The 54162-nt window shown below is 44.2% G+C and overlaps 3 protein-coding genes across 11 annotated transcripts; all 3 read right to left on the reverse strand.

Annotated features, from left to right (window-relative positions):
- Positions 1-10599: 10599 nt before the first annotated feature.
- Positions 10600-13887, reverse strand: LOC135236855 (heat shock protein beta-7-like). Its single transcript, XM_064303430.1, has 3 exons — positions 13062-13887; positions 12156-12313; positions 10600-11991 (listed from the first exon to the last, which is right to left on the reverse strand). The coding sequence occupies exons 1-3, from the start codon at positions 13270-13272 to the stop codon at positions 11809-11811; spliced, it is 552 nt and encodes a 183-aa protein (XP_064159500.1). The 5' UTR covers positions 13273-13887; the 3' UTR covers positions 10600-11808.
- A 1799-nt stretch (positions 13888-15686) lies between these two features.
- On the reverse strand, positions 15687-37688 carry fam131ab (family with sequence similarity 131 member Ab). Of its 6 annotated transcripts, none has more exons than XM_064302261.1 (5): positions 37217-37688; positions 27932-28025; positions 27529-27711; positions 22831-22968; positions 15687-21748 (listed from the first exon to the last, which is right to left on the reverse strand). In XM_064302261.1, the coding sequence occupies exons 2-5, from the start codon at positions 27999-28001 to the stop codon at positions 21189-21191; spliced, it is 951 nt and encodes a 316-aa protein (XP_064158331.1). In that variant the 5' UTR covers positions 28002-28025; positions 37217-37688; the 3' UTR covers positions 15687-21188. The 6 variants fall into 6 exon arrangements, with proteins under 6 accessions (XP_064158331.1, XP_064158332.1, XP_064158330.1 ...); XM_064302262.1 differs by having other exon boundaries at positions 37113-37248; XM_064302260.1 differs by lacking the exon at positions 37217-37688 and adding an exon at positions 36632-37098.
- A 3009-nt stretch (positions 37689-40697) lies between these two features.
- Positions 40698-52177, reverse strand: alp3 (alkaline phosphatase 3). Of its 4 annotated transcripts, none has more exons than XM_064302254.1 (13): positions 52109-52177; positions 51016-51099; positions 49170-49285; positions 47111-47227; positions 46829-46944; positions 45876-46050; positions 44872-45044; positions 44278-44418; positions 44129-44198; positions 43677-43811; positions 42820-43011; positions 41732-41848; positions 40698-41208 (listed from the first exon to the last, which is right to left on the reverse strand). In XM_064302254.1, the coding sequence occupies exons 3-13, from the start codon at positions 49237-49239 to the stop codon at positions 40901-40903; spliced, it is 1614 nt and encodes a 537-aa protein (XP_064158324.1). In that variant the 5' UTR covers positions 49240-49285; positions 51016-51099; positions 52109-52177; the 3' UTR covers positions 40698-40900. The 4 variants fall into 4 exon arrangements, with proteins under 4 accessions (XP_064158324.1, XP_064158323.1, XP_064158326.1 ...); XM_064302253.1 differs by lacking the exon at positions 52109-52177 and adding an exon at positions 52005-52102; XM_064302256.1 differs by lacking the exon at positions 51016-51099.
- Positions 52178-54162: the final 1985 nt, after the last annotated feature.

Raw genomic sequence — 54162 nt, forward strand, 5'->3', positions numbered from 1 at the left:
TGGCTTCAAATTAGAGTTAAGGGCTCAAATTAGGGTTCAGCTAGGGTTAGGTTAGGAAAACGGTAAGCAAATTAGAGTTAAGGGCTCAAATTAGGGTTCAGCTAGGTTAGGGTTAGGAAAACGGTAAGTCTGAGGGTGAGGCAAGTTTACGGTTGTGTTCAGCAGCTTGAAGAAAGGTTGGGACATGAGTTTTATTGATTTTGAATGAAGCAAAAAAATGTCTAGTAGCATGTGTACCCATGACCATACAAAATGTCTAATACATGCATGTTTTTCTTAGGGAGAACATTTTTTTTTTAAATGACCTCATACATATGATTTGCATTTAAATTATAGTATTCATGATATTTACCTTGTTTTCCATCCATTTTAAATGGGTTTTCAGGTGTTTCAATGGTACCAATGGCTTCAAATTAGAGTTAAGGGCTCAATTAGGGTTCAGCTAGGGTTAGGGTTAGGAAACGGTAAGTCTGAGGGTGAGGCAAGTTTACGGTTGTGTTCAGCAGCTTGAAGAAAGGTTGGGACATGAGTTTTATTGATTTTGAATGAAGCAAAAAAATGTCTAGTAGCATGTGTACCCATGACCATACAAAATGTCTAATACATGCATGTTTTCTTAGGGAGAACATTTTTCTTTTTTAAATGACTCATACATATGATTTTGCATTTAAATATAGTATTCATGATATTCCTTGTTTTCCATCCATTTTAAATGGGTTTTCAGGTGTTTTCAATGGTACCAATGGCTTCAAATTAGAGTTAAGGGCTCAAATTAGGGTTCAGCTAGGGTTAGGGTTAGGAAAACGGTAAGTCTGAGGGTGAGGCAAGTTTACGGTTGTGTTCAGCAGCTTGAAGAAAGGTTGGGACATGAGTTTTATTGATTTTGAATGAAGCAAAAAAAATGTCTAGTAGCATGTGTACCCATGACCATACAAAATGTCTAATACATGCATGTTTTTCTTAGGGAGAACATTTTCTTTTTTAATGACTCTATACATATGATTTTGCATTTAAATTATAGTATTCATGATATTTACCTTGTTTTCCATCCATTTTAAATGGGTTTTCAGGTGTTTTCAATGGTACCAATGGCTTCAAATTAGAGTTAAGGGCTCAAATTAGGGTTCAGCTAGGGTTAGGGTTAGGAAAACGGTAAGTCTGAGGGTTGAGGCAAGTTTACGGTTGTGTTCAGCAGCTTGAAGAAAGGTTGGGACATGAGTTTTATTGATTTTGAATGAAGCAAAAAAAATGTCTAGTAGCATGTGTACCCATGACCATACAAAATGTCTAATACATGCATTTTTTCTTAGGGAGAACATTTTTCTTTTTTAAATGGCCTCATACATATGATTTTGCATTTAAATTATAGTATTCATGATATTTACCTTGTTTTCCATCCATTTTAAATGGGTTTTCAGGTGTTTTCAATGGTACCAATGGCTTCAAATTAGAGTTAAGGGCTCAAATTAGGGTTCAGCTAGGGTTAGGGTTAGGAAAACGGTAAGTCTGAGGGTTGAGGCAAGTTTACGTTTGTGTTCAGCAGCTTGAAGAAAGGTTGGGACATGAGTTTTATTGATTTTGAATGAAGCAAAAAAAATGTCTAGTAGCATGTGTACCCATGACCATACAAAATGTCTAATACATGCATTTTTTTTTAGGGAGAACATTTTTCTTTTTTAAATGACCTCATACATATGATTTTGCATTTAAATTATAGTATTCATGATATTTACCTTGTTTTCCATCCATTTTAAATGGGTTTCAGTGTTTCAATGGTACCAATGGCTTCAAATTAGAGTTAAGGGCTCAATTAGGGTTCAGCTAGGGTTAGGGTTAGGAAAACGGTAAGTCTGAGGGTTGAGGCAAGTTACGTTGGTTCAGCAGCTTGAAGAAAGGTTGGGACATGAGTTTTATTATTTGAATGAGCAAAAAAATGTCTATAGCATGTGTACCCATGACCATACAAAATGTCTAATACATGATTTTTCTTAGGGAGAACATTTTCTTTTTTAAATGACCTCATACATATGATTTGCATTTAAATTATAGTATTCATGATATTTACCTTGTTTCCATCCATTTTAAATGGGTTTTCAGGTGTTTTCAATGGTACCAATGGCTTCAAATTAGAGTTAAGGGCTCAAATTAGGGTTCAGCTAGGGTTAGGGTAGGAAAACGGTAAGTCTGAGGGTTGAGGCAAGTTTACGGTTGTGTTCAGCAGCTTGAAGAAAGGTTGGACATGAGTTTTATTGATTTTGAATGAAGCAAAAAAATGTCTAGTAGCATGGTACCCATGACCACACAAAATGTCTAATACATGCATGTTTTTCTTAGGGAGAACATTTTCTTTTTTAAATGACCTCATACATATGATTTTGCATTTAAATTATAGTATTCATGATATTTACCTTGTTTTCCATCCATTTTAAATGGGTTTTCAGGTGTTTTCAATGGTACCAATGGCTTCAAATTAGAGTTAAGGGCTCAAATTAGGGTTCAGCTAGGGTTAGGGTTAGGAAAACGGTAAGTCTGAGGGTTGAGGCAAGTTTACGGTTGTGTTCAGCAGCTTGAAGAAAGGTTGGGACATGAGTTTTATTGATTTTGAATGAAGCAAAAAAAATGTCTAGTAGCATGTGTACCCATGACCATACAAAATGTCTAATACATGCATGTTTTTCTTAGGGAGAACATTTTTCTTTTTTAAATGACCTCATACATATGATTTTGCATTTAAATTATAGTATTCATGATATTTACCTTGTTTTCCATCCATTTTAAATGGGTTTTCAGGTGTTTTCAATGGTACCAATGGCTTCAAATTAGAGTTAAGGGCTCAAATTAGGGTTCAGCTAGGGTTAGGGTTAGGAAAACGGTAAGTCTGAGGGTTGAGGCAAGTTTACGGTTGTGTTCAGCAGCTTGAAGAAAGGTTGGGACATGAGTTTTATTGATTTTGAATGAAGCAAAAAAAATGTCTAGTAGCATGTGTACCCATGACCATACAAAATGTCTAATACATGATTTTCTTTCTTAAGGAGAACATTTTTCTTTTTTAAATGACCTCATACATATGATTTTGCATTTAAATTATAGTATTCATGATATTTACCTTGTTTTCCATCCATTTTAAATGGGTTTTCAGGTGTTTTCAATGGTACCAATGGCTTCAAATTAGAGTTAAGGGCTCAAATTAGGTTCAGCTAGGGTTAGGGTTAGGAAAACGGTAAGTCTGTGGTTGAGGCAAGTTTACGTTGTGTTCAGCAGCTTGAAGAAAGGTTGGGACATGAGTTTTATTGATTTTGAATGAAGCAAAAAAATGTCTAGTAGCATGTGTACCCATGACCATACAAAAGTCTAATACATGTTTCTTTCTTAGGAGAACATTTTTCTTTTTTAAATGACCTCATACATATGATTTTGCATTTAAATTATAGTATCATGATTTTACCTTGTTTTCCATCCATTTTAAATAGGTTTTCAGGTGTTTTCAATGGTACCAATGGCTTCAAATTAGAGTTAAGGGCTCAAATTAGGGTTCAGCTAGGGTTAGGGTTAGGAAAACGGTAAGTCTGAGGGTTGAGGCAAGTTAACGGTTGTTTCAGCAGCTTGAAGAAAGGTTGGGACATGACTTTCATTGATTTTGAATGAAGCAAAAAAAATGTCTAGTAGCATGTGTACCCATGACCATACAAAATGTCTAATACATGATTTTTTTAGGGAGAACATTTTTCTTTTTAAATGACCTCATACATATGATTTTGCATTTAAATTATAGTATCCATGATATTTACCTTGTTTTCCATCCATTTAAATGGGTTTTCAGGTGTTTTCAATGGTACCAATGGCTTCAAATTAGAGTTAAGGGCTCAATAGGGTTCAGCTAGGGTTAGGGTTAGGAAACGTAAGTCTGAGGGTGAGGCAAGTTTACGGTGTGTTCAGCAGCTTGAAGAAAGTTGGACATGAGTTTTTGATTTGAATGAGCAAAAAAAATGTCTAGTAGCATGTGTACCCATGACCATACAAAATGTCTAATACATGCATGTTTTCTTAGGGAGAACATTTTTCTTTTTAATGACCTCATACATATGATTTTGCATTTAAATATAGTATTCATGATATTACCTTGTTTCCATCCATTTAAATGGGTTTTCAGGTGTTTTCAATGGACCAATGGCTTCAAATTAGAGTTAAGGGCTCAATTAGGTTCAGCTAGGTTAGGGTTAGGAAACGTAAGTCTGATGGTGAGCAAGTTACGGTTGTGTTCAGCAGCTTGGAAAGGTTGGACATGAGTTTTATTTTTTGAATGAAGCAAAAAAAATGTCTATAGCTGTGTACCATGACCATACAAATGTCTAATACATGAATTTTCTTAGGAACATTTTTTTTAATGACCTCATACATATGATTTTGCATTTAAATATAGTATTCATGATATTTACCTTGTTTTCCATCCATTTTAAAGGGTTTTCAGGTGTTTTAAATGGTACCATGGCTTCAATTAGAGTTAGGGCTCAATTAGGGTCAGCTAGGTTAGGGTTAGGAAAACGTAAGTCTGAGGTGAGGCAAGTTTACGGTTGGTTCAGCAGCTTGAAGAAAGGTTGGACATGAGTTTTATTGATTTTGAATGAAGCAAAAAATGTCTAGTAGCATGTGTACCATGACCAACAAAGTCTAATACATGATGTTTTTCTTAGGGAGAAATTTTTTTTTAAAGACTCAACATATATTTGCATTAAATTAAGTATTCATGAATACTGTTTCCATCATTTTAAATGGGTTCAGTGTTTTCAATGTACAATGCTCAATAGAGTAAGGTCAAATAGGTAGCTAGTAGGTTAGGAAAACGTAAGTGAGGGTGAGGCAGTGGTGTTCAGCAGCTGAAGAAAGTTGGGACATGATTTTATTGATTTGAATGAAGAAAAAAAAATTCTAGTAGCATGTGTACCCATGACCATACAAAATGTCTAATACATGCATGTTTTCTTAGGAGAACATTTCTTTTTTAAATGACCTCATACATATGATTTTGCATTTAAATTAAGTATTCATGATATTTACCTTGTTTCCATCCATTTTAAATGGGTTTTCAGTGTTTCAATGGTACAATGGCTTCAAATTAGAGTAAGGGCTCAAATTAGGTTCAGCTAGGGTTAGGGTTAGGAAACGGTAAGTCTGAGGTGAGGCAAGTTTACGGTTGTGTTCAGCAGCTTGAGAAAGGTTGGGACATGAGTTTTATTGATTTTGAATGAAGCAAAAAAATGTCTAGTAGCATGTGTACCCATGACCATACAAATGTCTAATACATGCATTTTTTCTTAGGGAGAACATTTTCTTTTTTAAATGACCTCATACATATATTTTGCTTTAAATATAGTATTCAGATATTTACCTGTTTTCCATCCATTTTAAATGGGTTTCAGGTGTTTTCAATGGTACCAATGGCTTCAAATTAGAGTTAAGGGCTCATGGTTGCTAGGGTGGGTAGGAGGTAGTTGGGTTAGGGTTAGGTGGTTAGAGTTGAGGGTTGGGACTGGTTATTGTTAGAGCAAAGTTAGTAGGTTACTGCTACAAGAAATGATTTTTTAGGGAGAATTTTTCTTTTTTGACTCTATTGTTGATTAAATATAGTTCATGATTACCTGTCCACATTTAATGGGTTAGGGTTCAAGGTACAAGCTAAAGGTTAGGGTTAGGGTTCAGCTAGGTTAGGTTAGGGTAAGTCTGAGGTTGAGGCAGTTTACGGTTGGTTAGCGTTGAAGGGTTGGACTGGTTATTTAGCTTAAACATTTTTTTTAATGACAAAAGTTGCTTTATTATCAGTCTGTTATTAAGGGTTAGGTTCAATGACATGGCTAATAGATTAAGGGAAGTAGTGTATAGAAGGTGTTAGTAGAAGTACTGTTCACTGAATGGGTTTATTTAATGAAAGTTTAAGCGCATAAGTACGTTTTAGGTTTTTTTTAATGACTTATTATTGCATAATAGATCTGTTACTGTTCCATCATTAATGGGTTAGGTTCATGACATGTAAGATGCAAATGTAATATGACGTATTAGGTAGGTTCTTGTACCTAAAAATAGGTTTATTTAAAGAAAATGGGTCGCTAAAGTAAGTTAGGAGAATTTTTTGCTACATGATGTAATATGTCAAATTTTCATTTAAGTTATTAGAAATGTATTACTATAGTTCTGTAGGTAAAAGTAGCAGTTAGGAGTTGTGTTTACGTAAAATGGGAAAGTTATTGTTAGCAAAAAAATGTGTAGAGTTACTGCTAAAAGTCAACATGCTTTTTTCAAAATTTTTTTTCTACATTATTATAAATTAAGATCAATTTTTTGTTTCATCTTTTAATGTTTAGTTTCATGTACAATGTTCAAATGCTAGGTTCAATTAGGTTGTAGTTAGGGTAGATTGTTAAGTCGAGTAGAGTTAGTGTTTGGAGCTGAGAAATTTGGGATGAGTTTGATTTTGATGAAGAAAAAAAATGGTTATGATTGTCCGGACATCAAAATGTCTAATAATGCGTTTTTCTTAGGAGAAATTTTTTTTTTAGCATTATTGATTGATTTAATTTAGTTTAGGGATATCTTTTTCATCCTTTAAATGGTTTCAGGTTTTAATGGTTATGTTAATTCAGTTAAGGGCTGGTTAGGGTGGTAGAGGCTAGGTTAGGGTTAGGGTTAGGGCTAGGGTTAGGGTTAGAGCTAGGGCTAGGGTTTGGGTTTGGGCTAGGGTTTGGGTTAAGGTTAGGGTTAGGGTTAGGGTTAGAGCTAGGGTTAGAGCTACGGTTAGGGTTAGGGTTAGAGTTAGGGTTAGGGCTAGGGTTAGGGTTAGGTTTAGGGTTAGGGTTAGAGCTAGGGTTAGGGTTAGGGTTAGAGCTAGGGTTAGGGTTAGGGTTAGGGTTAGAGCTAGGGTTAGGGTTAGGGCTACGTTTAGAGCTAGGGTTAGGGTTAGGGTTAGAGCTAGGGTTAGAGCTAGGGTTAGGGTTAGGGTTAGGGCTTGGGCTAGGGCTAGGGTTTGGGTTAGGGTTAGGGTTAGGGTTAGAGCTAGGGTTAGGGTTAGGGTTAGGGTTAGAGCTAGGGAAGGGTTAGGGTTAGGGTTAGAGCTAGGGTTAGGGTTACGGTTAGGGTTAGAGCTAGGGTTAGGGTTAGGGTTAGGGTTAGAGCTAGGGTTAGGGTTAGGGTTAGGGTTATGGTTAGAGCTAGGTTTAGGGTTAGGGTTACAGCTCGGGTTAGGGTTAGGGTTAGCATTAGGGTTACAGCTAGGGTTATGGCTAGGGTTAGGGTTATGGTTACAGTTAGGGTTAGGTTACGGGTTCAGCTAGAGTTAGAGTTAGGTTTACTGCTATATTTAGGGTTACAGCTAGGTTTAAGATTAGGGTTAGGGTTACAGCTGGGGTTAACTTTATGGCTAGTGATAGGGTTAGGGTTACAGCTATCGTTAGGGTAAGGGTTAGGGTTAGGGTTACGGTTAGGGTTATTGTTAGGGTTACAGCTTGGGTTAGGGTTAGGGTTATGGCTAGTGTTAGTGTTACAGCTAGGGTTAGGGTTACCGTTTCAGCTAGGGTTAGAGTTTGGTTTCCAGCTGTGGTTAGGGTTACAGCTCGGTTTAAGATTAGGGTTAGTGTTACAGCTGGGGTTAAGGTTAAGTTAGGGTTAGGGTTACAGCTCGGGTTAGGGTTAGGGTTAGCGTTAGGGTTACAGCTATGGTTATGGCTAGGGTTAGGGTTATGGTTACAGTTAGGGTTAGGTTACGGGTTCAGTTGAACGGCCTACAGAGAAACATGGCTAACACCTGCAGTCTCTGCAGCTCTTCATGACCAGAACTGAGTATCACTGCAGCTAAATGAAAAATGCATCCATATAAAGCAGGGGTGTTCAAGCCTATCTGAAAAGGGCTGGGATGGCGGCAAGTTTTTGTTTTAGCCCAGCACTAAAACACCTGATCCTACTTAAAATCTTGATTGAAGACAGTGATTAGTTAATTCGTTGAATCATTAATATATTTTTTATTTAACTTTTTGTGCAAATTACATGTTGTATAATTGCTCTCATTATTTTATTTGGGCATTATCCACTTACTAAATTTGGGCATTCCTTACAAATCCTGTCATGCCACTATACAACATTTAAAAATATTTCAGCATGTCCACAGTAATAAGTAATTGAACTGAATTTACCATGTGTGTTGCTTTTAAACAGCAATGTCAATCATCGTCTGTGCTTATTTGGTGGAAATTCCTTCATCAACTTAGATTATTGAGTTGGTGCAAATTGGATAATTGTTTGAGAAGAGGCTTGACAAAAACACTATCATGACCTCTAGCTGGCAGAGAACTGAAGTACAACGCAAGAAAACAAGGCCAGCCAAACTGGTGGCCCTAGTATTAGAGCACTAAAGAGTTTTTTGAGACATGATGTGTTTTTCATGAACTTTGTTGCACAAGGGTGATGGTCAGGGGTGAAGGACTGATGCGTATCAGCCATTGGTCATGTGATATTTGTGCATCAACATGCACTGTATGATATCCATGCGCCCACTCCAAAACTCTGTTTACCAGAGAAAGTAGTTGTTCTGGTACAAACATTATGCAAACATTAGCCAGCTTATTGTTACCAGACACACAATCAGCTTCTTTCGTGGCTACAAGCTGATTGATCTCATCTGATTTTACTCAAAAATGTCTTTGCTTTCATGATCTATATGTCTCCATGTCAAATTCAGTGTAAAACATAGTTTTGAAGCCTTTAAACAAAAGATGACAAGGTAGTACCAAAGTTTCACATCATCATGCTCTTATCTGTGTAGCCCCACCTACTCTGTGCAACAGGTTTGACAGACAGACAGCCAGGGCAGAGAGCTGTCCTGATTGGTTGTTAAGATTCAGGCATGGTGAAATTTGGGGTGGCTCTTGTCAGAGTCTGGGGCAGCCAGAGAGAGTCCAGATTTTTTTCTTAGAACTTTAAATCTATTGATATCTGTCGGGATGTGAAGGCATATTAACAAAAGTGTTCTATAACAAGTTTACATACTGCTCCATTAATTTGCATTGCGACGTACAATAAGTGCAATTTCAAAATGTCTTCAGATGGGAACATAGTAAGAATGTTGAGGTGATATGAATAGTTAAGAGACAAGTGTAGCTATTATGTGTCAAAAATCAGTGCTTTAGAGCATTTGGCTCCTGAGATTCACCAAAAAAATATGAAAAATGTTACAACTTTTTAAATGTCATACAAGGGCATGATTTGTTTTGTTATAAATGCCCATGATTAGTTAATTAGTTGAATCATAAGTTTATTTTTTTACTTTAACTTTTTTGTGTCAGTTAAATGTTATATAACTGCTCTCATTTTTAATGTGACATCTCCGTCAATCATCGTTTGTGTTTAATTTGTGGCAATTACTTTATTAACTTAAATTATTGAGGTGGTTGGGCCCGTCGGGGAAGGGGCGGGAACAGAGTAGTCACAAGTGAGGGAAAATGGGATTTGGAGATGGGATTTGGGCAATGTATCAGACGGTGGTGGTGAAGAAGGTAATTTCATCTCTAATGTAGAATTTAGATACTTTCACATTCATCAGAATAAAAGATGCTTTCACATCCATCGGAATGAGATACACTGGTATGTCTTTATCACAAGAACAGGTTTTTTTATTGTAACAAGATACTGAGCTGAAAATGTTTTTTCCCTGTGGCAACAAAACAGTGTGTAGCTGGAGTCTTACATCTCAAAAGTGAAAAAAAAATGGGACATTCAAAATTTGACTAACCCTTACACAAACCATAACTAACCCTTACTAATCTCTTACGATATTCATATCCTTTTAGGTCTTATGACTTTTATCTCCTTGTATTCATTTAAATTGATTTTATTATATTAAGATTATATATGTTTTTTTGTCTATATTAATAGAAAAATTGCAAGTGTAAAATTTATTTTATTTAATGTAGTTCCAGTTAAGTACATACTGCTAAAGTCTTCCTGTATTGTAGCTATACTGAAAATTGAGGACGTTACAGTTATATTTTTCCTTTAGGGGAATAGAAGAAGGGATTACTGTTATTGTTATTAAGAGTTATTGTTAAATCATTGCTTCTGTCCCAATTTTGTCTGGCTGTCAGTGTGTCTTTGGCAGTGGTCATTTTAGACACCAAAGGAGCAACTTCCTCCTTCAAACTTTATTGCCCAACCAGGATCCAATTCACTCTATTCATGAGATGAAATATGACAAGCATGCGATTTCATTTAGTCTCTAAAACCTCTCTGTCAGAACAATTACCATCTGGGATATTACTGCCTGAATGAAGCTGAGAAAGCGTCATGTTTTTTCTTCTTCTCACGTTTATTTCATTATTTCATTACAAACACTGCGTTCACTTTGTACTTGCACGCCCTTCTTACTGTGGGCTTCTTTTAATTCCTTGCCTTGCGTACAGACATGCTAACTCACAACCCACAGCTTTTGGACCCAAACAACTATATTCCATTTCCTAGGCTTCAGCCTGTGTATCACAAGCCCAAATCACAAGCCAAAATCATAACATATATTATGTTAAAAAAATATATGTTATGCACAAATGATTGCATGCCATGTCCAAATACTCATGGAAGCAAATGGATACAGTCTCAGTTCACATAAAAATTGACTGCTATAAAAGATCAAGCTTTTTTCCAGTGATAAAGTTCTTACTGATAACATTTAAAAATGACTGACTATGTTTTGTACGTAAGTGAAATCAGTTGTTTTAGCCTTTTTGCTTTGCTGAAAATGTTCTGTAGAATTGCTATGGAAACATGAGAGGCTTCCTGGGCCTTCACCCCACATTGTGGAGAGCTCATGTGAATGACCGTTATGCGTATCTGGGTGAGACCCTCCCAACAGTTGCTTACATGATGTGGCAGCAGTCAAAACTGTAAGAATATAATTTCCTGAAATCTCATATCTCCACCAGGAACACAGGAAGAACTTTCACCTTCTTTTTGACTATACATTTGTAGTAAGTTTAAATAAATTTTAAGATCTATAGTATGCCAATTTACAAATACAGGCCCAGATAATCAATAGTTCATCAAACTTTTCTGTGGGAACTAAATATAAAACAGAAAACAAAAATCTTATATTTGTTCAATCTTATTATTTATTTTCAGAAAGTCATACATACACATTACACATAGCTTGAGATTTCATAATTTTAAGAATCGTTCATCATGTTATTATTTAGTATTTTCCAAAATGTACCAATTAATATCAGCAAATAAATAGCTAAATAAATATTTAACATGCATTGTAAATCTTATATTGAAAAGAAGAAACAAATACATATCTTAGCACTCAGGGCATTACAAATGGATGTCAACCAAATAATAACACAAGGTCTTTCACATTTATTGTCTTCTTATTTTGCATTTAGGCAAATGGACACAGTTGTAATTGGCAACAAAAACTCTACCACAGCAAGACCTTTTATAGTGTGCTCAGATACCCAGGTGAACAGGAATGAAGAAAGGCAAATAGATGAACCCAGTCCATCTGACTGACTCATACTCAGTGTGTTTATACAATTACCACAGGGTAACCATGAGGTGTCCCACAGGCCTTTTTTAAAACCACATTAAGTCATCATAATTTACCCGTCCTTTTAAAATAATAGCTCATCTACAGCACATGGTGGTGCTGCTTAATACCTCTCATTATATTGCGCAGCTAAAGTACAGTCCATTGGCATCTTGATTTCCAGGCTGTGGAATACAGTTGTTTGATGTGTGATTGCAGCCATGAGGTTTCTGAGGGGGGAGGGGGGCTGCCTACAGCGGAGCCACGCAGCGGTGGGCAGGTCGGGGGGGCTCGGGCAGGCCGCTCGTCTTCCTCACGCTGACCACTAGCACGCCCTCAGGCGTCAGGGTGCTGCTGACGGACAGCGGGTCCATGTCCTCCGGGAGCTGGCTCTTGTGGGTGAAGGTGTCACTGACGCTGCCATCATCAGCCACCTGTGGGGAGAGAGGAGGCCAGGGGACAGGTTTGGAGGCTGTCATTGTCTATCAGAAATTCCAAAAGGACCAAAAAAGGTGGGGGTGAACGGGAGGAAGTTAGGGGGACAGTAGAGTGAAAGGGTGTGGGTGGAGAAAATGATGCCCTCCATCCAGAGTCCCACCTTTTCTGCATGGATGACGACCCAGTGGCCGTAGGCCATTACCACCACATCCTGAGGCTCGAACTGACTCACATCCGCCGACGTTAAGTATGAATCGGCCACTGCCTGCACCGCACCCATACTGGCAGGACGTACTGACACAGATGCCCCCGTGCCCCCTGGGGAGTTGAAATCAAGGGATACAATAGGGGAGGAGGGATAAGACAGACTGATACAATGAGAATGGCACACCACAAAAAAACTTTCTGTTTTATTTGGTGTTCTCTGTTAGCAGAACATGCTTATAATATGAATAAGACTTTTCTCCTTCACTGTCATCCTGAATGAGTATGAATAGCTTCCTCCATTACAAGATCTAGTGAAATGGGAATCACATCAGAAATAATGCCCAAGAAATATAAATCACGGATCTGTATAACAAATTTGCATGTTAAATTAGCCTTTTTATTAAAATATATCCATTTAAGGAATTGTCACCATGCTACTGTATGTAGTTCAGATAAACTGACAACTACTTTGTTGGATTTTTGCAGTTTAATGTAAATAGTCTTTTTGGTAGTACTGACCATTGTAAAATAGAACAAAAATGTATCTCTTGATATCCATTTTGAAAAGCATTTCATTCAGAATACTATCTCAGGGTATGAATTCTGCATAGCAGTCGAGTTCAGAACTGAAAAGTCAGTAAAACTAAATTCAAAACTGAATTATTCAGTTTTACTACAAACTGAATTCTGATCACAAAAGAGGTCATGCATTCTACAAACTTCATAAAATGTTTAAACATAAATAACTTTCCAGTCAAATGGAGTTAGATTCACCCTGTGCAGTCTCCACTCTCTCTAACTCAGCCTGACCCTCCCCACCCCCAAGAGCAGCGGCTCCAGCTTGGACATCCCCGCTCACCTGGATACCCAAACGACTCCCTGTGGCGTCTGCTGAAGGGCAGCAGGGGTGTCCCATCTCGCTCCTCTCCAAAAAGGCTGTGGGGGCTGCCGTCCAGATAGGGCTGGAAGAGAGAGGCCTGCCCTTCACTGCCTCCTGCTCTGAAGGAGCTGCTGCTGTAGCGTGCAGAGCGGTACGAGGAAGAGGAAGAGGAAGAGCTGGAGGAGGCCATTCCGTACAGCGGCCTCTATATGCTCACAGCAACACCGGGAGCTCCTCTGAACGCTCGCTCACACGCACAGAGTACTACCTCACTGTCTGACAGAGACACAGAGTACTACCTCACTGTCTACCAGAGACACAGAGTACTACCTCACTGTCTACCAGAGACACAGAGTACTACCTCACTGTCTACCAGAGACACAGACAGAGTACTACCTCACTGTCTACCAGAGACACAGAGTACTACCTCACTGTCTACCAGAGACACAGACAGAGTACTACCTCACTGTCTACCAGAGACACAGAGTACTACCTCACTGTCTACCAGAGACACAGACAGAGTACTACCTCACTGTCTACCAGAGACACAGAGTACTACCTCACTGTCTAACAGAGACACAGAGTACTACCTCACTGTGTAACAGAGACACAGACACAGAGTACTACCTCACTGTCTGACCCCAAATACAATAGCTCCCATATGGAGCAGACTGATACATATGCAAAAACCTACATTATAATTAAAGTTATAGACACAGTATGAGACTTGTTGATGATTAAAATTAACCTGCCCCCTTTCAGTCTTTCTCTTTCTCTCCTACACTCTTGCTAGCTTGTGCACTGGACACACACAATTACTGAAAGAGCAGCAGCTTTTTAAAAGTCTCTCATTCAGACAATTGCATTATGGGTCAGGGGTACACTTGGCCCAAAGCACAGTCCATCGCTCCATAATAGGTCATCCTACCTAAGTGCTCTCCCGTTAGTAACGGAAATGCAGATAAGAGGCTGGGGTCTGGACAGCATACAGAGACGAAGTCTCGACTGACAAAGCAGGGAGATTAGGAGCCATTCTGGAGAAGTATGTGTGGGTGTGGCCAACAATGCCTGCGGTATGTGCTCAAAGATAAGGGGAGAAGGATACATAGGGTGAGTGGAGAGAGGGAGGACTCATTTCTATTTGGGAACCCCTATAGAGTTTTCAAATGGGTTTTTGAAGACACTTCAAAGCTTTTAACCGTGGCTTCAAATGGGTTCATATTAGCCTTGTTTATTTAGAGCAGTATCTCCAGGGAGAGATTCCATCACAAACCATCCCTCCTCACCTTGATGCATGGCTGACACAAAATGGGCTGCTCTCAGAGGAGTATTTGGGGGTGAGAGGGTCAGTAAGGTGGTCCCTCTTAGTAAACTTCAAAAAATCTCTAACACTTAAAAGCCTGCACCTTTGATATCTCTATATTTTCTTCAGATGTGTGTGCAGGTGTAAAAACCAAAGGTTATGGCTCAGGGGAAGAATGGATGTCTGAGAGATGCACTCAACAGACTTACTCACAGATATCACTGTCCAACAGTTTTATTCAGCATGGAATCAGGGAGGAACAGGAGACTGGGAGAGAGTGAGAGTATGTGACAGGGAGGAAGAGGAGAGAGGGAGAGAGTGAGAGTGCATGACAGGGAGGAAGAGGAGAGAGTGAGAGAGTGTATGACAGGGAGGAAGAGGAGAGAGTGAGAGAGTATGACAGGGAGGAAGAGGAGAGAGTGAGAGTGTATGACAGGGAGGAAGAGGAGAGAGGGAGAGTGTATGACAGGAGAAGGGGATGAGAAGTAGACGGAGGAAGAGAGAGAGAGTGATGACAGGGGAGAGGAAGAGGGAGAGTGATGACAGGAGAGAGAGAGTAGAAGAGTGAGAGTGTGTGACAAGGAGGAAGAGGACAGTGGGAGAGAGTGAGAGTATGTGACAGGGAGGAAGAGGAGAGAGTGAGACAGTGAGAGTGCATGACAGGGAGGAAGAGGAGAGAGTGAGAGAGTGAGAGTACATGACAGGGAGGAAGAGGAGAGAGGGAGAGAGTGAGAGTACATGACAGGGAGGAAGAGGAAACAATGAGAGTGCATGACATGGAGGGAAAGAAAGAGCAGAGCAGTGCTCAAATGCCTTGCCATCTGATTGGCTGGCTGTGAGATTATTGTTCATCTCCTTTATACCAGTAAGACAGGGGCTGTGAGAGGCAGTTGGTTTCTAAATAGAATTGATTCTGCCAGCCAGCGAGGGAAGCAGGCATCTGAGTCCCACCCCTGCACTAGCAGTCTTCACCCCTCCAATCAAACCCCTGAGCCAAAGTTAATCTGTGCGCTAATGGGCATGAGCTCTTTCTCACTTAGGCAGAGAAAAACATCGCTGCTCTGTCCTCTGGCTGAAGATCTGGAACAACATGGCGTTTGAAGAGAGGGAGTCTGACACAACAATCAGTATCTTTGTGAATTTTTGTGCTGCTGTTCCGACTTGTTTACAGTTGACTTAAGGACAGAGCAACTTTGGTTCTGAGTTTTAGTTAAACAAGCTCTCCCGAGAATGCATAGCAATGGCTAATCTAGACACAGTTCATCTACAGAGCAAGAAATGCACAAGAGTACACAATGCAATGCAGGGGAATAACATTAAAGATTTTTATTCATAACTTCAAATCATGGCAAGCGCTGCAACAGAGAGAGAGAAAAAGGTTTTTTTTACTAAGTATCAATCATTCCGAAAGATAAAAAAAGAAGATTGATAAAAGAAAGAGAGCGAGTTTTTACAGGAAAGTAAACCACTGCGGGAAGGAGCCTAAGGAGAGGTCAGCGATCACCGCTTCCAGTGAGCCTGGCGAGGGAGGGAGGGAGGGAGGGAGTTCCGCTAGCCTGCTGCAGACTGCAGACCTCAGGAGCTGCAGTGATTCCACAGAGCTGATCATGCTGGTGCTTGAAAGTGCCTTTGGTTTTTGGTTTTCAGGCACCTTAAAATAATCTTACAATTTTAAGCCACAATCTCATGGTCAGATTTAACAAAATAAGGACATCCATTAACTAAGGCAGCTGGATGGGAATGAAAACTAGTCCCAAGACTAACTTTAAGGACCACATTTGCTTGAGAATGGAAATCATTGCTGGCTTCAAGGGCCCCTCCTTCAACTGACAGCTCCATCCCCCGACCCCCACCCCCCTCCCCCCCACTCTCACCCACTTCCCTTACATGCACATTCAACTGTCAACCAAAAGCAAGCAGCCAAGGTCACCATGCACATTTCAGGATGCATTGCTCATTCAAGCAGGCTAGCATTTCAGTATTGTCCTGAAAACCCATTTTCTCAACTGAAATCGATCAACAAAGGGGCTCTTCTTCACTCTGAAAAACAATATATATACAGTTGACCTCTTGCTGAGACTGCCTCCCTCTGTGACTCTGTACACACCTGGACACCCCCCTCTTGGGCCAGGACAATGGGAAAGAAGAAGGATTCTGGACAGTTTGTTGTGGATGAAACCCACAGAAAAAGACTACAGAACAATTCAGACCACTGTTTTTCCTTCCCTGAGCGGAAAGAGTATCTGTGAAGAGGAAAGCAAGATTGGATTCTCTGTACTCGATTGGCTTTCTGCTCACAAACAACTGATGCAGGGTCAGCATGGACACCACTAATCATAACCCCAGTGATTTGTGTGAAAGGTGGGTACTGATCCAGGATCAGTGCCTGGGACTGTAGCCCATATGTAAGTGTGTTTGTGACTGACAGTTTAATGAGGGAGAAAGTATGCACATTCGACCTGCCTTGGGCAGAGAGGGAATAAGACCCTTGACCATGTGACTTGTTATCTGGCCAACCAAGCATCTGAAAACTGCTTTCAAAGTAAGCCGGGACAACAGGAATGGCAAACATTGAGGCACCAATGAAAATGAGAGAGAATAGAATCTACTATTCCCTACTCACAGTTACACAGACAAAAAAGGCATTTTTAAACAAAACAAAAAAAAAAATACAGGGCAATTACTATAAAATGGTATGCTATGTTTTGTGTGATGAGGCTTGTGGGTGTTGGGTCCCTGAGCCTCCGGGAGTCTGGCACCTCTTTTAGAGTGAGAGGGTTTGGTACTCAAACTGTGTGAGGGGCAAGTGGGGACCTGCTGGAGAGCGCCACCCTGTGTGGCTCTCAGAGGAGGACGGGGCATTTTAATTAAAGACTCCAGCACTGACAAAGGCTAATGCAAGTTAAACACGACACTCGCTTTTCTCTCATATCTGTGGATATAATGCGCATATTCCTAGGCACATATGCCTATATAAACGCACTCACTCAGTGTCAGGCCAATTTTTCTAGGCAATGTAACAATAATAATGCGGAAGGAGACAGCAGGAGGCTGGTAACAGCACACGCCACTGCTTTGCAAAAAAATAGGGTAGAGTGTATGGCTGCTCTCTCCCACCCTCAGCCTGCTCAGGGCCCTTAGATGTGCAAAGTCTTTTATCAGAAACACAAGTCCCCCCACACACACAGGCAAGAAATCTGGAGCAGCTCGCAGCATCTCTGCCACGCAGAAGTGCCCAATGTCACTGAATATGGAGGGGGGGGGTGTGGCACAGAGCCTCCAAAAAACCTCAGCGTAGAGCCATGAAACTAATAAGCATTTGCCTTTACATTTTATAAAGAGCGAATGAGCGAGACAGAGAGGAGAGAGAGGGAGAGAGCGAGAGAGAGAGAGAGAGAGGAGAGAGAGAGCAAGAGAGAGAGAGAGACAAAGAAGGAGAGAGAAAGCAAGAGAGAGAGAGAGAAATGGGGAGGGGAAGAGAAAACAAAGACAGCTTGAGACAGAGCTCTCTTTAGCCGTGTGATTCATGGGTTCCCGTCGTCGGTGGATCTCATAATCACAGCTAATTGCCTGTCAGCAGAGGTGCCGCTCAGCCGTCCGTCTGTTATGTAATAGCTCAGAGGCTCCCTGTTCCCCGGGCTCTGGAGAGCAAAGTCGGAGCAGCGCTTGTGTGTGACAGGATTTGAGCCGGTGTATCCGACTCTTCAGGTCCTGCGGCAAGGTAATTTACATGGACAGGACACAGACAGATACAATTCATAAGCAAACGCTGATATAGGCACCGACAGTCCCCTATACTGCCCTGAAACACTGTCAACAACATTCTCCTTCAGGCCTGACTGGCAATAAACACTGCCACCCGCACAACTCTGCTACCCAAAACATTTACCACAAACAGCACCACCCTCAACTCCAGCAGGACTGAAAGGATATAGTTAGTTACCTGGAACAGCATTCAAAACTAAAGCAAATGAAGGAAACCGCTGGAGCTGAAAATCTATGGAGATGTTTTCTAAGAATGAGACCGCAATTTTCTCGAAAAACAAATGAAACAATTGAGACCTGGCTAACGTGGCATGAACAATTAGAAGTGTGGGACACGAGAAAGGGGAAAGACAGGGATGAAGGCACAGCGATTGAGGTGCACCTGAGTTAGACTGACTCTCTCGGCAAGGCCCGCCCAAGGCCAGTGACCACACTTTCCACTTCTCCTGCCTAAAAAAATATTTCTTTTATATGCGTTACAAAATCTATGTACCTAAACTCGACATCACGTGGAGATCTGCTGTCATGTGACCAACTGGCCAGGGTCTGGGCCACACAGGAGAGTCAGAGAGCAATCTGCACATGACAGCAGTGCCCTGATAATGCCCAGCAGAATGTGATATGCAGATTATGCTGACTGTTTGTTTTCAACATGAATGCAGTGCTTGTATCTGAAAGAAAAGGTCAGCCAGGTTGGTCAATGTGCTTGTTATAGTGTTGTTTATCAGTGTAATGATCCATGCTATATTTGCATTTGGCATATCCAAGGCAGAATATTGAAATAAAATCAACAGAGAATCCAAAATTGCTTTCCTGGTCATGATTGTAGTCTTTACCATCTCCCCCTCTCAAGGAGAAATGAGTCCTACAGCCCTTTTGAGGCATCCTCAGGTCTCTGTCCACCCTCTCTGTCTTATGCACAACATGGTATGCTCTGATGTTCCAGGGTCCTGATTGGCTCGTAGCATGTCACCAAAGAACATGTGACCTGCAGCTGTGCACTATGCTAATTCACCATAACCACACAACAGACAGCATTAGTTTTAAAGGGAACACAGATATTGTATTGTTATTCAGACTTTGTGGTCTGAGGGCTGTACAATGTTTGGAAACTGTTAAAATTGATATTCAAAGAAAGATAGGATCAGATTAGTTCATCAGAGGTTACTTTTGTTCATTTGAGTCTACAGTTTCCTTACAAAGCAATTGTCCCCTATAGTCATTAGTGCTCCTTACAGACATAATCATTACGGGCAAGGAGTAAGGATTTAAATCAAGGCCAAGACTTCCTAGAATTTGTGTAGGTGGAACTTCCTGAGTTTCATGGTTTTACAGTCAAAGAAAGTGACTTTTAAACTCCTCAGGCCATCCTCATAATTTAACCAAAGCAACAATTTATCCAAAAGGACACAGTGGATAAAATCTGACTCATTGTGTGTTTTCCTGTTTTAATAACAAATTTGCTATGCTATATGTTCAAGGACCACTGATGTTGCAATTTGGCTTCCTCTAAAACATAAATGTCAATCTTCTGTTCCCACTGTAATGAAAGAGACTGAGGTCTGCAAGGAAAACCAGTGAGAGAGAGAGGGAGACAGAGCTCTCAGCAAAGAACTGAGAGAAAGAGAAAAAAAGTAGGCAAAAAGGATCAAGAAACTGTGATACGGCAGCAGAGGGTTACGAAAGCGTAACTCAGTAACATTTCGTAAGGAAAAAAACAACAGAAAGTAATTCAGAAAGGAATAGAAATCCTTGCAGAAAAGGACATGGCAGTGAAAATAACAAACAATATCACAGTATTCTCTTTTAAAAAATTCAGATTTTTTTTCCATTGTTTTTTTTTTTCCATTAGACCATATCACACAGTGATAACAAAGAGATGAGAAACCTACGGCCACATTAGCTTCGTGCAAACCACGGACACAGCCACGCCGCACAGTCAAGGAGATCAAAGCATGACGACGCATACAAAAATATAGAAAATCTGAGACACAATTCACCTCCTCTCCACTGCATCACTGAAATCTAGTATTTCTGTTTTTTTGTCTATTTTCCAAGTTTTTTTAACCAAACCTTACACTTCTAGCACTGAAGGGTTACTTCAAGAACATTCTGCTTGTTTAAGACAGCCATGAGAGTTCTTCTTCAGAGAAATTCAGGACAAAAAAAAAAAACATCTTCCCACAACCCCCCAGGTACATGTTCTCATGATCAGAATCATAATAATTATCATAGTAACATCATGTTGAATGATAGAAAACTAGTACAAGAAAAGCACACCCTTATTTCATTAGTCTGTGAGAAATATTTTTTAAAAGACATAATCTTGTCAGTTTAAGAACATTCCAGCATATGCTTTATAATTTGTAGTGACAGGTTAATAGATTGGCATACTCAGCAAGCCATGCCGTTTGAGGAGCTGTAGTCTTTCACGCAAGGAGGGATTTAGGATGCCATGTTTGGATTTTCATTGAGGACAATTTGGTCAGTGGGGGGAGGATGGATGGATGGATAGGGGGGGTGTTAATGGGGGAGGGTGGGAGTTTCATAACAGTGGGAATAACAAACTGTGCTCAAGACCACATCAGCCCGCATGTTCATTTCAGCACTTGCAATACATGCAAAAGACATTTTCAGCTTTTTAAAATCATTTTTGTTCATCAGTTTTTGTCCCTGTGTACTCTTTAAGCCTTTGACCAAACCCACAGGCAACCGGTTTGTGCCAAACACAGAGGCTGCAGTCCATCCCTCCCACTGCTGACAACGATTGTTTGGACGCCGCGACACAAAAATATATATCGATACATTTCAAACCAAGCAGGGAGGAGGGAGGGGCAGAGCAAGGGGTGGGAGAGTAAGGGAAGCAAACACAGAGTTAGAGGAAATAGAATGGCCAGAGAGCAAAGGAACATGCCAAAGAAGTTTCAATAGGGAACAGAGACCATTGGCAGAGAGGTGGGTGGGTTTGGGGGGGGATGAGGGGGTGATGCAGGGCACACTAAAAATCAAATGAAAATAAACCCCCGGGGGAGGAGAAGTCATTGCCCCCGCTCTCTCCGTCCCTCGTCCTCCTCCTCCTCGACTTCATCCTCCTCCTCTTCTTCATCATCCAGGGACACCACCCCGGAGGAGGCCACGTCGGAGACCTTCCTGCGGGCGGCGTACGCGGGCGGGACGTCCCGGCAGACGCTCTCGTAGTCCTTGCAGGGCAGGTCGTCGTCCTCGGCCGGGGACAGGAAGGACTCGGAGCAGGAGATGGAGAAGGAGGAGTCGTCGCCGGGCCGGCCCCGCCCCAGGCTGCGGAAGGCGCAGTCCCCGCCCCCGGCCCTCTGCAGCCGGGCCAGGAGCTCCTCCCCGCCCTGCAGCGCGCCCAGGATCTTGGCGGCCAGGTCGGCGGGCGTGGCGGGCGGGCAGCCCAGGTCGCGCAGCAGCGGGTGGTCCTCCAGGCTGCACAGGCTGGAGCACAGGGTGTCGGGCGAGCCGCCCGCGGGCGAGGGCTCGGCGCTGCTGTCCCCCTCGCAGGGCGCCCGCGTCACCAGCCGCTGGCACACGTGGCTGTGCAGGAGGTCCCGCAGGTAGTGGGGGTACACCATCGTGTCTGAGGGAGGAACAGCACAGGTGGGACTGTGAGGGCTCCATCGGTGGAAGAGGATACAGGACACACCATTCGGCGTCATGGGCCACACGACCCCGATAGTCACGCTCACAACCCAATGAAATAAACAAGCAGCCATGTGCCACTGAGAACGGCCAAGAAACATGACTGCGCTTCTGAGGGCGCTCAGCAGTACTGACTGCGTATGTTTTATCATCATTTGTTATCACCGGACAGCAGCGCGGTCCAGTCAGGTAAGCTGACAAGCTGCTTCCAGGTAGCCGGAGAGGCGGTCCGCACCCTCTCTTCTGCCGCACAGGAATCAAATTAAACTTTCAGGAGGGATGAATGGCGGAATATCAAATTGCGCTTGGGAACAAAAAATGTTTTCAGAGGAGGAAAGTAGGGCAGTGGGACAATGGACGCTCCGTGCCATCCAACCGCTTTGGGGGGGGGGGAGGGGGTAGTTTGGACAATGAGGAGCTCTGTGCCAAACGGTGCAGTGATGGGGAGGGAGGGCGTGAGCAGAGCGTGCCACTGTTTAATGCCACCATACACCAGCTCCTCCGTAACTCTTTACTGTGTGGAAAATTGGCACAGCTCTTGTCCTAAACTGACCAACTAAGAGCGAGTGAGAAACAAAGAGAGATAGAGAGAGAGAGAGAGAGAGAGAGAATGAGAAAGAAAGAAAGGGGGAGAGTTTGAGTTTGAATGCAGGAGACAGATAATAAATAAATGAATACAATCCAATTAGCAGGTTGTGGGGGCCAGTCCTAATTTATAAAACTAATGATTAATATAGGATTCCAATCACACACACACACACACACACACACACACACCAGAACAGAGTCAAATCATTTTAAATGCATTAACCCTTCAGGCAACAGCAAAAGTCTGTCAGGAGTTAGATTTCTATTTTGAAAGAACCTTCATCCATTTTCACCAGGAAATGACATCATTGATCAGTGCTTGTGTGATGAACACGTGTAGTTGGGTTGTATACAGTATGTTTGTATTGTGTTTGCGTGGGCCCATGTCTACATGTGTAGAGGTGTGTGTGTGTGTGCATTGCAGGTGCTCACCTGTGCTTTGGGTGGTGTGGGGGGGCTCGTTCGCCGGGGGGAAGTCTTCATCGTAGGAGTCATCATTTGAGTCGTCTCCATCCACAGATGACCACGCTCGGAGCTTGGCCTCCGCGATGGCAAACTGCTCGGCCACACCTGAAGAACACACATCATTAAAGCACGGCATAGAGAGAGATCTCACATACACAAGCACAAGCATACACACACCACACACACGCACAAAAATACACACTCAAACACACATACATGCACACACACACACACACAAAAACGAGCTAACTCACACACACACACACACACACACACACACACACACAGATGCTTGCATTCACATCACCCACAGAATGGTTTGCTAGTCTAATCCCTGAGGCCAGGAGTCAACAGGCATTAGAGCTCACACAGTCCCCACAGTTAGAATAGGCCTGAGCCCTGAGGCCCTGCCTGTAGCAGTGTTTAACAGAGCGTCTGCTGGCATTCACTCTGGAGCGCTGTGTGCAGGGCAGCCCCGCGCTGAGAGGCCCTGCTGTGTGCAGGGCAGCCCCGCGCTGAGAGGCCCTGCTGTGTGCAGGGCAGCCCCACGCAGAGAGGCCCTGCTGTGTGCAGGGCAGGCCTGCTCTGAGAGGCCCTGCTGTGTGCAGGGCAGGCCCACGCTGAGAGGCCCTGCTGTGTGCAGGGCAGCCCCACGCGAGAGGCCCTGCTGTGTGCAGGGCAGCCCACCTGAGAGGCCCTGCTGTGTGCAGGGCAGCCCGCCTGAGAGGCCCTGCTGTGTGCAGGGCAGCCCCAGGCGAGAGGCCCTGCTGTGTGCAGGGCAGGCCCAGCTGAGAGGCCCTGCTGTGTGCAGGGCAGCCCCGCTCTGAGAGGCCCTGCTGTGTGCAGGGTAGCCCCAGGCTGAGAGGCCCTGCTGTGTGCAGGGTAGCCCCAGGCTGAGAGGCCCTGCTGTGTGCAGGGCAGGCCCAGGCTGAGAGGCCCTGCTGTGTGCAGGGCAGCCCCGCGCTGAGAGGCCCTGCTGTGTGCAGGGCAGCCCCGCGCTGAGAGGCCCTGCTGTGTGCAGGGCAGCCCCAGGCTGAGAGGCCCTGCTGTGTGCAGGGCAGGCCCAGGTTGAGAGGCCCTGCTGTGTGCAGGGCAGGCCCAGGCTGAGAGGCCCTGCTGTGTGCAGGGCAGGCCCAGGTTGAGAGGCCCTGCTGTGTGCAGGGCAGCCCCGCGCTGAGAGGCCCTGCTGTGTGCAGGGCAGCCCCACGCTGAGAGGCCCTGCTGTGTGCAGGGCAGCCCCGCGCTGAGAGGCCCTGCTGTGTGCAGGGCAGCCCCGCGCTGAGAGGCCCTGCTGTGTGCAGGGCAGGCCCAGGCTGAGAGGCCCTGCTGTGTGCAGGGCAGGCCCAGGTTGAGAGGCCCTGCTGTGTGCAGGGCAGCCCCGCGCTGAGAGGCCCTGCTGTGTGCAGGGCAGCCCCAGGCTGAGAGGCCCTGCTGTGTGCAGGGCAGCCCCGCACTGAGAGGCCCTGTTGACCGCCACGCTGCACTCCCCTGGCCTCTTGGTTCATGGACGCGGGAGGACCTTGGAACAGCCGCACCAGCCTCCTCCTCCGCCCCGTTCCGCCGCACCCTCAGGAGCCGGAGGTGACTCAGCGCTCACCCCACGCTCGGTGACCGCGGCGGATGTGACGACGCAGGACAGACGGCTGCTGATGCACCCAGGGCGTCACCTCCACTCACCTTCATCTCTCTCTCTCTCTCTCTCTCTCTGTCTGTCTCTCTCTCTCGCTCATGCTCCAGTTCATCAATGCCTACGTCAATTTTTACTCATGCATTAATTTATTGATTCATGTAGCAATCTGCTCATTCTCTCCATTCATCCTTACTCATCCGTCATCTCCAGCTGAGCCCTGGGATCCTTTCCTTTACAAGTAACCAAACGTGTGTACATCAGCATTTAATCTGAGGCCAGGGCTGTGCGGTCCTCCAGAACAGGGCACCTACCCAGCCCTGCAGGAAAACTGCTATCAGCCAGACTTGCAGAGGGAAGAGGGAGCTCTTAAACCGACTCTGCATACCGTTCGGGGCCAAGAGTTCAAGAGGACACCAACGGTTGGGCTGTCAGGACGCCTGTTTCCGGCACATTCTCACTTGTGTAGCCCTGCAAGAGCCTGGAACAGGGGTCGCTGGATCTGCCCTGGTTGCATGCCTAGTTACACTCATATCCCCCACAGCTGAGGCACTGACCCACCGCACAGCGGCAGGGTTCAGCAGTGTGTGTAACTGACTGTGTGGTGTACAGTGTGGACGAGGAAATCAGGGGCTCCTTTCACAAAAGGCGTGACGTACAGGCTGAGATCTGCGAGCGGCGACAGATTGCTCCCGCTCATTTGGAGTGCTTCACACAGAAACTGCGATTGCGATTGCCACAAATTCAGGTCGCAAGGCGCATTCATGGAGACAATCGGCAAATCAGCAATTGTTCTCGTCCGCCTGCCTCGTTTTAGTCGTGCATTGTACTCCTGCTTTTGTGCACGGCATTGTAGCGCTCCTCATCTCTACATGGGCTGGACACGGGCGCCAGAGGGGTCACAGGGGTATCTGAGGGGTGCACTTAAAGTTTCCAGAAGTAAACTTAGACAATGGTTTTAAAATGCTTGAAGCACAGCTACAACATTAGGATCCAAAGATTACAGGTAGCTTGTAAATGGTATCACTTGAAGTGAGACTTGTAGAGCCAGGCTCCTGTTAGTGTTTGACCCAAGATCTTTATCACGAACGTTGCATAAACGTAACACTTAATGCTGTGGAGATCTATATCTTTTGAGCAGCTCCGTAGTTATCTAAATTGCGGTCACGATCATGGAAGGTTTTTTTTTTTGGAGCGTGCCTCCATCCCCGCATAATCAAAGGAAATGCCATCCTTGCAAGTAAATAAATGGATTTGCAGGAGGCCTGTAGTCGTGGAACTTTCATTTGGGGTTTGCGAGCGATACATTTTCCTGAAACGCGTTTTTGACAAGATGATGCGATCTGCAAGTGAAAATCCTCACAAATCGCTGGGCCCGGCTTTGTAATTAGACGGTTGCAGACTCAAATCTGAAATGGACATTGCTTTTGCCCCCTTGAGCAAAGAAAATAATTATCCAGACCAGCATGAGGTAAGTAGATAAAATATGACTCAACACAATAACGGACTCTATCACTCCTGAACAGACCCAAACGGACCTGACTGTAATGGACACAAAGACTTCCAGACCTGGACTCAAAACAGACTGGAACTGTTCGATAGTTGAGTGCACAGATAAATAGTGTAACCTGGAAAATGTTTTCACTTTAAACTTTCATCTTTTTAAGCTAATTATTCGGCTTCACATTGTACACATGTATGATCATCTTGATCTAAAAATATGATCAAATGAATACAATGTGTGGCAGCCTTTAATGGTTAGGGAAAGGGGCTTGTAACCAAAAGGTTGCAGGTTTGATTCCCAGGTAAGGCACTGCTGTTGTACCCTTGCTTCAGTATAATATATCCGGCTGTATATAAATGGATACGAGAAGTTACTCAGCAAAATCTGTGTAAGTCGCTGTGGATAAGAGCATCTGCTGAATGCACATAATGTAATGTAATGCAATATAATACGATTGGTTCTCCCAAGCATAAAACAAGGAAAGGTTGGCCCCGACCGTGTCCACAACGGCAGCTTCAAATGCTGGACCCAAACCCACTTGGCTCTCAGGTATTTGGGTTCCGCTAGACCAGTAAAGGACTCTTTATTCCAGGACTGTGTATTTTCTGGATTTTACTGCTTTTGTATTTTGGAAGGCACACAGGTGTAAATGTACACAGATTAGACAACTAATTTGACTAATTAAGCCAGGAGCATTTGCTGTCACCAAAGCTGTGTGCACACATTTGAGGGTGTGAGTCTGACGCCCCTGTTTTGTGCAGCAGCACTGTCCCGTGTAGGGCATCTCTGATGTGCATTGGGGGGCCCATTTCCTCAAGGCCCATGTCCAGCATGTCGTGAGCAAGCGGAGGGATGGCGGAGCGTGCGGGAGGGGGGCCAGTGTGGAAGAATAACACTGTCAGCAAGATGTGCAGTGAAACTGAACAAACTGACCTCGAGTAACCCTCGGGAGGAAGAACGAAAGTGTGCAGAAACAGCACCGTCATGCCACTGAGGGGGAAAGCCCACGCCGCTAATTAACCTTGGGAGCCTGCAATGCAGGGTCCAGAGAGAGAGAGCTCGAAATGACAGCCAGTTCACTGAGTCAGAGAAAGGCATAGGAGAGCGGGCGCCTGGGGCAAAATCAGCCTGCCTAGAACACTCTGCCTCCCACAGCGAGGACGAGATGGCGGGCTAGCTCCACCGCCACCGGTTTACGCAGCGAAGCTAAAGGCCTGATCCACACATTCGGCCAGTCAGAGGAGGGAGGGGGCGGGGCCTGAATCACACATGCAGGGCTGAGAGTGATAAGCTTTAGCCTTGCAACAGATGCAAGGAGGAGGGGTTACTAGCCTGTTTAATCTGAAAGGAGGCGGGGCAAGGAGTGTGAGTGACAGGGGCAAAACTGTGTAAGAAAGCAGTAGCGCTATTAACATTGGGGGGGGGGGCACAGGAAATACTGTGAATGATTCAGGGGCATGGGAGGGGCTGGGTGAGGGTGGGTGGAAGGAGGAGGGGACAGGGGAGAGTTGGGGGGGGGGGGGTGGTGACACACCTGCTGCGAAGCGAGCCTCCTGCTCCCCCTCGCTGAGGTCAGAGTACGAGTTGAAGTCGGACTCGAGGGCAGCGGGCGAGTCGGTGGGCTTGCACCACCCCTTCCACTCGATCAGGTGCGCCACTCGCCCCTGCGCCATGGCTGTCGGCTTGGTCACATGGTCCTTCACAACCTGGGAGATACCTGTGGGGTGACAGGCATGTACATTACAACAAATAAAGCCACAGTGTGAGCATGAGTGCAAGTGTGTGTGTGTGTGTGTGAGAGAGAGAGAGAGAGAGAGAGAGAGGTGGGGGGGAGACAGTGAGAGTGAAAGAGAGGAGAGAAGAGAAGAGTGAGGTAGGGTGAGACAGGGAGAGGGAGGGGGGAAAGACTGAGAGGGAGAGTGTATCTGTATATTTACCATGTAATGATGACCTTGCCAGTGCTGCAATCTCTTGAATGGTGAGCGCTCTTCTTGATTTTGGCAGCATCTCGACAGTGTCTTCAACATTTACCTGTAAAGGACGCACAGGCAGTCAGGCCCTCTGGCTAGGCTAAGAACAACGTTAGCATTCCACAGTTACCCTATGGCAGGAAGGAAAAGAGGGGAATGCAAGTAATGTCCAGACAGTTTTACAGGCCTGTACGGAAAGTAGAAAAAATTAACAGAGGAACCAAAAACCCTAATGATATTTTGTTATTGTTAAATACACAGAAAGGCATCAGAATTGCACAATTACTGCTGTAAAGACATACACACACTCAACAGGCTTTATCCACAGGTCCTGGGGTCTCTAGTGCACCCTGTGGCAGAAAAGGCCTTAGCAAAAGTGTGAGTAGTAGGTACTGTAATCTCAATAAATAGCTTCACTGCACCCTGGAGACTCACGCAGGGATTGTCTAACCTTCACAGCACCACCCTGACCCTGCACTATACCTCAGGCTAAAGCAGACAACGTCTGCCTATGCATGATGCTACATAAATCCCCACAATACTACGGCGAGACTATATGACTTATGATATAAATAAAACTGCCCCTGGTACTGATCTAACCGCACGGATGGAGTCAGCAGAATGGAAGGGAGGCAAGCACTCTCAGTCTCTCTCGCCTCCTCCTTTCTTATGTTTTGCTGTTTTTCATGTTTTTTTTAATTTTCTTTTTCTGGTTTTTAGAATGTAAACGAATATGCCGTACATTTCATAAAAACGAGGGGATGTGCTACAAACACAGAGCCCAACACACGTGCTTGCCAAAAAAAAAAAAAAAACAGAAAAGCCTTGATTCTAGTTTGGGTATGGTACAGTCATTTGCCAATGAGCAGTGGACTAAAGAAAGACCACCATCTCTGTTCTGAAAACTCACACCGGTGTGACCTACAGCTATTGTATCAAGTCGATGTAAGCTTTTGTTCGGGATTTCTTTTAATAGACTTCAACCACGTGGTGTATGGATCTTGTTTATAATTATTGCCACTGATTAGACACTAAGCCAGGATGTTTATCGTTTATTCATGAGAGTGAAGCATTGAGCAGGCACCGTGACACAGTTTGAGGTATGCGCTAAATACCAAAAGTATAAATAACCAAGGCCCCGAGAGTGCTGATATTTCTGCGTGATTATGTCTGTCATCGATCACAAGGGAATTCTCGGAATATAAAATGCCCACGAGTCAAATGAAACACTCACTATAGCTACCAACCGTTCCTCTACTGCCCCACTGAACAGAAGGCGCATGGAATGGTGAACGGTTTACTATACGCGCTAACAGTGTCACATTCAATGCCAAGTTCTGTGTTTGACCTTAGAGTGCATAGACGAAGTGGAAAAAAAATCTCCCGAGATAGGGTAATTCACACGGTCTAGTGAATCTCTTGAATACAGAAGGTATTCATGTTACCACTGTTCGGTTCGTACACCAAGCTCGTCTGCGGCGTTTACTACCGGTTATTCGCTGCCTCTACGCCAAACATACTCTGTCCCACCCTCCCAGGTAAAAAAAAGAAACTCAATAAATATCTCAAATGAAAAAATAAAACCACCAACACCAGTCCTTCACAAAAATAGCAACACGTGACTCATAATGCAGAATATGAATTTACTTCACTATGAAGGCACAGGATAATAAATCAATCCAAACTCGATATTCTGTAAACGTGACAAAACTATCGAAAAATCCCGCGGTTCAAATGTAATTCTATAAAGAATGGATATATGTTTTTCGCTTGGTCTACCGTGGCTACAAAACAATAACGGAGCGGCGCGCGGATGCAGCAAACAGACCGCGCGAAGCTGGAAGAAAACATACCCTACAGGTTTCAGGTCCTGGACAGCTCCCGTATTTCCGTCAACATAATCCGCAATCAAAAGTGAATACAGCCGCCACAAACTAGTTTGCGAACAATAATGGAATTACGACGCACATCATCACAGCGTAAGAATAAAATGATAATAAGCAAATACATCTGATATTACAGAAACGTGATACCACAATGCCTTCTTCCGTGACAACGCCCCTCGCTCTATCAAAGAAGAGCAGCCTTTCCACATCAGGAAAGGGACATAGCGAATTCCACTTCACAAACATGCCACGTCGATGCTCGCGCTTTTGTAGATCCTTTCCTTGGCTGTGCGGCGAAACGGATCTCGGTGTCCCAACTTTCCACTAAAGGTGCATTTCTATAGCAACCGGTCACCATGGAACGATTTCTCTCAGGATACGCTGCGTGATTTGCGGATGACGTCACATGCACCACTTTCGATACTTACAGCTGCTTGCTGCATCCTTCTTTTGCCTCTTCCTGCCTTCCACTTCTTCGCCGAACATTGAACTTCGGTAGATCCTATGAGCTTTGAGCGGTGAGGACGCATAGGCAGTATTACATTGCAATGCTTGTTGACCAGGCGAAGGCGGTAAGTCGACACGCGTACCCTTGTGATTCTATGGAAAGTATTGTGAAAGCTAGTCAATCAACGTGCACGCGTCGGCTACAATTCTTAAAAGAGACCCCTTATGGTAATCATAATCAAACATATGGCCCAGGTTGGTAGACAAGCTCCAGATATAGGATTGCTGCACAAGATTCTCATTGGGGTAGTGCGTATAGCCTCGGTGCCACGAGGAAATCCCGCGGTAAACAATTAGAGCTGCTTATTTTATTTTATTTTTTCCCCAATTTAAAAATTACGTTTCTGCCAGTAGATTAAAAAAAAAAAAAATCATTCAGCAATTTAAAATGCACGTGAAAACCCACATGTAAACAAATATATGTAAAATAGATTGACGATACTGTGCCTAAATGAGCAACAGTGTTATCGTGTTGTGTTATTAGCCGTAGAGTCACTTGGTAATCAAGACCGGTGAATTATCCTTCGTCTAGTAATCATACAGACCAAACATCTTTTTCATCAAATAACAACGTTGGTGTTTTCACTACCATTAGGTTCTATTGTGTATGCACGTATGCTATTAAACTGCTCTCAAAGCATCCCCATATGTGAAATGCACGATTGGAACGCCATTGCGTTCGAAACATATACAATGTTTTGGATGCAGTTCTAAACGGAGAATTGAAATCCTGTACGCGATCTGCACGGTAATGCAACCTTCAAGACACACAACTTCGCAAAAGCGAGGTGCCCTAGCGATGCGAGGGCGCGCACGCAATACAGAAATAAAATTCATAATAGCACGAAGCCGTTCGAATCTACCATCTATACTGGAGCGATTTAATTCCATTTAGTTGAAGGCAAGAAGCATTACATTCAATGGCATCGAGATTCCGTTCGAAATCCGCATTAAAAATTAATTGCTAATTACTTTGAATGACTTGCGAATAATTAGAAAACTAACTGGTGAACATTTAATAAAAGCAGAATGAATAACCCAATGCGAAATTACTCCTTAACGACTCGTATAGCTTGGTTAATTAGGTAATTATTAAACCAGGAAAGGTTGAGAAAATAATTTTCTGCTTCACATACTGAATTACAGAGTTTCAGGAGAACTCTATTGAGAGATTCTGTCAGCTTTGATTATTTGGTAACTCTTGCCATACATCATATCGCGTTTAACACAGGACACGCTCGAGACAGGCCGGAAACACTCTGTTCATTTCCAACAAATGTACACACATACACATATATATATCATGTATACATGGTTTTTGGGTGGATAATCTAATCTATAGTCTATATACTCTATTCTCCTTCTAATTCTGGGTGACAGGAAGGTGTATAATTAGGCAGGGAGTCAAATGGAAATACAGAAAAATAATAAATACACACCTGCATTAAGAAATACATCTGTTAATATTTGCCATAGTGTTCATGATTTGGTTGAAAAATCGTTATGCCATGACAAACAGATAACAAGGTGAACTGCAAGCTGGACCTTAACTCTGTGCCCAGGGGAATGAATTATGGAAACTTGGAAAAGTGGGTCAGACTGAAAGATCAGCACCTCACATAGGTTCCAGCTTTCTAGCACAGCACGGTGTAAAAGTCTCCGTGCCAAGCAGGTCCGAGTGTTCCCCAAGAGCGTGAGATCTGAAAAGGAACTCTCTGCGCTCCAGTCCACGCGCAACGCACGGTCGACAGGCACTGTGATAGGGAAAGACAGAAACGGCATCTCGCTTTCCTCCTCACAATTCATCAAACCACCAAGGACACACAAATACTTTTTAATATGTTTAAGAGCGCTCAGCAAGCCTTTCATGGTAGCCCAACTCCACTATTATCTTTCAGGACTCAAACGATACAGCCTCAACAACTTACAATTCATTTGTTTCACATCATAGAATTGCGAGCGTCAGTTTTTTACGTCTCATTTACTCCATCAAATCAAAGTGATCAATTTTCCTCTTCAAGATACACCATGCTCCGTTAGATATTGTTGAATGGTTGCATTTTGTAAGGAGGCTGGGTCCACATGAAGGGGTACCATGGTAGGATGTTTCATTCGTGCGGGTGCAGGTGGCCTGTGCAGTCATGCTGTGCCATGCGGACAAAGTGCAGTGACCATTTTACGGTTGGTCAAGCTTTGAGCTGGTGCGCGAAAGGCGCGGGCGTTAGATGGTTAGATGCACATCTTGCGGATACTGAGTTAGCGAGGCTCGCGCCTTCCACATGCTACCTTGGTCAACGCTCAACAGCTCTCCACAAGAATTCAAAGTGGCTAATTTGATAAAAGTGCGTGCCAATAAGAACACACCTGAAGAAATAAAATGTATATACTGACGAATAAATGCCATTCAGCGCTTTTGGCAGTCCCCACGCTCAAATGTGAGAACTCCAGAGACTGGACTAGTATGAAGCTTCACCGACCACAACGAATGACATCACCTCCAAGCTCGCATTCGAACCTATTTCGATATGATAACAGAATTGTGCGAGCTGTTCCTCTGCCGTAAGTTTTGCCGCGTGGCAGGCAAGTGTTACAGATGCGAGTACGGATGGGCCGAATTATTTGTCAACCCGAATTTCCTATCCTTCGTTTCGTGTGCCACCATCGGAGTCTAAGCCCAACATAAAAATGACAGCCTTTTCTACCAGCACATGTCAAAATAGCTTAAAAGTTATCTTCAGTCAGCAATGTAGTTTCGCCTCACACAGTAGTTTGGTGTGATAGAATGTAACAACCCCCTTAGTAACTGGGTGATGAAAAGTGTCAATTAGAGGATCATTCAGGCAGAAGGGTCATAATCGTGTATCTTTCTCAGCTGAGGTGGCTTTGGATCCTGAGAACATTTTCACAGATTCGAGTAGAATAAGTTGAATACAGTGGATGCTGTCGTAAAATTATATGGCGCAACACTGAACAGCATGCGTTACGTGTTTCGCACGTTCCACAAACAAGAGCTTAAACCAACGAACGTGAGACATTATTCTGTACATAGACGTAGTGTAAGCGACATAAATACACGCTCCGTCCTCTGTAGCCTTAATACGTATAGAGACTTGAAGCCGCGTTGTTAAAATGAATTAGAAATATATCAGATGTAGAAATAAAAAATATGAATCCATTTAAGAAATTGTTTCAAAATTCCATTTATATAATACAGAACTGCATAAGCTTATCTGAACTTGGCCACACAGTAGGCTACACGAGTTCGCTGCAATAGGCTCGTAAGACTTCAGAATAACAAAAAATAAAACCGCAACGAAACGCTTTTATTATATCTTCCCATTCTACTCTATTCCAAATGATGCTGTCATTTAACTTGTTTCAGTTACACTGAAGTTTACTTCCATTGGTACACATGGTTAATTCATCTCATGTCATTTTAGAAGAGTGTACAATTAATTAAATACAAATACAAGTTGGCTTTGCACCATTTGGCCTACAGCGCCTATGACCTGTTTTTGAATCTGATCCTTACTATTCTACTGGGTCTAAAATAGTAGCCTCTTGTTTTACCCTTATCACTCGCCAGCATAAAGACTCCATTAACGGCCGAGTTCAAATTGCGCACTCTCTGATAAGTCTTTATATGCGGTCTAAGGGGACATTTAGGATCAAATGCCCTTTTATTTCCATTGAAAAGTTTGTATTGCTTAGTGTCCTGATGGGTCCTGGCTCCTAGTGGTGATCAGAAGACCTGTGCTTTACGGATGGGCATTTCAACCAGAGATAAAGTCTGTCAGTGTACACCTTATCAAATTGGATGGGCATTTCCCATCACTTGTACCTATGTTGATATGATACGGTTCAACAAATAAAAATAAAGAAAGGTTTAAATGACCGAATTTTGTCGTGCAGACGATCTCGTGCCACAACTCATCCGCTGAGATCCCCTTCACATAATTACCTGTCGCTATGACAGCACATCGACATGTTGCTGCAATTGTCGGATTTTAAATGAGCAAATCAATAAACGCACAAATAAAATAAAATAAAAAAACACTATTCTGTGCCACGAGGGAGTACATTCAACATTCTATACGTGAATATATTTGTTCTGTCAATTAATCTGTTTAGCACTATTCTGATGAGCTAATGGAGGTGCCGTAGGCTAACTAATGTTTGTCACAAGACGTTAAATAACGCTTTGCCGCATTCACGTTAATCTTATTGGACGCAGACAAATGACTGCGCGCAACAATGGGTATAGTCGAATTACTAAACGTAGCATTACCTCGATTGACGGACCAGAAAGATTTACTTTCGCTTATGAAATATTTTCATATGTTGCAAGATCAACAAGTTTACACCGAAGGACACTTGTTACTTGTACTAGCAGTCAGGATATAGACTAGTATTTTTTGAGTAGGCCTCTCTCTCTCACACACACACACTTACGCACGCACACACACACGCACACACACCATTATAAAGCGGATTCAGATTTTCCAGATAGTAGGAAAAGGGTAAATTGTAACACCAATAGTTTGACCAACCAATGCTCAACTGAGGTATCGAACACCGAATATCGTATATTCTGTAAAACCAACTCCCTCTCTTGACCTTAAACAAAGCGCAACAAAGCGTTTGACACTTTACCTTAAGGTTCGAATCGAATCGTTAATACTTCATTCAAGCAATAGCCTATAGCTAACCACATCATGCTTCTTATTATATGTCAGCATTAAATTGCAGTGGTTTACGAGATGTCTTCATTTTATGTATCCTTACAGTACGTGCGCGTCTGTCTCTATTTGTTTGTTTGCATAAACGGCATTTGACTTTTGCTTGGGTGCACTGCTCCGCAGGTCTGTCCTCTAGTTGTCATAGTAACAGCATCGAAACGTTACAGCGCATCCCCATTTCCCCCTGACCGTCTGAGAAGACTAATGAAGAATAACGGTAATTGGGTCAAGACAGCACACAGTGATGTCATGGTGACGGGAAGGTAGAAAGGGGAAGGAGAGTGTGTTGTTTCGCCAATGACCATAATGAGCTCCTGGGATGAAAAGCGAAAAATAAAGGAAATGGCATCTTTCGTCACCAGTTGAATACCATTATTCTTTGGGGAGATGCTGCGAATATGTTGAGAGTAGGTGGCGCTTGATTTTAAGTAATTGCTTCTAATTAGGCAAAATCAATCCGTACTGTCGCTGGATAATTGTACCTGTTGCAATACTAGGCCATTCTTAATCGCAAAGAATGTAGAGGACAGGACCAGCAAATGGAAAAAAACAAAAACAAAACATGTTTCAACTGTTTGTTTTTCTGTTTGAGCCAAATGTCCTTCAGTTGAGGGCAATGCACCCATCAGCTAAGGTAAAAGGAGTGTGTTAAACGCTCACACATTTCTCCAACCTAGATTTAAGCAATGGGATATATTTTTAATGGTCGTTGACAAATAAAATCAAGATATGCTATTATTTACTTCCTTCTAATCAGCACTAAAAATATTAATGCCTACCATAAAAAAGCAGGGACATAACTCGATATACGTAACAACAGTCGCAACATCTGGTGTAGCATAATGTTTCAACTTTAAGATCACCTTCCATACGTCGTATTTTGGGAACGTGTTTATTTCTAAAGGGCGAGCAAAACAGTGCTATGGAACCTTCATTCAAGGCTGTCATTCGTTGCTTGTGTTCTGAACAGTCTTGATGACAAATACATCATAAATAATTAGGGAGCGGCAGAAAAAGGTTAGCGATAAAGGTGATAAAAAATAAATCTGATGTATTTGTCGAGGCTACAGAAAAGCGAGATGGTCGTATTTCATGTTTGCTCATGGGTACAAGTTTGTGATCTCGAGAGCGCGATGAATGTGGCGGAGCGTGTGATTTGTCGCTCATTCAAGGCCCCCCGTCAAATTAATCACCCCTAAGAGGGAGGGAAAAGATGTGTCAAGAGGAAATACGGCGAGTAAATAAAAAGGTCATCATAGCTATATTAATGGACAGATCATTGGCAGAAAAATAATATGAACAACAATCGTAAGATTAAAAAATTGGTGTTTCAACAAAAGAAGCCTACTCGTTTGCCTTAAACGTCAGAGCTCTCGTTTTGTCTTTTCATTCAGAAATATGTAACGGTTAAAAACATATATTTATTAGAATTTTCTTTCTTCATTTTAGAAATGGACGAATTAAACAACAGGCTATATTTTCAGAGGAGTATACTGTATACATTGCATACTCGAGATACAGTAATTCTGTCTTACCTTACAGCTAAAATTGGTCATTGCAGTCAAAATCATTGCGCCTGAAAACCGACTGGTCACAAATATGATCCCGACCGTGCCAAACACCGCAGCCTGATAACTGAGACCGCAATTCACCTTTGCCTCGCTAGGCACCACGAAGATCAAGAATTAACACTCTCGCACTGACAGTCCAAACAGTCCAAACACGCCGATGCTCCAGCGGTTGTTTCCCGCTGACTGCGTCAACAACACTAAAGGTTTGTTTAAATTCTACCCTGCTTAAGCCACCGCAAACATTGGCGCACGGCGCGAGCCTCCAGATTCATAAGCTCCATCAGAAGGGTAAATTGCCCACACTCTGAAGGAAAGCAGCTCTCAGTAATACATCAAAGAGCCAAGCCAGATTAATAAAACGCAAATTGCCTTAAACGGTACCCGTGCTTTGAGGTTTGAGCGGTACCCGTGCTTTGAGAATGTAACTCAGCAAAATCAGTCTTACCAAGCTGGGTTTTCGAGCCGATACAGCCCATTATCGTGATGTAATTGTTGTCTTTTAGTTGGAAAAATAACCTGTTTCCCTTCTGGAAATGTATCTCTGCGTACCTCATCGACTTGTAGTCCCTTTCTCTCTTCCTCTTTCGCTAAAGGATTCCCGGTGAGTCCTGCAAGGAGATCGACGTGCTTGCTCTGAGGGCGGAGAAAAGTCCAGCCACTTGGTTCTTGTGCTTTGCCTGAATTTATTAATCTATTTTTCTATATTGTAATAACTTACACTTTTAGTGGTTTTATTTCCATCCCAGTAGTGATTTGTGCCTCTCTAGTCTGTTAAACTGAGCACCCCCACGCTTAAGACTACGTCACCCGAGGAAAAATCGATGCGTCTGTTTCAGCACTACTGCCAGTGGACAGCGATTGCCAAGACGGGATCAGCAGCAGCATTGGCCTCGCACGGGGAGGTTTCCTTCAGCAGCCGCCAGTGAAGTTCACACACACCAGCACGGGATCTAATCTCTGACAGCCCCGCGTTCTGCGTGTGCTCTACTATCGCTGGTCCTTGAGAGGCAGACGAGCCAGGAGCATCGGTCCAAAAACCATGTGAAAACTGGCTATATAAATCAGGTTTAGTTTTTTTTTTTCAATATTGGGAGCGGAATCGATCCTGATTGGATAAAATCACCCAATCGACCGGCCTTCTACAGCAGCGAAAGAGGAGAGAAGAGGAGAGAAAGAGGCGGGTTGTGTGGGAAAAATACATTCGCTGCAGCTAATGTCAATTTAAATAAGAGCCTCCGTTCTCAGGCGACACAGGTTTTTTCCCCCTATTGATTTAAAAACATAACAAGAATTACAGGTCTCCCGCGATTTATGCGCAGTTTCAGTGACTTATATATATATATACACACACACACACACACACAATGTTATATGTAATCATTTAATTTTTAATTATTACATACATATACACATTATTATTATTATTATTATTGCTAATAATAATAATAATTTTCAATTATTACAATATCGTAGCCTTATACCAACCTACTTAGCTTTATACTAGACTGTGCTGGTGAAACCAATGGTGGAAAAAAGTTGTGCAACAGTGATATTATAAATTAGTTTAGAATAATGTAATAGGCCAATAATCACTGTATTTTCTGAAATAGGCCTATTCATGCACCGTCCTGTCCCTCTAATACCTGAATGCCCCATACAGACCTGAGATTGCTTTAAGTAGCCTAGCAATGAAAAACGAGGTCTTCCAGAAGGTCTTATTGAAAAGACCTATTTATAACCTATTTATTGGGCGCTTGTGTATAAACTAGCGTCGCCAACTTCAGGCCTAGCCTATATCGAATGGACATAAAGATGCTAATAACTCATTATTGCCGAAAATGTCAGATTTATCCTAACTGCAAGTTTGTTAGCCCGCTTTCAGCCTAGTTTATGAAGATAATAAAACATTAGCACATTAGCCATATCTCCAGAGATAACATTAGCACCCATTATACCAAACTGAACAATAGCAGGTTATATCTATATATTAACTTCGCATAAATAAAAAGCGTAAAACAGAGTACACTTGAGCCCTCCTGGGTTATCAGTTTACAGTTACGCTTACTTAATACTGATATATTGCTATGTAGCCTACGTCCGCAGATGAAACAGAGATTTAAGTTACATTAGAAAGAGAGATGGTCTTTAATGTAAAAATAAAGAAGGGGGTTAGATGAAAACAGAAATTTATTATGTTGAAGCACGGCTACTGAGGAAGCTCTGCTGAAAAAGTTAAATAGATTTATTGTTCAAGGCAGCGTCGGAAGGCTCTGCATTACGGAAAGTGTAGTTTCGTGTAATGTGCGTATCAGATGGAGTCCTACATGCACAGCACCATGGGCAGGCAGAGGACGTTAAAGACATCTAACTGACCCCGTTACGTTAATTAAAATGACGGACGAGTGCCTTGTCTAATCGGCGCGCTTAGGTATTGCCCTTCAAGTTACTGAGACAAAAAAAAACAAACAAACAAAAAAAAAATCTCAGGGTTCTGACTGACCTTTAGCACGATACCAATTGCACATCACGATGCGTAGAGTTGGAAAGTGCTACAGGAAAGACTGAAAGACAGGTCCCTCCGACCTTCCATCATTGTGGTTGGAAAAGAAGAGCCCAGTGCAATAGTTAGAAGGGAAGAACGACACTCGATTTAGCTCACCGTCTCAGTTTCATAAGTTCAGTCACTGACGATTGACTAGGCCTACTGAAGATCCTTTACATCCAGTCTTGCCTACACATAACGTGCTTGAACAGAATATCGTTGTGTTGTCGCGACACCTATTGGTCAGATACCCGACTGCAATTTTTCCAAATTGTGAGACATTCCGTTTCGCTGAATAAGAGAAACATTTTTAAATCCTTTATTACTAAGCTTCATAAGCCACACCGGCGGTATATAATACGATATAATAATAGAATAAATTCCTAAAACAACTCAGAAACAACTCGAATGGCCTTAATTTCAAACAGACTCTGAAAGAGAGGATACGAATAATCAATGTTTAAACAGTGTGGTAGCGTTAACGTAATCATAGCATTAGGCTGCGTGTAAAAACTCAAATCGTAAAAAGGCGGCCGCCTCCTATTGTCAATTACGATGCGGACTGTGAGAATGGGAGATCAAACAGAGTAGCGGTTAGCATGCGAGCATGGAGTACATAAATAAATAAATAAAACTTTTTCTACAAGCAGGCTCTACAGGAATAGACATTACGTGCGAGCTCGAGATAGAAGCCTTGGTCCATCTTGGGGTTTGAGGCGGAAGAAAGGACAATACATTAAAGCTTACGCGTGCCATTGGGTTTTCGATAGGCTACCGTGTAATGCTGGATTGAATCCCGTGATTCCCATTCGTACTTTCTGTCCTTCCTCTGCAAACATGGTGTCACACCCCGCGCTGTTTCCTCTTCCACGAGGAGATGTGCGGAGCTGCAATGAGTACGAATGGCCAACAAACACAAAGAACAAAGGTGGTCAGACTGGGTCCAATGTTGTGTTTCTGTTTGCCCATTACTTTCTCCTTGGAGCACAGCAGGCTCCACGATGGTGAAGGGACCCAAGGTGGCAATAATGAGGAGACAAAGTGTGATATATAATGTCTCAGGTCTGCAGAAGTTGGCTGTGATTTCTCCAGCCTGTATCCTTGTGCTGATGGCGTGATGAAACTATGCTCTTACCTTGTATGCTCTGTAAACTGAAGTCTCTGGAGGTATCTGATATGAGCCTGGTTGATGAATGCCATGGCTTGCTGCACTAATATAACCTCATGAATAGAATGGCTTGGGACAGCATCCAGGCGTAAGGGCAGCTAAGAGGGGTGCAATCATTAGAATCTCTTCAGTCAGAAGATCTCTCCTTCTCAGGAAACAACACCATGTGCAGTGCGTACCTCCGCCAAGGGGTGAGCCGCACACACATACGTCACAGAGAGCGAGCACACAGGGCACCCAGCCCCTTCCTCAAACACAGACACACCTGCTGTAACACTGTCACTGCAGAAAAGGTGCAAGGGAATTCACTTAGTCCAGTCAACAGAGAGATCTCCTGGGTTTATTAAAAAAACATGTTTCAACAAAATGATTTATAAAACTTATTATAATGTTTATTACTAAATTTCCTATTTAACAGCTTTTAATCTGAAATTTTTAAAACAGAAGTGTTCAGAGTTCAGTGCTTTGCGAGATCCACAGGTGCCAGTGGAAGAACGTGTCCCCCTCCGTGTTCCGCTGTGTCTCAGTGCAGTGAGGCAGCCAGCAGGGCACTCAGGAGAACAGCAGCCAGGTGAGCGGAGGGCGTGGCGGGGGCGGAGCTCTTTGGGGTGGTCGCGGTGGGCGTGGGCTGGGAGGGCTGCTGGAACAGGCAGTGGCTCTGGTCCTGCCCGATGCAGGCCGCGTAGGCCAGCGCGTAGGGGATGTAGCTCTGCTCCTGAATCCCGTGGAACAGGTGAGACATGGGGCCTCGCGCCATGACGGCCACGTCCTCCCCTCCGTGCGTCTCCTTCGCCAGCGGGGCGGCCGCCTGCTGCACGTAGTCCTTAGAGCCTGAGAGAGAGAGAGAGGGGGGGGAGAGGGAGAGTGAGAGAGAGAGAGGGGGAGAGAGAGAGAGAGGGGGGAGAGCAGAGGGAGAGAGAGAGGGGGGAGAGAAGAGGGAGGAGGCAAGAAGGAGAGGAAGAGGGGAAGGGGGTGGGTACAGGAAGAGACAGCAGAGGGAAGGAGATGAACAGGAGAATAATAGAGGAAGAGAGAGGATGAGAGAGATCAACAGAAGTGAAAGAGGAAAAGAAGGAGAGATGAGGCAGGGGTCACAGATGGGAGTTATACAATTCATGCCTGTTTCCTATTCATTTAATTGAAAGAAGAGAAATAGATTTGGAGGGTGAGGCCTGTGTGGTTCAACAGCCGGGAATTATGGGTATGTGTGACCCATGAAAGAGGGTCAGTATTTATGTTAAACATGGGTGTGGTCCACGTGCACATGCAGTATATTCCAATTGGGAGGAGTCCCAGGGTCATATGGGGTGGGGAGGGTGGGGTTATCAATACAAAGGAGGCCTCTCAGTTTCACCTGTGTTAACCTTGCTGATGTTGGGTCGCGTGTTGTTGACAATTTTGTGTCCTGGTCCATTTCCATACATCAGTGTTGTGTAGGGCATGTTGTCGGTCCCAAACAGCGGAGATTTTCCTGTGGAAGAAAAAGACAGTTTCTCAGGAAAGGCAGTGCTCACCATTTTTTAAAATCAGACTTTTGTCCTTGCATAAACACTAACACAGGCACATGCACATGCACATCATGGTCTGCATTTAATTTTATTTGTAAAATTTTATTTCTGTATTTCTGTATTTTTGTCTTTTCAATTCTTTGTAATTGCTTTGATGCTGAATGTAAAGCACTTTGAGCTACATTTTATGTATGAAAGGTGCTATATAAATAAAGCTTATTATTATTATTATTATCATATCAACAAAAAAACACACACACACATACACATGTGCACACGCACTCACACACACTATCCGGTATCCTCAGGCACAGATTTAGACACACATTGGTGAATAAACTCCCAGGCATGCCTTCATCGTGTGTAAGGCCACCGCACAAGTGAGCAGAACAGCCGAGCAGCGACAGTGCATCAGTGCAGCGCGTGAGTGTGAGGTGAGTGTTTGTGCCCCCCTGAGGAGGGCAGTGCTCCCCATAAGAGGACTGAATAAATCCTGGCACTCGTGCCCAGCGAGGAGCCAGCGGGGGGCGCCGGAGAAGAGCCCTCTGAGCTGTTTGTTTTTAAAACGACGGCGGGGGCAGCGGAAATGTCAAGCTGCTGTTGACATATCACAAACAGAGCTCCAGGACCCAGGCGAGCACTCACGCCCTGATTAGGTCTCAGCTGTCACAGAGCGGAGTGCGGCCGTGGGAGGGATGGGGGGGTGGGGGGGGGTGTGGGGGTGGAGAGGGGAGGGGGGGTCTGGAGAGGGGGGTGGGAGGCACATGCAGGAGAACCAGGACATGTGCCAGGAGCTCTGAGAGTGTGCAGGTGGACAGGGTTCGGTGTTCTTATTGCGGATGTGAATGGGGGCCATGATAGAGAATGATGATGATGATGATGATTACGGAGAGAGAAATCAGTTTCCCACGCACGGCCGAAGGTCGCTGCCTACCCAGGATGCTGTTCCCTCGGAACGGGTAGCCGTTGAAGGAGAGGGAGTGGGAGTGGTCGGCGGTGACCAGGGTGAGTGTGTCGTCCTCGCGCGTCAGTTCCAGCGCGCGCGCCACGGCGGTGTCCAGCGCTACCGCCTCCTGCAGCGCCATGGACGCCCGGCTGGCATGGTGCCCCTGATCGATTCGCCCGCCTGAGCCGCGGCGGGGGGAGAGGAGACACTCGCGTCAGCCGACCGCACAGTTCCCCGCAAGCAACGGTCCCCGGATACACCGTTCCCATGGTGCACAGCCTAGCACAGTCAGTGAGCATGCCGACTGCACAGGCTGCATCAGATCATGATCTGTGGACATGCTTATCATCATGGTTTGCAGCCAATTACAGTCCATTGAAACTTTGACAGACCATCGTTTCCATCCAAATGCAATCCATCTCTGTTAATTAAAGCGCTGAAACGAGCTTCCTGCTGCACTAAGGACTGCATAAATTACGCATTAGGTTGAAATTAGATCTGCAGGGATGCTGCACTTCAGGAGCTGGGCATTGTGTCACCATATGTTGTGGGCTATTTAAAGTCTATGTATTTTATTAAGCCATTGTGAAGTTTCAACAGTGAAGCCCCAGTGCACATGTTACAGATTGAGGCCACAGGCCTGACAGTGACGTAGGATCTCCTCATACAACTGACCTGCACCCAGTCGTTTATTATGCCATACAGAAAAAGGAACATTCTGTACTGTTTCTCAATTATTTGTCTGACTGGGGGGAGGGGGATCTGTGAGCACGGGGTGTGGTTGTGGATTTGACCGATTGGCTGAGTGTTTGATCGACACGGTGGCTGGCTGTGCCCATGGTTACCTTCCACCAGCAGGAAGAATCCCTTGGGGTTTTTCTGCAGAATTTGGATGGCTTTTTCTGTGGTCTCGGTGATGGAGGGGTCCATTGCAGGGTCCCTCTCCACCTCAAAGCGCATGTCGCCAGGTTCGAACAAGGCTGCGTGCACAGGTAGCAACAGTCAGGACAACATAAATGCATAAACGTGTGCATGCATGACTGTGTGTGTGCATGTGTGTGTGTGAGTGAGTGTATGCATATACACATGCATGTATGTGTGTGCATTTATGTATCTGTGAGATGAGTATGTATTTACGCAACGTCTTTGTAAGGTCAAGAAAGTCACACAGATGGAGGAAAGAAAGTGATTTTATCACTTGGAGGCAGAGGGAATATGAACGGTCGTCATTAGGGAATATGAACGGGCTGAACACCATTCCGGATTGTATGCGGATTGTTGTGGGAATGCCACTCACCCATGAGGTAATCTGTGGTTGCAGGGTCAACAGCGTCGAAATCAGTGCGGTTCCAAACGTACCGCGCAACCTGAACAGAAAAGGCCAGGGTGAGCATTCAGACATCAGGCTGGGCTGGGCTGAGAGAGAGCGGGTCCGTCTCTCTTTACCTTCCCCTCTTTCATCTTCAGCCACTCCGAGATCAGGTTCCGCCCGTCGGTCCTTCGGCCCACCGCGGTAAGGTCCTTTGGGTATTCAGGGTCCCTCGTGCCCTTGGGCGTCATGTACTTCCTCCCCCCTCCAATGATCACCTACAGAAACACATATGGGCATATTTACATACGAATACACAAAAACATACATATCACACAAACGGACACACACACGGGCACAAACAGACTTACTCACAAACACACGCACACACACACACACACACACAGACAGACACACACGCATACAAACACACACACATAACATAATAATATAATATATAAATATAAGTTAAAAACTTAATTGCAGAGAATAACAGGATTAGCATCATTATGACAGAATATTGTGATGGGCTGATGACGGGTTTTACAGGTATATGAGATGGAAGTTTTAAAGGTATCTGAGAGGTTTTAAAGGTATCTGGGAGGTTTTAAAGTTATCTGAGAGGTTTTAAAGTTATGGGAGATGGCGGTTTAAAGGTATCTGAGAGGTTTGAAAGGTATCTGAGAGGTTTTGAAGGTATCAGAGGCGATGATTCGAGCGGAGGCGCTCACGTCGATGTCCGTGTTGTTGAGCAGCTGAGAGGCGATGTCGGTGCAGCCCTCCCGCTTGGCGGCCGCGGGCATGTCCGCGTCAGAGTACCACTTCCGGCTGGCGCTGTGGGCGTAGGACGCCGCCGGAGTGGCGTGCTGCACCCGGGTCGTCGTGACGATGCCCACCGACTTCCCTGTTGGACGTGCACACCAGAGGGCAGGTTACGAGGCTACAGAAAAGAAATCACAAACCCCACCTTCCTGGCCAGGGCTAATAACGCTCATTTTTACAATTAGCGTATGTAGGGATAATATAGACCATAGATACGGTGCGAGACCTTTGCAGCCCTAGTCCTGAAGGGCCACAGCCCCGCAGGCTCAGCAGCTCAGAGCCAGCGATGTGAATTAGGCTAAATAAAGACAATGATTATCTGCTCCGAGCGATTTAGAACAGGTACAGAAAGGCACAGCACGTCTCAAGCTGCATGTTCCATTACCCGTCTGCACAGCGAGGCTTGTGAGAACAGAGATGGTGAGGTCTCCCCTCTCCCCCCCCCCCCCCGTCCCCACCCGCCGTTAATGCGCTCTCCCACATCCACGCGTCCCACACTGCTCCCCCCCACCTTTCCCCGAGCCGGCGAGCGCCCCCAGCATGCCCGCTCCTTCGAGCCCCGTCCCCCGGTACGTAAGCGAGTTTGCGTTTGGCAGGACTGTAGTTTCCTCCGATGGGAACAGCAGCAGGTGAGCGTGGCTGATGTGTAACTCCGCACCATCATGTCCGGGGTGCAAGGCCACCGGAGACGCCTGGTTAGAGCAGCTGATAACATGGGGAGGCGATAGCCTCGAGATAATGTTTGCCTGATCTCCACGGAATAACAGGATGGCAGGGCGCAGCACCAGCGAGCCAGCTGCGGGTCTGTCCGGCGGCGCCAGTGACTTCCTGTTTGGTTGCTATTTGCATCCAGTAACCGGACGCCCCTTTCCCACGCCCTGCTCTCCAAACTGCACCCGACTCCTCTCCTCACCTGCATCTTTGGCCCACTTGAGGATGGAGGTGACCTCGTTGCCCTTCTGCGTACGACACACCCCGTTGCGCGCGGCCGCGTTCACCCCAACTGTGTTCAGGTTGGACTTGACGCCACACAGGTACGCTGTGGCTGTGGCTGCGCTGTCTGGAATCTGGAAGTCTACACAGTACACCTGCAGGAGGGAGCGTGGCAGATTACAGGGGTCTACAGGAGAAATGCAGCCACAGCCACTAACTATACCTGTTAGCCCTGAGCTACAGATTAAACAGTGCAGCTACAGCTGGTCTAATGAAAAAGGCTGTTTTGTTTACTGCTGTGGGTAAACAGACACACACACACACACACACACACTTATCATCTTCTCTGCCTGAAACTCAGCCCTTTTTAAAGTCTTCAAGCCTGTGACTCACTCGCAAAAACATGGAAAAACAGGGAGAGAGGGAACTAATGGGGGGAACAAAGAAAGATAAAGGGGGACGGGATATAGTTGTTGCTCTTTTCTTCCATCCTCATTCTTTCATCTGTGCTTAGCAGACCTCCCTGGGGGAGGATAAACACACTTAGAGATACCCCTCTAAAGCAGTAGTGCGTAGCAAGGCTGAAGTACATCTCTGTCTTAGTGTGATGGATACATTACCAGCCATTTCAAGCCATCACAGAGTCTATGCTAAAGCTTGTTTGCATGTATGTGCTCCATTCACAATACCCACATGAGGTCAGTGAAAATGAAGGGTAGGTGTGTGTGGGATTGTCTATGTGCATGTGCATGTATATTTATGTGCATGTGTGTATGCGTGTGCATGTATGTGTGTGCGTGTGTGTGTGCACTTGCGCCTATGTGTGTGTGTGCATGTTGTGTGTGTGTGTGTGTGTGTGCAGTGTGGCATGTGTGTGTGTGCATGTTTGTGCGTGCGTGTGTGTGTGCGCATGTTCATGTGTGTGTGTGTTACCTTGACCAGGCCCACATGGGGGAATGTATCCATGGTCATGACCGTCTCCTCTCCTGTCCGGTTTTGCAGTTGACCCTTGAGGATGCGGGCTGCAGTCATGGTGGTGATGCCCATCCCTGCAGAATGAACAGAGCATGCTGGTAATGGAAGGACACAGGCTGACTGTGGCGTAATTCTCCTGACAGAAGCAGCAGGGACAGGATATGCTCAGTCCTACACTTGCCCCAGCAAAGTGATATGTGATCTTGCCAAGTGAACATTGTTTGCCGCTATACGTCTTACCATCACCCAGGAAGAGCACGATGTTCTTCGCCACTTTGGTGTTCAGCTCTCGGTTGAGGGCTGAATGAAGAACTTGCTGGGCCTGTTTCCTCCAGAACTCTGGGTTCTCTTCCTCTGCTGTGACGAGAAAAAATGCCACACATGGTTGACTTCTAGAGAATTGACACCCTCCCCCCAAACATCTCTGGAAATCTTTTTTGCCTGGATCTACATCTGCACACGTTGTGTAACGTGTTTTAAGCCGGTCGCCACGGCAGCCCAGAGTGTTGCTCTGGAGACGCCTCTTTCACGCGGCATCACTCTCTCAGACCAGGCTGAGCTGGATTGGATCAGGCTGTGTCACAGACCGTTCTCGTGGGGACCGCACGCGCTCACGCTCACTCCACAGGTTCCGCAGTGGCTTTGTGCTCAGAGCACATAAAAGCTCAAGCTGATCAGCAAGCCATTAGGACAGTATCTACAGTAAATGACATTTCCATGTGTCCCACTGTCTCTCACCAACCTTTTCATTTTCATCAAATACACATAAAACACACACACACACACACACACTCCAAATCAATGTGAAAAAATATGCACGTGCTGCAAAATGTCTCATTAATAAGTATGTCTTTAAGGCTCCAGAGGTATATCATTGGACATGACGCGTGGTTATAAAACATCATGAAAGAGGCCAAATGTCTCTGGGAAGAGTACTGACAGCCGTGTGAATCCCACAGAAAAACACGAACGCTGAAAAGGCTAACGCAGCAGGATGCAAATGCGCTCTTACATAAACACTGGGGTCGTAACATGTTCTCTATTCACTGAAAGAGAAGGACACATGCACACAGGCACTATGCAGGAGCACATGGTTATCAATGCCTCTCTAAATGATCCATGAGAGTTCATTAGGCAGATATAAGAGACATGTGGAACACCACGTGCCGAGGCTTTCAGCGGTTTCTTGGGTTCCCAGAATCATCTTTTATCAGAACTCAAGTTTCACTTTTCGATGGAACTGTCCTCTACCTTTTAGTCTGTCAAGTTTGAAAAATGAAAAATGTTCTTGTGCAATTTATTTTAGTCTGTAAGACAGTGCTTTAGCTGTAGAGAAATGTCCGCGGTGGGAAAATGCGATGAACCACTCCGGCAGACACTGGAATCCTGCGAAAGACCCCAGAGGGATTCGGTTTGGGCTGGTAGCGATTTCAGGAGCCTCCGTTTAGCAGAAAGGGGATCAGACTGCAGGAAGGTGCAGCTTGTGCATGGGCGGACACGGCTTTGCTTCTTCCAGATATCATGAAATACTGCTGCAAACAATGCGAAACTGTCTCTGTTGCGTATTGTTCTAGGCATCATTTTAACTTCTGCAGCAAGGACACAGACTGTCAAAACTGAACTTCAGTTTCAGGGTGCGTGCTGATCTCAAGAGTCAAGCGAGTTTACAGCTTGGGAATAATTCGAGAGAATGGCAGTGACATGCTCAAAGCATGGCTTTTATTATTCTCATTATTATGATGATCCTCTTTGCCCATAACATGTTCTAAACTAAAGAAGCCGCCATTTTTACAGTAGTAGCTGGGTTTTTAAAATTGCAAAACCAACCCATTAATGCAGCCGGGGCTAGGTTCCCCAATACGGCTGACACAAACACGAACCAATTCCTGATTTAGCAACAGTGTCCTTCATAGAAAAGAGACGACGCTCTGCCTTAGCCCAGCCTTCACTTTACCTTAAAATGGCATGTTCATAGTAAGCACGTCAAACTTACGCGCTCCCGTAACAAACAAAGCAGTAAATGTGCGTTTTTGTTACTGATCCAGTGGCACTGTGTGTGTGCATGTGTGTGCAGAGACATATTTAACAATAATAGAAAAGGTCAGAAAGCAGGTCACAAAGCAGAAAGCTTCAAGTAGTGAAGCGGAAGTAAAAGTTTCCTGCTGTCAGGATAAGTCCAAAGTTGACAGAGCAGAGTGAAGGGCGTCTGTTGGTGAGCCCAGTGACTGCAGACCAGCTCAGGTGTACAGGGCCCCTCAACATCGGAATGGGTTACCATGGTGACTGACGGCTCTCTTACCTGGGGCCGCAGCATGACACACGCCAACCAGCAGGCATAACCACACGGCAGATAGACGCAGAGTCTCCATGGCGATGCTTGAAAGCTGGGATAGGCCTGTAGTTTGACCGCAGGTCCTGGGACAGAGGAATATAACCCTCCAGTCAGGTCACCACACCGTACCACCTGCCAATCAGCTACTTGTGGAGGCATCGTAAAAAGAAACCGATAACGACGTCGGCCATATCTCATCATGTGGGAGACAACTGCTTATGCTATAGACTTCACACACATTATTTATTATGTGCAATCATTATTTACCTGCCAGTTTCCCTTATCCAAGCCAACACATTATTCATAGCTATGTTTATCATTTCAGGGCCTTGTGAAAGGCCACATTTGCAAACCGCTAAGGAAATGAACTGGCTAACTTCTATTTACAAACCTAGTCCCAGCCAAGCCCTCTCCATCACAATACACATTTAACAACAGGTTACACATAGTAGGCTGCAGATGACCTGTGTGCTGGGGAGCACAGTGTTATGTATGGAGGTGTATGGTGTTGTGAGCAAAGGTGTACAGTTTTGTGTGTGAAGGTGTACAGTATTTTTGTTTATTATAGCAGGGGAGGCAGGGTAAAATACAAATTTAAAAAAGGGAAGAAATAAGGAATATCCTTTAAAAATGCAGAAATAAAAACACAAGGGAAAACAATGGGCCTCGTTCACTAAATATGTGTACGATGACATTTGATCATAAACCTTGTAAGAACGTTTCCAAGAACATTTTGGAATTCATAATTTTTTTCTTATCTGTATTTGTTCATGGCTGTTTCCTTATGCTAATCACATGAAAAAATTTTTAAGAACAAAAGTAAGAATAATTTAAGAAAAGTTTTGTGGATGAGGCCCAATAACACCACCATACTTCTCTCCTGCTCCCACAATCCCACCATCCTAAAACACCCCAAGGGAGCCTGTATTCACCAAGAATACGCCGCAACTCAATGGTGACATCTGGACAAAAGACACAAAAGCATTGCTACCAGTAATCTTCACAATACATTTTTTAAGAGGGGTCATATATACCCTACAAACAAAATTCTACTGAATCACCTGGTGGCACTGCTTCCTGGAAGCAAGGATTATATTAGACCAGACAGTGTCAACAACAAAGTTTGACCTTGGAATATCCCTTCCGCAGCTTGTGGCCAAGGCCAAATACATCTACGCCTACTGCCTTAAGCAAGTCCTATTTCCTGGTTTGGTTATAATGCTTAAGGCAGTAGACGTGGATTGTTGAGTTGCATTGTGTCACAGGTTTGTGGGTGGTGTGCCTAGTGTGTGCCAAGTTGTGTCGTACTGTATGTTAAAATGCAAACTGTGTTGATTTGTCTTATCTGCTGAAGTCTTTTTCCATTCCAAAGTGTGCCAAGCATTTATAACTCTTGTGAAGAAATGCTACATAGTATGAGAGTCAGGTTTCCTTTTGACTTATGTCCACCTCTCCACAAAAACTTTTTATAACTTGTGTTCACCTTCATAATCCCTTCAGCAAGGTTTAGGCTTCAGACAAATCTACTTTATTCTCATTTCTGAAACTAAAGAGATTAGGAAGTCTTCATATTAGATCAGGAGCTGCTGCCTTTCTCATTTCATGATAAAACCTTTTTTAATATTGTGGTGACCAGACATAACTGGACACAGAATTTCAAATATTCTCTGGCTTTATGTGATTTTTAAAAACCTTCTAAGAAACTAATAGTTTTTGCTTCAATTCCAGCATCCAATTTCTCTCGTTTATGTTATTCCATATGGTAACAAAATCTGATCACACAAAATCATAAGCTCTCGCCTGTTTTACACACCAGAGTGGAACAGATCCAGTACACTGTTCCTTCAGTGGCTTTCACAGGGGGAGTAGAGGTGTCACTAGCCCGCTGGGTCAGAACCTACGGTAAACAAAAAAGGGGGAGGCGGTCCTCTGCGGATAAATAAACAATTTACCTAGCAAAATTAAGTGGGTGCGAATTAAAAAAAAAAATCAGTATAAGATAAAAAGCTGGAGGCATTCCATGGAAAAAAAACGCTTCTGGCTTCTTTTAAATTTTCTCTTTGTGCTTTATTCAGTAAAAAAACTGAGCAGTACAATAGGCTCTAGCCGAAACGCCTGGTGTTTTATTGTACTGCTCGGTTTATGAGGAATAAAGCATAAAGAGAAAATTTAAAAGAAGAGAAAAGTATTTCTTTCCTTGGAGTGCCTCCACCAGAACCTACAGTACCAAAGCCCAGTTCCACAGTGACCTGGCCTGTCCTGAGTAATAAGAACAGCTCTCACTTCTCCTTAGTGCAGCCCGGTTCCCGGGGGGACAGAAGGAGATGGTGGGAGAGAGAGCATGAAAGAAAGATGAAGGGAGGAAGAGAAGGCAGTGGTCTTGGAAGGGAAAACACATACACATTGCAGCTATACATAAACAAACCAAAGCACTGTAAACAACAACAAACATTACAATGACATCAGTATAAATATGAAGAAAAAGGCTGGTCTTTAGTGATTTAAGTTGTACACTTAAGCAGAATAGCTTCTCCAATGAGAGTCAGCAGATAGGAAAATTCAGGGATCTAAATCGAACCAATGGATGACTAATAAATTAGTAAAGTAATAAAGTTTAAAGAGCAGCTCAAGGGTGCTGGCTGTGTACAGCGTGTACTCATCACATTGCTATCAACACTGCAAAGGGCTCTAATCTGCTATTGTGTAACACACACTCGCTCCCACCCCCACAGAAGCACATGCATACTCAAACTCCCACACGCTCCCTCACACACACTTAGACACTCATAAGCGTGCACTCACCCTTTCGCACCGGCACATAAGTAGTAGGCAACAGACGTGTGATATGCCGAAGCACAGGCAGAAAACACGCTCCACGCAAAACACACGCATGCTCATAATTTCACCGTAAATTCTCCCACGTCACTCCTCCGCTGGGGTCACTCCACTGGCTACCGGTCACAGCCAGGATCAGGTTCAAAGTCCTGACCCTCGCCTACACTGCAGCCAACAGTATGGCCCCGGTGTACTTACAGGACATGACTCAATTCTACATGCCAGCTCGACCACTATGCTCTGCAGAAGCAGGGCGCCTTGCACCCACTGCCATCCGGGTAAAGGGTTCTCGCTTGTCCCTACTGAAATCTTTTACAATACTGGTACACTGGTACACATTCACCAATGCTTAAACTAATGCACAAATGATGATGAACGAAGACACAGACTAATGTTTAACACACAAAGAACTAATGAAGTGCCTACCTGAGAAACCAACTGAGTCATACATGAACAATTAAAAATGTTTTGACTCCCAGCTAACAGCCGGTGTTAATTACTGCTATTAATTAATGATTAAATAATAGCCTCTTGTAGTCCTAATCAAATGAGGTTTGTGGTGTAAACTAAAAAGTTTAAACCAAAATCTTTCTAACTGGTGACAGAGGAAAACATTTGGCATTACCTTATGTTAATTGCATTGTCCCATATCATGAAAAAGTAAGTAGACATTAATACAGTATCTCCAAATAACAGGATGGCTGAGTTCAGTAATCGTAATGAGGACACAGAGGGTGAATGGGGATGGACATTTTGGCCTTTATGCACCTTTAATGAGAGGGCTCAACTGTATGGTGTGTTACCCTCTACATGACACTGCAACGTACAGTTGGTAGCTGGGTGAGTGCCCTCCAATATGCTAAATGGGTTTGCTGGGGGCACCGAGCCCCACTCATGCTGTTCATAGGTGCCATCATACTAGGGCTGCACGTAGTAGTGGCAGTACCCATTCTTTACCCTGTTGCAGGGGGGGCCACTATCAACTGAAACCCGTGCCCTTATGCAGAGTTGGGTCATTTAATCGGATGGAGATCAGTCCAGGGGTGTCAATTTGGTAGCTTTTGGCAACTGCCATACTTGAGCAAACAGCTCAAAAAAAAAACGAGCCATCAGCCTTCCACCCCCAGTTTGTGAATACTACGAAACCCCCCTCCCCCCAAGCCTTGATCCATATCCGCAATTTGCCATGCCTTGATTTTACTCCACATAACCCATTTGATTATGTCTACAGAAGACTGTTAATTAAAGCATTAATTCATAGTTGTAATCAACACCACATGTTAACAGGGAATCAATACGTAACAAACCATTTTAAACATTAGTGTATTTTTTCATTCATCATGATTTATGCATTCATTCATCATGATTTACACATAAATTCAAGTTTTAGTAAATGCTTGTGCTGATTTGTGTCCAGTACTTCCTTACTTCCAGCGTTACTTCGAAAGAGATACGTGAACTGTGCTCATTACATCTGAAAAGGAAACCCAGCTGATATTTCAAAATGGCCACCCTGTCAATACATTTTAGAACCGCCCCTGCTTCATGCAATCGTGTGTTAGTAAATATGAATCTCATTATGGGAGGATGTGTATATCTGCGTGTAAGGGTCTACATGCACTGTACATGTGTGCACATCCGTGTGTGCATGCATCTGCATGTTTGTGTTTGTATGCGTGTTTGTGCATTTTCATGTGTGTCTGTGCGTTTGAGTGTGTGCGCGCATGTGTGTGATGGCTTGTGGTGGTACTGCAGAGGGAGCATTCCCCCTCAGTGAAGTGTAGGGCACACCATCCATATCGCTCAGTGCAGGGTGTAGCCTGGGGGTTTGAGTGGGTGCAGAGAGAGAGGGAGGAATCATTTCAGAGTTTCATTTCAGTAATAGGAAAGATGAGGAAATGAAGAATGAAAATGGGACAGGAATGGGAGTGGAGGAGATGAAGTAAAGAGGAAAAAAAGAGTATGGGGCAAGTGTGCATTGTCTGTGTGTGCATGCTTGTGTGTGTGTGTGTATGTGTGTGTGTGTGGGCACATGCTGGATATCTACCAATATTGCACAATGAAAATTATTATATGGGAGTCTATGGGGGATTGTTAAATTGCTAGATAGTCATTTGGTGTGTGG

The sequence above is a fragment of the Anguilla rostrata genome, chromosome 12 (genome assembly GCF_018555375.3).
Source record: "Anguilla rostrata isolate EN2019 chromosome 12, ASM1855537v3, whole genome shotgun sequence".
NCBI lineage: Eukaryota > Metazoa > Chordata > Actinopteri > Anguilliformes > Anguillidae > Anguilla > Anguilla rostrata.

Coding starts and splice junctions, on each gene's coding strand:
- LOC135236855 (XM_064303430.1), bottom strand. CDS start 13,272: ATGGCCTCCTCCAGCTCTTCCTCTTCCTCTTCCTCGTACCGCTCTGCA. Junction 12,314..13,061: donor GGAGTCGTTTGGGTATCCAG/GTGAGCGGGGAT, acceptor TCAACTCCCCAG/GGGGCACGGGGGCATCTGTG. Junction 11,992..12,155: donor TCGTCATCCATGCAGAAAAG/GTGGGACTCTGG, acceptor CTCTCCCCACAG/GTGGCTGATGATGGCAGCGT.
- fam131ab (XM_064302257.1), bottom strand. CDS start 32,226: ATGAAAGGCTTGCTGAGCGCTCTTAAACATATTAAAAAGTATTTGTGT. Junction 27,712..27,931: donor GGCAAGGTCATCATTACATG/GTAAATATACAG, acceptor GTCACCCCACAG/GTATCTCCCAGGTTGTGAAG. Junction 21,749..22,830: donor CCACACCACCCAAAGCACAG/GTGAGCACCTGC, acceptor TTCCTCCCTCAG/ACACGATGGTGTACCCCCAC.
- alp3 (XM_064302256.1), bottom strand. CDS start 49,239: ATGGAGACTCTGCGTCTATCTGCCGTGTGGTTATGCCTGCTGGTTGGC. Junction 45,045..45,875: donor CAAGTGGGCCAAAGATGCAG/GTGAGGAGAGGA, acceptor CACGTCCAACAG/GGAAGTCGGTGGGCATCGTC. Junction 44,199..44,277: donor TGAAGATGAAAGAGGGGAAG/GTAAAGAGAGAC, acceptor TTTTCTGTTCAG/GTTGCGCGGTACGTTTGGAA.